Genomic DNA, 72,089 nt, shown 5'->3' with positions numbered 1-72,089 from the left:
AATTTTCTATTTTTTCCTATTGTTTTCTCTAGTCAAATTTTATTGATTAATACGGTTTTTATTTTCAAAATCTACAACATAATTCTTTATCTAAAATTAATACAATAAATTAATAAGCATTATGCAAACACTCAAGAAGACACAAAGAGGCAGATCTTTCTATAAATTTCTAAAATGGGTTTTCAACCCTATTTCAAAACCATAGCTAAAATCTGAGACAATCTATGAACACATGTAAATCCAAACCCTCTGAAACTTTCAACAATTCTTTTGATCCAATCTTGAATTTTGCTCTCCAACACTTGTATGTATCTCAAATGAACTACAAACCCTCTAATAAAAAACCCTAACCTTAACTAGTGTTTCTACTCACCCATATTTTAAAAGCCATTAATTTTTTTAAAAATATTAATATTTTGATTGTTTAATCCTTTCATGCACACTTAAATAGCTTTTTAATTAAAATATTTTTTATTTTGTTTTCCTCCACTTTATTAATTAGTGCAAGCACTAATTATAGTGTAGTTTATTGTTAAATTAATAATAACTAAATCTCATTATTTAAATGCAACTCTAATTTAATTATTATTAATTAAATATTTATAATAAAGTAATATTAAATCCTTAATCTTTCAATATTTTAATATTTTAATTCTCTTTTTATCCAACTTTTAAATTAAATCTTTTAAATGAAGCACATGTTTAATAAATTAAATATCATCTTATTTTAATTTCTCTTAACAATTTTTTCAAATTAGACTTACAATTTAGTCTTTTAAATTAAAGCACATATTTAATTAATTTTTAATTAATTAAATATTATCATATTTTAATATTTTCCCTTTAGTCAAATAATATTTAATAATTCTTAATATTATATGATTAACCCAAATAGTATAACTAAATCATTTACCAAATAAATCACATAGTAAAATTTACATAAAAGCAACATTACCAAAACTGACCAAAACTCAAAATTAAATAACACAGGTAAAGATAAACTAATGGGTTTAAATAGGGTGGAAAGTCATATACATGTCCTCCTTCTCAAGACAAGTAATTAGGTTATGGATGGGATTAGATCTGAACATTGTCTCCCTGTTCTTACCATTGAGTTATTGCGATAAGGCACACTCATCCTAGCAATTCAGGAAATTTGATGTTTGATACCTGTGAATCTATATAAAAGATGAGCATGTACATGTGCATATATATCTAAGATAAATAGATAATGGGGGGAAGTGGTACATCATGTAGATCTAGCTAGCATGTGATTTTAACTTCCTCCCTCAACCATATCAAGCATGTCAAACATAAATGTAAAACTCACACCACACACCATACACATGCAAGTATGAGGTAAGTATAATAGTAAACCTAAATATAAATAATTTTGTATTCTAACATGAACATATTATCATCATGAGGACATAATGAACATCTTTCTAAGACACACCATATGACAATATCATAAAAGTAATTTCATTAACTAGCTAAGAGCAATTAAAGCAGCATCATTACAAGTAGGAAATTGTTAAAACCTGACATAATCAATTACTCAACATATCAAAGAATTGCATTTCAAATACCAATTAAGGGTTAACACATCTATAGAAGATTCATATGTAACTTTTACAACTAAGTCTACAATGATAGAAAAGGAGGGGTATTACACAGGAAGTGATAAATATAAATCAAACTTGTGATTTGCAAGCTTTGCAATGACACACATTGTGCATACTTGAATGTATTTTATTACATCATTTTTCATTTTTGGATAGTAAAAATATCTTTAAAGCATAGTAGTAGTCTTACCTATTCCAAAATGACCAACAACCTTACTATAGTGAGCTTTCCATATTTATTTCTTACATTCTGCCTCAAGCACATAGATTTGACAAGGTGGAAAAGCATTACATCTTGCAAGTAATAATTATTTTCATGTTTACCTTCCATAAGTTGAGTATAAACATAAGAACATTCATTATCGTGTCCATACAAGTGGGCGCAATTTTCTATTTGGTGACCACATGATTCTAATACCATAAATATTCCTATAATTGGAGGCCTACTCAAACAATCTTCTACCATAATGGTGTTTCCTTTCTGATGACAAATGTTGAGATGAAATTGTTGAAGATAAGTTGACCACCTTTGGTGCCTATCACTCTATAATGTGCCTTGTATGGGAAAAACCTGAAGGGGTTTGTGATCTTTGTGGATGATACTCTCATTTTCTAATAAATATTTCTTTCATTACTTGCAAGCATAAACAATAGCATATAATTATTTATCATAGGTGGGATACATGCTCACTACATCAGAAAAAGTCTCACTGAGGTAAGAAATTGGATGTCCATGTTGCATTAGGATTGCTCCAAGGGCATATTTCAATGCATCAGTTTGTATTTTAAAATATTATTGTAAATCGGGAAGAGATAACATTGGTACAAAATATAACCTCTATTTTGTTAGAAGTTTAATTGTGAAGCTAAGATACTAGAGGGGGGTGAATCAAGATCTATAAAACTTTTATCCTTCAAAATAACTTTACTCTATTCACCATATTAAAATTCTCATATCTAATTTATCCATAACATAAATCAAATGTTGTAATAAATCTAACTATGCATCACATCTATGAAATGTGAACACATACCACAAAAGATTTGGTTAGCCAAAAATCCTCCAAGGTGAAGGTAAAACTGGGATGGGGATGACACCCACAAATCTTCACTACTATAGTAACAAAGTTAACCTATTTACAATTTTGATTGCTTCTAATGATATACCATGTGAGGGGTCTACCTTATTAAAATATTTTAAGATTGTTAGGTCTTACCTTGATTAAAGGATTTTACACTTACAATGAAGTAAGGACTATGTTAGGAGATTTACAAAGGTCTGTTAAAACTACTTTGTTAAGAGATTTTCCTTGATTCAATATGTTAAAACTAACTCAGTACCTGATCCTTTGGTATACACTTACAATTGCTAATCACAAATCTCCTCCTTCCAATATTTGATCTAATCTCCAATATGATATAGCTTTGCGCAATCCTTCACTACTTTATTATGTTGCTAAATTTTTTTCTTCACAACTTTTGTATGCAACATCCAAAACTTAACACCTTCACACAATACTTCACTTCCTTTGCACACTTCGCAATCTCTTCTATGATAGCTCTCTCCACACTTGTTAAAACTAAGGTTTGGATTTGTATATTTAAATAAATATGTAGAGTCTTCTACATTCTTCCCTTTTTGTCTCTTCATCTGATTGGTTGTTCTTTCCTCATAGGGATCAATGATCCACATTAGAACACGTAAAAACCTCTATAAAAAACTCTATGATTAAATGTTGTGTTCATGTTAGCTTGAAATGGTTTACCTCAAAGTTTTTATCATTCTAGACTTTTATGTTCTCCTTGTGCTACTTGACACTCACTATCTCTGATACTCGAACATTACATTCATTTCTATTGTTGCTTGACATTAACTATACTTAGCTTCTTTTTTATAACTTGGCATCAATATGCTTCTTCTGCTCATCATTCACTAGGCTCATTTCATATTGAAATTATTCGGATACCAAAAAATTTATTGGCTCCTATAGAGCTTGGCATATACATGATTATTTACTAGTCTTTGCATAACTCAACCTATATAGAGTAGCTCGGTCGCAGTGATGATCGACTCACTTTGCTTTATATATGACTAAGTGTCTGAAACTAATAGACAACAAGACTTAGAGATACCAATATATTTTAACTCCTCAAATGATTTTTTTGAGAACTTTTCCACCTAAATTTTTCTTCCATACATCCTCATGGTGACTAATTCAAAGACCAAAACAAATGTGAATACCCAAACACAAATCTATGATAAAAGTTAGCTAACCCCAAGAACCTATGAAACTTTGTGAGATTTCTTGGAGTGGGCTATTCTTTAACTAATTGCATCTTTTCAAGGTTAATATGAACACCATCACTATCAATAACATAATCTAAGTAGTTAATACTCTACAATACCAAAATAACATGTTTCCTTATTTGCATGGAGTCCATAGTCTTGCAATACATAAAATGCCTATTCCACATGTTCTTCCCAAATTTTACTAAAAATGAGAGCATCATCTAGATACACAACTACAAAAGAATGAATGAATGGCCTAAGTACATAATTCATCATCCTCATAAATGTGGTTGGGAACTTGTGAGGCCAAAAGACATCACCAACCATTAAAATAGTCCCTCCTTAGATTTAAAAGAAGTCTTCCATACATATGTTGGATTGATTAGTACTTGATGGTGCCCATATTTTAAATGAATTTTAGTAAATAATTTTTCCCCTCTAAGATGATCCAAGAGATCATCTATCCTGGGAATTGAATATCTATTTTTTACAGTGATCTTATTCAATGATCTATAATCAATATAGAGCCTACATGTAGAATCCTTTTTCTTTGCAAGGAAAATTGAACTACCACATGGAGATGCACTTGGGTGGATATGTCCTTTTTGAATCAGTTCTTATATCTTCCTTTTTGTCTCATCATTTTCTAAAAATTACCTTCTATAGATTGGCTCATTAGGAAATGAGGTTCCTAGTATCAAATCAATAGCTCGAGCCTAACTTGGTAGTGTGAGGGTACCCCTGTAGGTAACTCAAACACATTCTAGTGTTTTTTAAAAATCTAATCCATTGAGATTTATTTTTTTTGTTGTAATGGACACCATGGCATGTGAACTACACACTTTTTTTTTGTTCCTTAGGAAAAATCATTAACTACATAAATGTACTAGTTTGGGCTATTAATCTTCTACATTGTTTTACATTAATCAAAGATGCAGAGTGTGCAAGACTTACGTTTGATATCTGGTACTTTTATCCACCCAATTTAATTGTCACACTTTGTAGCCTAAACTCATACACCCTGTAGCATTGATACATATATGGCTTCCCTAACATAATATCACACACATCAATAGGAGCTACATAAAAAATCACCTCATCTTTGAATGATTTTATGCGATATGAAAGATGACATTAGTTGTTGACTTGAATATCTCTCCCTTGGCTCACCCACCCCATAGAATATGGTTGTGGGTGTGATGTTGTCTTCAAATTCACTCTTTTTATAGTCTCAACAGATATCAAATTGTTTTGAGTACCACTATCAACAATAAAATGTAAAGCTTTCCTCTAACCCACATTTGTGAATGGAATAATATCTCTTCATCATCCTGAGAAAATACCTTTGCAGTGACTACTATGGCATATGGATCAGCCTCAATCATTTTTTCATCTTCCTTTTGTTTTCCAAAATCTGTTACCTCAAGTTCAATAACTTCTTCATGGGTTGCGTTGTTTATGGACTTCACACCACATACCTGATTCTTGGCATATTTTATTCACCCCCTATGTCCTCTTTGTTGGTGAATTTGGAGATGGATCCATGGTTGTTTGTTTCCCTAGCAATTTATTACCTTCACTTTTTTATTAGTTGTTCTTTGTAGTTTCCCTCCTCCCTTTTTGTTTGAACTTCTCCTCAATTTTTTATGCTTATTTGAAAGCACAAGAAAATGTCTCTATATTCAAGATATCCATTTTAGTCTAAATATATATGAAGACCACTCTTATACTTCAAAACTTTATGTTTTTATGAGTCTTTAGTACCAAGCTTTGCATAGAGAATGAACAATGTTAGTGTACTCTTGAACTGATTGGTTCTTATTCTATCGAATTAATTACCACTACATATATTTCTATTCATAGGCATCTTTAGGGAAATATTATTAGATGTGCTCCAAAAATCCTTCCTATATGTGTTTACTATCCAACAACATAGAAAATCCATGTTCATCTTGGGTTACTTGGGCTTCTTTAGTTTCTTCATAAACTTCCCATGCCAACTTCACATGATTCTCAACTTTGAGGAGGGTGAAGGTGTTTTTTAATATCTGAGAAATTATTAACACAAAAGTACCTCTCCAATTTGGACAACTAGTCATCAACAATCTGTATCAATTTTCTCTTCAAAAGTTGGAATATCAAATTTTACTTGCATCTTAAATGGGGTTTTCCCACCAAATGTTGAATTCCTTGGATTGGTCTATGACTCTTGTTTTCCTAAGATCTGTAAAAAATGCTTCATAATTTCTTCACATTATTTTTTCAATGCATCTTCCACTAGTGTCTTGAAGGATTATTCCATCTTGTCATCTTATTGTTTTTCCATCACCGACCATGTGCCTCTCAAATGAAGATAGCATGAAGGGTCTCACATATCCAATCCCAACCTTTGGTAATGATCACCTACAATAGGACATAGAGGAGGAAACAAGGTCTTATAACATTGATATGAATTAAGAATTTAGACTACAATACCTAGTGTAGAGCTCGCGATATTGTAACTAGTTGAAAGTAGCAAAAATGTAATAATAGATTTCTACAAGACAAAAAGTAATCCATTGAATCTGAAAATAGACTTTACACAAAGTTTGATGGATACCAAGGCTCACCACTACCCCTTGGAAATGAAAAGTCTAAAAGTTATTTAATTACAAAATAAACTCTAAAAAACTACTAAAACTATGAAAATTTATATTAGAGATTATGTTTACTTGTAGAAGTCATAACTTTCTACTCGTAGCTTGAAATCATGAACCGTTAAATTTTATGGAAATCTCTTCAAACCTTCTACATTCAGTGCTTGAAGGTTTAAGCATAGTGCATCGAAGCCTACAAATACCCTAAAGGCCTCCAAAAATCCAAAATAGTAAACATAAAAAATACCAAAAATAAGGATTTCATCATTTTCCCAATTTTGCTTGTGCCAACATCCTTTGCATCTTCCTTAACTATGTTATGATCAAGGGTGGTTTGATCTGGAAGCTAACGCTTAAGAAAGGTATGTACCCATACTTGAGTTGGTTAATAAGTTAGTTTTGGTTCATTTTAATTTGTTACTATTAAATATAATATGTTAAATCTAATGAGTGATAAATAGTGGAGATTTACGTTAAGTTACTTAATTAATTTAATTATGGATATAATCTAATCATAATCAATACTATTAATAAATTTTCCAAAAATATATATAAAATTATTGTACTATTATGTGGTGGATAGGGAGTGTGCATAGGGGGAGGAGTAAATTGCTCACATTGTAGCAAGAGAATCTCAATATGGGAACCCCAAGTAGATCATATGTAAACTCAAGCAGTAGTAAATCTACCATCCACTACAAAACTAAGAACATATAGAGTGGGTAGGAAGTCTTCACAAGGGGAGGAGTAAATCACTTACGTTGGGGCAAAAGAATCCCTATATGGGAACCCCATGTTGATTGTGTCCAAACTCAAGTAGTTATAAATCTGTCATCCACTATAGAACTAAACACATACCAAGTGATAGGGAGTGTTCTCAGGGGGATGAGTAAATTGCCCACATTGGGGTAAGAGAATCTCAATATAGGAACCCCTATGTAGATCATGTCTAAACTCAAGAAAAAATAAATCTACCATCCACTATGGAATTAGGCATGTGAGAGAAAGTCTTCAATGAGGGAAAGACTACTAGGAAACCCTATTGTAGTACTAGCTAAATAAAAGTTTCTAAAAGATAGATTTAAGAACTTTTGATTTCTAGATAGAGAAAAGGAGTGCAACATTTATGTTCAAAGTTGGTAAAATATTTCCTTAACCTTTTCTTATCTCAAATTGTCAAAAAGGGGAGTATAAAAAAGTTTTAACATGTATACTATGTGTCTACATCGCATCTTCATGCATTAATGTGTTTGATGTGTTTGTTTTGTGTCTTCGTGCATTTATGTGTCTGCCTTGTGTTTCCAGTGTGTCTTTATGCATTAATGTTTCTACTTTGTGTTTTCATTCATATATTCTTGCATAGGGCATGATAAACTAACATGTGTATTTTTACAAGTGTCGATTACTATCACATCAACTGCTTGAGAACAAACAAATTCAAGAGGGGTGGATTGCAATCCCTATTCTAATGTAATATTTTAATAAGAAATAAATATTAAATAATAATAAATAATAAAAATGTTAAATTGATGAATAATTATAATTCAAATAAAAATAGTAATAAAAAATTAAAAATGATAATTTTATACATGTGTGTGTTTGATAATTATTAAAATATTTGGATTATTTAATAAAAGTAAATTATAATTAAAAATATAAGGATATATTGGTTCACACATGATTATAAACCAAATAGAAATTTATATTATCAAATTGACTTAATGATAATCATGATCTTTCATCCACACATATATATTATAAGAAAATAATACTATCAAGAAATTATGAAGGAAAGGAGATATATTTATTTAGTTTACAAAAAGAGTTTGGTATAAGGAATTGAAGTAATTTATGTAAGACCCTCACAAGGGTCATTACATTATAGCCTTATATTTTGATAGATATTTTATGATGTTTGAAATAGATCAGAATAGATTATATCTTGCATGGTGGATTAAGTTCCTTAAAAAAATCATGAATGTTTCCATGGTACTTGTATCATTGAGGATATGTGTGCACATACCTTATGAACATTTTGAGTACTTGGTGAATGTTATGCAACTTGATATTCAAGAGGCTATTACTCATAGCACTTGATGAATATCACACCACTTGATGTATAAGAGGCTATTACTTAGAGTACTTGCTATCACGTGACTTGATGCTCAAGATCCATTACTCAGACTACTTGTTGAATATCTTACAACTTGACATTTAAAGGCCATTACTCATTACTCAAAGTATTTGGTGAATGTCATGTGACTTGCCATTTGAGAAGCCATTACTCTTCATATCAAGAGATGATATCTCAAATGGTGGATATCTTTTGATAAAATATCCTTAAAACTTGTCATCCCTAATTTTTACATTGAGGTAATATTATCTCTCATGTTTATCCTCCCTAGCTAAGAGGGAGTTTTGATGTTGTAGCTTTAGTTAGATTGAATTGATCTAAAGTGTATCCCCTATAATTATTGGATAAACATTATTGCATTTGATTAAATGGCATATATATATAATTGTTAATAATGTTTAATGATAATTGTTGGGTTGAAGCTTAAATTTATTATTGTTATTATTGTTTGTTGAGATTAATTATAATTATGTGTTAAACATGAGTAGATTTAAACCCAAGACCTCCCATATGAGAGGCTGACAAGTTACCGTTGTGCTATAGGCTCTTACCAATATTGATTAATATAGAGAAATTTTTCTTCTATGCCTATATATACATTCAGATCTACACTTAGAAAACAGATACAACATAAATAGTGTCATTACATTTGCAACGATCCTTCATTATTTAACAAGAGAGAATAAGGGCTTTAATAAGATCAAAATATTGAAGAACCAAAAGAGTGGAGGTAGGACAAAACATGAGAATGAGGTTCTCACGTAGATTTGAAGAAGGAAAATCTAGCAAAATGAGCAAGATGCAACCAATCAAAAGAATGTTTTATTCATTTGTCTATTTATTTTTTATCTGTTTATTGATAGTTTATAAACTCTTCATATATATTTTGTTTGATAATTTCTTTGATCTTTAATATAAATTTTGAACTTCACCCCTTATCTAGCCCAAAAAAATGAAAACAAAACGATCTGATAAAAATAAAATAAGAGAGTTAAAACTAATATAAATGAAAAAACACATAATAAAAATAGATTGATTAATAATTAATATATTTCTATCATATGTATTAAATATTATTTACAAACACATTTATTGTTATTATTAAGATATAATGACATATTTAAAATAATAATTATAATAAATATGTGTTTTATCATTCATTAAATATAGTGTGAATTATTTATATATAATAGTGATGATGATGATGATGATGATATACATGATTTAAGTCAATTAAACGATACCTAGGGAGGCTTGTCCCATTTTACATATCCTCCAGAGGTTTTCATTGAAGGAAAATTCCCTTCCATTGATTCAAGTGCTCAAATGAATATGCTCTCAAGCCTACACAAGACAAATATACTGAAATTATATTGGAAACTTTCAAACTAGTGTAACCCATAAATGTATATGATGTTCAATTCCTCAACCATTTTCAGCCTAGTCCTTGTTGGTGAATAGAAACCACTTAATGGAATTTGGGTGTTTATTAAAAGTAATGGAATAATCTCCTATGTACAGATTTAATAGTTCTTGTTAGCATTTTCCTTGCACATGTAACAAATGGTGGAGGGATTTGGAATGGGATTTGAAGATTTTCCAAAGCACAAATAAGGGCATGAGAATTTTTTTGATTAATTTCTTTAAAGAGATGTGATTTTATTAGCTCCAAATGCAGAGTGTGGAATAGAGGATGGTAATGGAATTGCCTAGATACTGTCCACTTTGTAGGAAAGGGATTAATTAAAGGAAATGGATGGAGCTTTAGGCCTTGGGGGACTTCCAATCCCTTGATTTATCATGTCTCTCCTTCCTTGTCATTATTGGAGGGCTTTATTTCCTGTGATGCCAAGTTGACCGAAGAATGACATTTCTAGCATTATTGAGGAGGGTTTTTATTTTAATTTTGTTCATAACCTAGAGCCAAGGTCTTTCGATTGGGGAGTGCTAAGAATCATAGATTTGGGGGAACATGGAGATGGTCATCCTCCATATAGAGGGATGATCGTAGGGGAATGGGAGGGGAAACAAAAAAACCAAGATCCCTATCAACACTGAGAGAAAGGCATTGGTTTGTAGCCTTACAAAAGTTCACATTTTTCAAATTATTTTATATTTTCAACAAGGTTCATGTACCAGTTATAAATTTAATATTTTCCTAAAACTTTTCAAAAAATAGCCACAAACATTTACAAAAAAACTAGGTCAACATTACTTGTATAGATGGGTGAAAAGAAAAATGGTGATAGCTAAACGAATTGTGATAGCTGAATGAACACACTAACTTGAAATAGTTTCCCTGCACGTAGATCACATCCAACCTCCTCTAGCAAAGTAAGAAAATGATGACGCTTTTTTCTTAAAAAATTTATGAACCCAATTTGGTCAAAATTTTGAACTCAAGTATAAAAAACAAAAAATAATGTATTCAACAAGTGAATTAAGGGCTTGGTCAAAATAAAAGGTCAAAAATTGACCTATAATGTACCAGTGAAAGTAATTCATTGAATTTCAAAGTAGAGTTTATACAAAGTTTGATGGATCCCAAGGGTCACCACTACCCCTTGGAAATGTAAATGAAAAGTCCACAAGTTATTTAATTACAAAATAAACTTATAAAACTACTAAAACCATGAAAATCCATATTAGAAATTACGTACACTTGTAGAAGTCATAACTTTCTATTCATAGCTTGAAACTGTGAACCTTCAAATTTTTTGGAAAGCTCCTCAAAAGATCTACATTTGTTGCCTTAAGGATTAAGCATAGTGCTACAACTTCTTGGCATCTTCAAAGCCTAGAAATGCCTCAAAGGCCTCCAAAAATGCAAAATACTAAAACATAGAAAATACCAAAAATCAAGGATTTCAATATTTTCCCATTTTTGCATGTGCGAACATTCTTTGCATTTTCTTGAATTGTGTTTTGATCAAGGGTGGTTGGATCTAGAAGCTAAGGCTTAAGAAAAATATGTACCCATACTTGAGTTGGTTAATAAGTTAGCTTTGATTCTTTTTATTTTGTTACTGTTAAATATAATATGTTAAATCTAATGAGTGTTAAATAGTAGAGATTAATGTTAAGTTACTTAAGGTATGTAATTTTGGATCTAATGTAATCATAATCAATACTATTAGTGAATTTTACATTAATCTATATAAAATTCTTGTACTAGTGTGTGGTGGATAGGGAGTCTACACATGGGGAGGAGTAAATTTTTCATGTTGGGGCAAGAGAATCCTAATATGGGAACCCCACATAGATCATGTCCAAACTCAAGCAATGGTAAATCTACCATCCACTATAAAACTAAGAACATAACGAATGGTAGGAAGTGTACACAGGAGGAGTAAATTGCTTACATTGGGGCAAGAGAATCCTTATATGGGAACCCCATGTTGATTGTGTCCAAACTCGAGTAGTTGTAAATATATCATCCACTGCAAAACTAAGCACATACCAAGTGGATAGGGAGTGTGCTTAGGGGGATGAGAAAATCACTCACGTTGGACAAGAGAATCTCAATATAGCAACCCCACGTAGATCATGTCCAGACTCAAGCAACAATAAATCTACCATCCACTATAGAATTAGGCATGTGAGAGGAAGACTACAATGAGGGAAAAACTACTAGGAAACCCTATTGTAGTACTAGCTAAATAAAAGTTTCTAAAAGACACATATTCAAAAAAAATTGATTTCCAGATAGAGAAAAGGAGTGCAACATTTATGGTCAAAGTTGGAAAAATATTTCCTTAACCTTTTCTTATTTCAAATTGTAAAAAAAAGAAAAATAACAAAGTTTTAACATGTTTAATATGTGTCTACATCGTGTCTTCACGCATTAATGTGTTTGTTTTGTGTCTTCATGCATTTATGTGTCTACATTGTGTTTGAATTGTGTCTTCATGCATTAATGTGTCTATTTTATGTTTGCATTCATATACTCTTGCATAGACCTATAAGGAAACTCAAGTGTGAAAATAGTTTCCTACACTAATCCCTTAGGGAAAGTATTGTGCAAATTCCTATTAAATCCTTACAATTTCAGGTTTGATATTATGTGAACAATAATATTGTAGTCAACCATGTATATATAAGATAGATAGAGAAAGAAAACACATAGACACAATGATATGCCAATGGAGAAAAGCCTTTCGGTAAAACAACCTCACCCCTCCAAAACCTGCACAATGTATTATCTTCAACACAAAAGGTTACAACACACTTGCAATGCAAGTTCTTTTAGGACAACAATGACACTAGAGAAAACCAATCCAATAGAAACATACCATACAAACAATGCACTTTCTCACTCTTCAATATGCAACCCTAAAATGCTTATATCATGCATGCAAGTTGGAGACTCGAGTGTACAGTTCTCAATGATCAATTGCCACATGTCTTCACATCTTCACCTATCATCTCTTCCAAAGATGGCCCTTATGCGTCATAGGAATCTGTCATAACCATTTCAACCATGATCTCCTTATACACAATTCAAGATGCCAACACATACAAGTGGAGTGACACATCAACATGCCAACTAGACATGTACACTCACACTTAATTACATTATTTGCAAAAAATACATTTACAAAACAAATAATAAGAATAGGAATTATCCAAGGTTGAGACACCTTATTCCTAAAAAGGCCATGATAAACTAACATGTGTATTTTTGCAAGTGTTGATCCGATTAGTACCACATCAGTTGCTTGAGGACAGACAAATTCAAGAGGGGTGGATTATAGTCCCTATTCTAATGTAATAGTTTAATAATAATTAGATATTAAATAACAAAATTAAAAATGATAATAATGAATCTACACACACACATATATCATTAGTGTGATAATATTTAATTAATATGATAATATAATGAATGACTATACATATGAAGCAATATATATATATATATATATATGAAAATATGTCCCCCTCTGACCCACAAGAACGATTCTAATATGTCCCTAGGGGTCCTAGGACCCCTACGGACATATGTCATCATGTAATGGGTCGAAGGGGGTCATAGGTCAACCTATGGCCCCCTTTGACCCATAAGATCGATTCTAATATGTCCCTAGGGGTCCTAGGACCCCTAGAGACATATGTCATCATTTAATGGGTCGAAGGGGGTCATAGGTCAACCTATGACCCCCTTTGACCCATATAAAGCATTTTAATATGTCCCTAGGGGTCCTAGGACCCCTAGGGACATATGTCATCATGTAATGGGTCAAACGGGGTCATAGGTCACCCTAAGACCCCTTTTGACCTATAAGAACGATTCTAATATGTCTCTAGGGATCCTAGGACCCCTAGGGACATATATCATCATGTAATGGGTCGAAAGGGGTCATAGGTCAACCAATGACCCCCTTTGACCAATAAGAATGATTCTAATATGTCCCTAGGGGTCATAGGACCCCTAAGGACATATGTCATCATGTAATGGGTCAAAGGGAGTCATAGGTCAACCTACGACCCTTTTTGACCCACAAGAATGATTCTAATATGTCACCAGGGGTCCTAGGACCCCTAGGGACATATGTCATCATTTAATGGATTGAAAGAGGTCATAGGTCAACCTATGACCCCCTTGGACCCACAAGAATGATTCTAATATGTCCCTAGGGGTCCTAGGACCCCTAGGGACATATGTCATCATTTAATGGGTCGAAGGGGGTCATAAGTCAACCTATGACCCCCTTGGACCCACAAGAATGATTCTGATATGTCCCTAGGGGTCCTAATGGCTCAAAGGGGGTCATAGGTCAACCTATGACCCCTTTGGACCCACAAGAATGATTTTAATATGTCCTTAGGGGTCCTAGGAACCCTAGGGACATATGTCATCATTTAATGGGTCGAAGGGGGTCATAGGTCAACATATGAACCCCTTGGACCCACAAGAACAATTCTAATATGTCCCTAGGGGTCCTAGGACCCTAGGGACATATGTTATCATTTAATGGGTCGAAGGGGGTCATAGGTCAACCTATGACCCCCTTTGACCCACAAGAACGATTCTAATATGTCCCTAGGGGTCCTAGGACCCCTAGGGACATATGGCGTAATGTAATGGGTCGAAGGGGGTCATAGTTCAACCTATGACCCACTTTGACCGACATGAAACAATTCTAATATGTCCCTAGGGGTCCTAGGACCCCTAGGGACATATGTCATCATTTAATGGGTCGAAGGGGGTCATATGTCAACCTATGACCCCCTTTGACCCACAAGAACGATTCTAATATGTCCCTAGGGGACCTAGGACTCCTAGGGACATATGTCATCATTTAATGGGTCGAAGGGGGTCATAGGTCAACCTATGACCCCCTTTGACCCACAAGAATGATTCTAATATGTCGCTAGGGGTCTTAGGACCCCTAGGGACATATGTCATCATTTAATGGGTCAAAGGAGGTCATAGGTCAACCTATAACTCCCTTTGACCCACAAAAACAATTTTGACGATGGTCTGTGCTTTGATACCACTTGATGAAGGTACAACTCTGATACCACTGACAAAGGGCCACACCACCCTACCAACTCACAACCAAGAATGCAACAATATGAAGACAATTTTATTATACTTGAAAATCCAATATCAATTACAATAACATTTCTCCAAGATCTCTCAAGACCCAATCCAAGCCTAAGCTAGTCCAGATCCACACTCTGGTAGAAACCTCCAAGATCTCAACTTGTGCTCGCAAGCCACCAAGAAACCTCTTTGTTTCTAAACCCCAGTCACTAGCTCTTCTCCAACCTTATCCAAGATCCAAGTGTAAACTGCCTCACATTCGGCACTCTATCTACACACTCACAAGTCCATCACAATCCTGTTGTAAACTGCCTCACATTCGGCGCTCTGTCTACAGACTCAGGAAAACTCATTCTTCACTTTCTCCTCTCTTTTGCACCTTCCAACTTTCACACATTCAAGCTTTTTCCTTCCAAAGCTTCCACTTCTCAAGTTTCTCCTTGAGCTTTCACCTTCTTCTCGAGCTTCTACTCCTCAAACTTTTCCTTGAGCTTCCACTTCTCAAGCTTCTCCTTGAGCTTGATTTAGAAATGATCATATGCCTTTCTTAAATAGGCACTTACCACCCCATGCATGACTTATCCACAACCTTCTAGAATTCCTCCACAACCTTCTACAACTTCCACAACCTTCTACAACTTCCAAAACTTTCTACAATATTCATAACTTTCTAGAATTCTACCGACACACCTTGATAAATGAAATGACAACCATTTATTTTTTATTTTTTTCTATTATGCCACCTATGCACCTCGAAAATAGAAATCCTCTTTTCCTTTCTTTTCTCCTTTTTCCCTTTTTTATTTTATTTTTATTATTTCTCCTCTAATTTTTGTCACTTTCTCTCTCCTCCACAAATTTTTTTTTTTTCTTCCAAAATTTTTTTTTTTCAAAATTTTTTTTTTTTCAATAATTTTTCCATGTAAGATGCTCCTACATCAGACTCCCCCGGTAGATAGAAAAGTGTGTCCCACACTTTGATTCCACAAAAGAAAGATCTACCACTAGCTTCATCTTCACCAAAGGTTTCCACCTCAACGGGGACAAGAAAACCACCATGCAAATCTTCCACATCTGCATTACTCTATCAAACACTAGAATCTCAACTATCCAATCAGTATGCTCACTCCCAAGAACAAACAGAACATAATGTTGCATTATCAAACTCCCATTCACATCAACAACTAGTGAATTCACACCCGTAGCAACAAACTCCGCATCAGCAACAACCAAGTCCACATCAACAACAATATGTAGATTTCCATCAACACAAGCCAAACTCTCAACACCAGCAACCTCATTGCTCACAACAAGATACTCTACAATACATAACTCACCTCCAACAACCGGATCATCCATGACCAAGTGCTCTGCAACATTCAAGTCACCACCAACATCAACTAGATCATCCACAACCAAGTGCTCCACAATCTCCATGTCAGACTTAACCAATTCATCATGAAAACCAACATCTGTCCCAACATCAACAACATTAGGAATATCTTTAGCAACAACCTCTAGTTGCTCTGCAGGTTCTGCATCAGGCTCCACAAACTGATCAGCAAAACCAACCTATTCCACCTCAACCTTGCGATGCCATCTTCTCTCACGAACCTCCTTAACTTGATCAACCAATCTATCATCCAACCGAGAAAAGATCTTAGAAAAATTTCTCTCCACTATATCATGAATTTTTGCAATCATCCTAGGGTCCAATCCTCTTGGAGCCATCTCCCAAGATCTTCGTAAACCCTCTGCAACAAATCCTTCCCACGCTCCTTGTGACAACCAAATTGTTTGCAAGTCAAATCGCAACCTACCACCTCGCACGAACAATCAAGAACCACATCACAAGTCTAGGATGGATTTGCAATCCACAAGCTCTGATAAACTTTTCCCAACCATTCTCGGTACAATCTACCTCACACTTCGGCAATTTGCTTGTACACTCAGGAACTCTTGCTCTGATAAACTTTACCCAACCAAGGTCTTGGTAAAAACTGCCTCACACTTCGGCGATCTGCTTGTACACTCAAGAACAACCTGGCTTTGATACCACTGACGACGGTCTGTGCTCTGATACCACTTGATGAAGGTACAGCTCTGATACCACTGACAAAGGGCCACACCACCCTACCAACTCACAACCAAGAATGCAACAATATGAAGAAAATTTTATTATACTTGAAAATCCAATAGCAATTACAATAACATTTCTCCAAGATCTCTCAAGACCCAATCCAAGCCTAAGCTAGTCCAAATCCACACTCTGGTAGAAACCTCCAAGATCTCAACTTGTGCTCGCAAGACACCAAGCAACCTCTTTGTTTCTAAACCCCAGTCACTAGCTCTTCTCCAACCTTATCCAAGATCCAAGTGTAAACTGCCTCACATTCGGTGCTCTGTCTACACACTCACAAGTCCATCACAATCCTGCTGTAAACTGCCTCACATTCGGCGCTCTGTCTACAGACTCAGGAAAACTCATTCTTCACTTTCTCCTCTCTTTCACACCTTCCAACTTTCACACATTCAAGCTTTTCCTTCCAAAGCTTCCACTTCTCAAGTTTCTCCTTGAGCTTTCACCTTCTTCTCGAGCTTCTACTCCTCAAGCTTTTCCTTGAGCTTCCACTTCTCAAGCTTCTCCTTGAGCTTGATTTAGAAATGCTCATATGCCTTGCTTAAATAGGCACTTACCACCCCATGCATGACTTATCCACAACCTTCTAGAATTCCTCCACAACCTTCTACAACTTCCACAACCTTCTACAACTTCCAAAACTTTCTACAATATTCATAACTTTCTAGAATTCTACCCACACACCTTGATAAATGGAATGACAACCATTTATTTTTTATTTTTTTCTATTATGCCACCTATGCACCTCAAAAATAGAAATCCTCTTTTCCTTTCTCTTCTCCTTTTTCCCTTTTATATTTTATTTTTATTATTTCTCCTCTAATTTTTGTCACTTTCTCTCTCCTCCACAAATTTTTTTTTTTTTCCAATTTTTTTTTTAAATAATTTTTTTTTAAAAAAAAAAATAAGTTTTCCATGTAAGATGCTCTTGCATCAAATTCTAATATGCCCCTAGGGGTCCTAGGACCCCTAGGGATATATTTCATCATTTAATGGGTCAAAGGGGGTCATAGGTCAACCTATGACCCCCTTAAACCCACAAGAACAATTCTAATATGTCCCTAGGGGTCCTAGGACCCCTAGGGACATATGTCATCATGTAATGGGTCAAAAAGGGTTATAGGTCAACCTATGACCCCATTTGACCCATAAGAACAATTCTAATATGTCATATGTCATCATGTAATGGGTTGAAGGGGGTCATAGGTCAACCTATGACCCCCTTTGACCCATAAGAATGATTCTAATATGTCCCTAGGGTCATATTAGAATTGTTCTTGTGGGTCAATATGTTGTCATTTAATGGGTCGAAGAGGGTCATAGGTCAACCTATGACCCCCTTTGACCCACAAGAATGATTCTAATATGTCCCTAGGGGTCCTAGGACCCCTAGGGATATATGTCATCATTTAATGGGTCGAAGGACCTATGATCCCCTTTGACCCACAAGAAAGATTCTAATATGTTCCTAGGGGTCCTAAGACCCCTAGGGACATATGTTGTCATTTAATATGGCAAAGGGGGTCTATGACTCCCTTTGACCCACAAGAACGATTCTAATATATGTCATCACTTAATGGGTCGAAGGGGGTCATAGGTCAACCTATGACCCCCTTTGACCCATAATAACTATTCTAATATGTCCCTAGGGGTCCTAGGACCCCTAGGGACATATATCATCATTTAATGAGTTGAACCTTAGGGGTTCTAGGACCCCTAGGGACATATGTCATCATTTAGTGGGTCTAAGGGGGTCATAGGTCAACCTATGACTCCCTTTGACCCATAAGAATAATTCTAATATGTCATTTAATGGGTTGAAAGAGGTCATAGGTCAACTTATGACCCCCTTTGACCTACAAGAATGATTCTAATATGTCCTTAGGGGTCTTAGGACCCTTAGGGACATATGTCATCATTTAATGGGTTGAAGGGGGTCATAGGTCAACCTATGACCCTCTTTGACCCACAAGAACGATTCTAATATGTCCCTAGGGGTCCTAGGACCCCTAGGGACATATGTCATCATTTAATGGGTCGAAGATAGTCATAGGTCAACCTATGACCTGCTTTGATCCACAAGAACGATTCTAATATGTCCCTAGGTGTCCTAGGACCCCTAAGGACATATGTCGTCATGTAATGGGTCGAAGGTGACCTATGACCCCCTTTGACCCACAAGAATGATTCTAATATGTCCTTAGGGGTCGTAGGATCCTAAGGGACATATGTTGTCATGTAATGGGTTGAAGGGTGTCATAGGTCAACCTATGACCCCCTTTGACCCACAAGAATGATTCTAATATGTCCCTAGGGGTTTGAGGATCCCTAGGGACATACGTCATCATGTAATGGGTGAAAGGGGGTCATAGGTCAAACTATGACCCCCTTTGACCCATAAGAATGATTCTAATAAGTCCCTAGGGGTCCTAGGGCAACTAGTGACATATGTCATCATTTAATGGGTCGAAGGGGGTCATAGGTCACCCTATGACCCTTTTTGACCCATAAGAACGATTCGAATATGTCCCTAGGGGTCCTAGGACCACTATGGACATAAATATATATATATATATTATAATACTAATAAGATAATATATTATTATATATTAGTAACATAGCTCATAATAATAATAATATATTATAGATTATAATATATATATATTACGTTATTATATTTATTAAAAATATAGGAAAAATAATAATAATTTAATTTAATTAAATATATTAGATTTTTAGATTATAATAAGAATAACATAATATATTAATAGATTATATGTTGTATCTTTATGTTACGTTATTATATATATAATATATTATAATATATTTTTACATAGTAATATAAGTGAAATAATTGATAAATTATAAACTATTAGCTCGCAAACTTCGTTTTCCCTCCAAGATGTCCCTAGGGGCATATCGGATATTTGATATTACTAGCATCAATTTCTAACATATTCGTTGTCCCTGCAAACCCGACAACACCAATTTTTCAATTATTTTTTACGGGTTTACAAAAAGTTGTGTTCTGGGGCCCAACCAATCAAAAAAAGTTCGAAAATATAACCCTAGGTGTTCGATATTGTCATCTGAATGGGGAGCAGCAGTCATCGAAAGGCTAAATGCAAAAGGAAGATATCCAATGAAGACATTGCGACACATAGGGAAAGGGACAAAATGGAAAACCAAAGAAAATGACAAGGTATGCTAAATATCAGTCAAGTTGACGATGAATTAGTCGAAGGTGAAATCATAGAGTCAGATAATGAATATGTACAGTTGGGGAATGAAAATGTACCTATTGAAAATGATAATGCCGAAATTGAAAAATTAGAGAATAAAAATTTTGAAGACGAAATGCTACCAAGTCATAATCCAAATTGCATAATTGATCATGTCGAACATGACAATGCACAGGAACCTAACGCACAAAAACCTTACATATCTCCTAATTATAATCGACATGAAGGTTCTAAAACACCAAAATGGATAATTGAAATTGATGAAATGATTATTACTAGTTTGGAAGGGAAAAAATTAAAAAGAACCATTCGGTTATGGGCTTCAAGACTATATAAGATGTTTTTCGGCAACAAGATAGTGGTAGAGCAATGTCAGCTTTTTATGCACTTATTAAAGATGCAAAAGATGAGACCTATGCTTTCCAAATTGAAGATTCGTGTCAATAAAAAGTTGGAAAGAAATACCATTATTGTGAAGAATCTTTTCAGTGCTCTCAATAGCATTGGAAAAAATAATAGGGAGAAGGATAACAGAGCTGCTCGAAGGGTTATTACAACCTCTTTGGTAAGTCATCATTTGAGAAAGGGTAGATATATGAGATAAACTTGTATTGATTTGAATTTAAATCGTACTACTTTGAGAAGAGCACTTAGTCGACGAGAGAAAATTGATGATCCTCTTCAAAATGAAACATGGGCATTTGGTGGGAGACTTCCACATTTTGATAAGAAGCTATTTGATGATGTGAAGGAACAAATTACACAATTTTGGCACTCTAAGTCACGAGTATCATCCAATGCTAAAGATGTGTTAAAGTTGAGAATTGGCTACAGAAACCGCACGCTACATCCTAAACACTATTTGGAGGTAAGTCAAAATATGTTGTTCAAACAATTTAGAGAGTCATCCAAGTCTTCATATATCACAAAGGGCGTTTAAATCTTTGAAGCCATTTTATTATGTGCCACTCAAAATTTGAAATACATGTTGTTGCAAATATCATGTTGAGTTTTCTATGCACTATGAACTATTACGCTCCATCTATTCTACTTTGCATAGTAAAGAAATGTTGGAGGATTGTGGTGCTAGTGAGGCTCCAAAATTATCAAGAGACTTTCTAGATCAACTTTTATGTCGTAGAGTTGATGGTTGTTTCTTTTATAGAAATTCTTGCTTAAATGAGAAGTGTTCAAAATTTGGTGGCTTATCCAAGTTTGACACATGTTTCCATGAGGGGTGCGAACAAGATCTTGGAAAGAAAATAGTGAAAAAAAAGGTATATGAAATGGTGAAATACACATTGAAGAGTGGAGGTGAGAGCTCTAGATGTGAATTGGTTGGAAAAGATATCAATGTGGCTAGTTTTATTTCAGATTTCAAGGAAAATCTTATTTTTTTGTATGCAAGACATAGTCACAGGTCTCAGCAGTTGGATGAACAATTTAGAATGTGAAAGGAGACTTTTCCCATTGGCACTATTATATCAATTATGAGACACAATCTCAGTATTACAACTCTATTCAGATTGCTATTTTTGTTCACATAACATATAGACATGCATCACTTGTATATTGTCAACATTTGGGACTGAAGCAACATGTTGCATCTGATCCTCTCCATAATCATCTTTATGTTCAAGTGCATCATGGTTCATATTTTTTCTCCTTTTTGTTGGTTCATCATAGTTACCATGCATTATTGCAACCATGCCAACTCTTCCTCCATTGATTACCATGCTTAGAATCATTGGAAAATTTGCATATACTCTGAATTTTTAGTGGCAAGGTTCTCACAAAAAACTTTTACAATACTATAAAAATAATCTTCTAAGCTTTGGTCAGCTACCATCTCCAAATGAGCTATTCATTAATATGGTGATTTAAAATCATTCTAATATGTTGAGCTCTTAGGCCCACCCCTTGAAACAAGAGTAAAATAGATAAGAATTTCTTTGCATGTAGTCTCAAGCCTCCCCAAATGAACTATTCATTACTAAGGTGGTTCAACATCACCCATTAGTGTTGAACCCTTAGGCCCACCCTTCCAACTCAGAATAAAACTGGTTCTTAGTCCAATAACATTAATGAAATATAGGGAACACTAGTGCAAAGCACCTTATCATTTTTCTTTTCTTGATGTAATAAGGTATAGGGATAGATCTAATGATCTCCCTGTGACCATCCACATTTGTAATGGACACAAGACCCGCAACTATAAGCCTTGGCCATCAATTGGTCCAATAAAGTGGATTTTTGGTAAATTCCATTTTTTTAGGTAAGTTTAGATGTTTAGAACATTATTAGGATCCCTAGGAGTTAGTCGAGTCCATTTGCAATCAAATTTGCAATAAAACTTGTCTTTGCGTAAAAATTGCAAAAAGTTGCTTAGCAACTTTTGCAATTTTCTTGACAACTTTTCAAAATCTAACTTCTAACGGCTAGAACTATTCAAATTTTTAGTGCCATTAGCTCTGGGTGCGCAAGTGAACCCTAGTTACACCCTTGTTCTAGCCATGGAGACCATCCATCATCCGCGGCCACCCCATACCGAGGAGTCCCCAAGGTTCTCTAAGTGCATTTTGAGGTTGATCTTCCAAGGGTCATAACTCAAAGCTCGTGAGGGCTATTGATGAACTGTCAAATGCTACAAGACGGTGATGTTGAGGCCTAAAATAACCTATCTCATTTTCGAGAGATCACATTTTGTTTGCATTCGGCATAGCGATCTCACTCGATGCCAAAACTCACAGTGTGCCTCAGTTCATAAGTGCACCACAACGTAACTTTGACACCATTGATATGGGCATCGAATCATTAGCTTCATTAGCTCTAGGTGGGAAAGTGAACCCTAGTGACACGCTTGTTCTGGCCACAAAGACCATCCATCATTTGTGGCCACCCCGTACCAAGGAGTCTCCAAGGTGCTCTAAGTGCATTTTGAGGTTGATCTTTCAAGGGTCATAACTCGGAGCTCGTAAGGGCTATCGATGAATTGTCAAATGCTACAGGACAATGATGTAGATGCCTAAAATAACCTATCTCATTTTTGAGAGATCACATTCTGTTTGGATTTGGCACAACGATCTCACTCGATGCCAAAACTTGCAGTGTGCCTCAATTCATAGGTGCACCATAGCGTAACTTTGAAACTGTTGATCTTGGCATCGAATCGTTAGCGCCATTAGCCCTGGATGGGTAGGTGAACCCTAGTGACACCCTTGTTCCATCCATGGAGACCATCCATCATTTGCGGTCACCCCATACTAAGGAGTCTCCAAGGTGCTCTAAGTGCATTTCGAGGTCGATCTTTCAAGGGTCATAACTCGGAGCTCGTGAGGGCTATCGATGAACTGTCAAATGCTACAAGATAGTGATGCTAAGGCCTAAAATAATGTATCTCATTTTTGAGAGATCACATTCCATTTGGATTCGGCACAGCGATCTCGCTCGATGTCAAAACTCATAGTATGCCTCAATTCATAGGTGCACCATAGCGTAACTTTGAAACCGCTAATCTTGGCATCGAATTGTCAGTGCCATTAGCTCCAGATGGGCAGGTGAACCCTAGTCACACCCTTGTTTTGGCCATGGAGACCATCCATCATTTGCGACCACCCCGTACCGAGGAGTCTCCAAGGTGCTCTAAGTGCCTTTCGAGGGTCATAACTTGGACCTTGTGAGGGCTATCGATGAACTATCAAATGCTATAGGATGGTGATGCTGAGGCCTAAAATAACCTATCTCATTTTTGAGAGATCACATTCCATTTTCATTCGGCACAACAATCTCATTTGATGCCAAAACTCGCAATGTGCCTCAGTTCATAGGTGCAACACAGCGTAACTTTGAAACCATTGATCTTGGCATCGGATTGTCAACACCATTAGCTCCAAGTGTGAAGGTGAACCCTAGTCACAGCCTTTTTCTAGCCACAGAGACCATCCATCATCTGCAGCCACCCCGTACCAAGGATTCTCCAAGGTGCTCTAAGTGTCTTTCGAGGTCAATATTCTAAGGGTCATAATTTGGAGCTCGTGAGGGCTGTCGATGAACTATTAAATGCTATAGGATGGTGATGCTGAGACCTAAAATAACCTATCTCATTTTTGAGAGATCACATTCCATTTGCATTCGGCATAACAATCTCGCTCGATGCCAAAACTCACAGTATGCCTCAGTTCATAGGTGCACCACAATGTAACTTTGAAACCGCTGATCTTGGCATCAAATCATCAGTTCCATTAGCTCCGAATGGCCGGGTGAACCCTAGTCACACCCTTGTTCCGGCCACAGAGACCATCCATCGTCTGCGGCCACCCCATACAAAGGAGTCTCCAAGGTGCTCTAAGTGCCTTTCGAGGTCGATCTTTCAAGGGTCATAACTCGAAGCTCATGAGGGCTATCGATGAATTGTCAAATGCTACAGGATGGTGATGCTGAGGCCTAAAATAACCTATCTCATTTTCAAGAGATCACATTATGTTTGCATTTGGCACAGCGATCTCACTCAATGCCAAAACTCGTAGTGTACCTCAGTTCATAGGTGCACCACATCATAAATTTGAAACTGCTGATTTTGGCATCGAATTGTCAGTACCATTAGCTTCGGGTGGGTGGGTGAACCTTAGTGACACCCTTATTTTTGCCACAGAGACCATCCATCGTCCATGGCCACCCCATACCAAGGAGTCTCCAAGGTGCTCTATGTGCATTTTGAGGTTGATATTTTGAGGGTCATAACTCAGAGCTCATGAGGGCTATCAATGAACCGTTGAATGCTACAAGACAGTGATGCTGAGGCCTAAAATAACTCAGAGCTCATGAGGGCTATCAATGAACTATCCAATCAAGTCTCTTAAGTTGAGATATTTTGAAGTTATGTTGAAATTGAAAAGTTGTAGTATGAGGATAGTAACAAAGTGAAGTGCTAGTTATCAAAGATGATGAATCTATGAATGATTTGGTGGTTGGGAATAGAATCCATGATTGAGGAGTGGAGTCCTTAATTGTGTTGAGATTAGATTTGAAGTCAAGAGTTAGTTTCAAGGTTGAAGGTGGAGTTTCAAATCAGATTTGGGGTTATCTGAACCTTGTGTAGGAAGTTAACAAGTGTGTTTATGTCATGATAGCACTTCAAATTATACATTGCATCCAAATTTGATAATAAAGGTTGTTAAAATGTTATTAAAAAATTATTTCATTTGAATCGAATATTAAAAAACATAATCAAAATTAACGATATTCCATAAACATGAACAATACCCATGATCCACGATAAATTGAACAATACAAGATACTAAATTAATATGTATATCATTGTGCACATAAATGACAAAAATATATATCAAACTACATGTATCCATAGACAAAATTTTACACAAATATATATCAAAGATCATGTATCCATAAACAAAGTACTCAAATATATATCCAAATACATAGATCCATATACAAAATGTGGCTGATCATGCCATCAGAATGTGTATAATATCAATGTTTCTGTATACAATGTGGCATATGCCATCTCAAAATGTCTCATGATGCATCCTACGACAACTATACTGTCCTAGGGTGCTGGTGGATGATCAAAATGTAGCCTCTTTGCTGCGCTAGGTGGATCGGATGCCTCCTACATAAAAAAAAAAGGAAAACCCAAAGTTAGACTACTAAATTTATATGATTCTATGTATCTAACATTGAATTACTCAAATGCATAATGATCTTTTTTGTAATATAAATTTATACTATCAAAATTTCATAATAAATACCTCTCTCATCGACCTCCTGTGCCGGTCAAGAGTCCTCTTGTATGCCCTCGACAATGCTGGTACCTCTCTAATTGTGGGTTGTATATGTTCAAATACGTTTGTCAGATGAATCTACAATTTAAACTATAACATTATAATTCATAGCATGCTAAATTTATAACATATTTAATCATGAATTCAAACTACAACTTACTATTGTAGGCCCCTCCTCAAGAGTGAGTGGCCATATCATCAAATCTACATAACTCTCCTATTGGACCTCATGTGCACTAGGAGTCTCCTATGAGATACAAAATAGTAGTTGTTAATATCACGAAAATCAGTTTTGAATTTATTTATGAAGATAAGGACAATAAAAAATAAATGATACTTATACATACAATGGGGCTCTCAATGTGAATGAAAATCCCTAATGGTCTACGATGCAAAATCTGTATAGGCTAATCGCTAGTAGCCACGCCCTATATACAATAAAGAATGTAATTAAATGGATCTTACCACAAACATTTTACAAGAATGCATCGATATTTAATCAAATAGAAAGCACCTAATTACCTTTCCTTTATCAATGTGTGCTGGCTCACCCTTCGCACTTTGTCCCCCTAGGACAGGTGCTACCTGCAAGATAAAAGAAAGATTAGCAACCATATATGCTACAATATCAAATAGAAAAAAAAAATGCGAACACAACATAATGTACCATAGATGTCTCAAGGCCAAATGAAATGGCCGAGAGGGTGGCATCATCAATCTATCTGAGCTCCTCCTCAGACATCAACTAAACATGAATGAAGATCACATACATATAAAAGTCAATATGGCTTAAAAATTAAAATTACTCTATTATAAAAATTAACTTTAAATCGCATGTCATAACAAAAAAAAATATACACGTACCGACACTGAAGGAGTCCATGCCTCTGCATTCCCCTCCTCCCTCGCATCAGGGTCTGTAGCCTCTGTGTGTGTGTCTAGTGTATCCTCATCTAATACAAAATGATACTCAAGAAGATCACCTATGGGACCCAAAAAAATATTCTTGCACGTAATGCAAGTGTGAGGCACACAAACATGTGATGAGCTAGCTGATGATGAACTGGCACTAGCATCATCAACACAAGGAGGCAGGACTGACCTAGCCTGAGATATCATTAGGCTACTCAGCCTATGAATGGCTCTGATGGTCTGAGAGCTAGCCTCTATCATAATATCTGGATGCTGCACTCGAGGAGGGGGGGAGATATCAGTGGGGGGACAAAAGTGCCAACTTTCTTCTACTGGGAAGAGGGTCTATCCTAAGGATCTCCTAGTCCTACTATCCAATAGTTCACTTTAAGTTTCAACACAAATTCTGCATATAATTTTCTAAGGAAATAAAATGGTATGTCTAAATTTCCATGTGGAGGGATATCAAAGACCATCCACCAACGATCCCAAAAGTTTGCACTTATGACGTCATTTGTGCACCATTTAATTGATAGTTTAGATTTTTTGGGTCAACTGGTAAACCCATTTTCAAGTTCGCAAAAAGGCTGGCCAAATCATCTTTGCTTATGTTGAGGGTCGCAACCTCATCATAATCCACACCATCATCAAACATCTTGTGCATTTCATCACGCCAATGAAGAGCGACATTTTATTGGTTTGTAAGGGTTTCAATGTTATCCACTATGGTGTTTAACATGGATAACATAGGAGCCAATGGGGGTACATTATTATATGTTCTATGCAAACCTCTCAACTTGGTGAGATTTTCATTTATCAAATCCTTGATTCGAGGAGGTTTTTGAGGGGGTAGAGGATCATTTGGTGGACAGTTTTGTGGGGGTACTGGATCGTTGGGTGGGGGGTTACGACGAATATTATTCCCTACCTCAGTGTCATCATTCTAATCAACCATTCCTATTGAATTGCAAAACGTAATATATATATTTTTTAAAGCTTAATTTTAACATTTTTTTCAAAAAAACTCTAGATTCAACTAAAACAAACAAAATCATCCTAAAATCTATTGAATTTAAGTTAAAAATGAGTTGGAAAAAACAAAAACATGCCTTTATATCTGATATCTGATATTCGATCGTATATCAGATCGCCCTCTAAAAATTGGCCCCAAATAACATAATAATGGGCCCACGGGTCTATGTTTTTTATTTTACGTTGTGTGCAGGTATCGGATATCCGATATAACATCAGATATCCAATATGCAATATTATATATAAATGCTAACATATAATATCTTACATTTTTATTATTATATTATATTTTATATATAATATATTACATTATATTATATTATATTATATTTAATAATTTTTTATATTATATTTTATATATATTATATTACATTACTATATATTATAATATAAAATATTATATTATATTATTATAATATAATATTATTATTATATTATATTATTATAATGTACTATGTTATATTATTATAATTTATAATATATTACTTTTTTATTATTATATTATATTTTATATATATTATATTACATTACTATATATTATAATATTAAATATTATATTATATTATTATAATACAATATATTATTATAATATAATATTATTATTATTATATTATATTAAATAATATATTATACTATTATAATATAATATTATTATAATATAATAATAATATTATAATATAATAATATTATTATTATATTATATTATAATTATTATAATTATTAAATTGTTATAATATTATTCTGCTAATTATCGGATATCCGATCTCAAATTGGATATCCGATAAGGCTCGGCCTTACCTTCCAAGTTTGGTACTTGGATAGGTGAAAAAAAGTCAAAGTGAATTTTGAAGCACTTTTAGACGTCTTCAAACTCTACTTTTTTCACATTGCCACTTTTTGGCACACCATGATCCTGCACATACCCTCTAATGAGTGATAAATAGTGAAGATTTATGTTAAGTTACTTAAGTTATGTAATTTTTCATATAATCTAATCATAATCAATATTATTAGTGAATTTTGCATAAATCTATATAAAATTCTTATACTTTTATGTGGTGCATAGGGAGTGTGCACAGGGGGAGGAGTAAATTGCTCACATTGTAGCAAGAAAATCTCAATATGGGAACCCCATGTAGATCATGTGCAATCTCAAGCAGTACTAAATCTACCATCCACTACAAAACTAATAACATACGGAGTGGGTAGGAAGTGTGCACAAGGGGAGGATTAAATCACTTACATTGGGGCAAGAGAATCCCTATATGGGAACACCATGTCGAGTGTGTCCAAACTCAAGAAGTTGTAAATCTACCATCCACTGCAAAACTAAACACATACCAAGTGGATAGGAAGTGTGCTTAGGGGGTTGAGTAAATCGCCCATGTTGGGGAAAGAGAATCTCAATATAGGAACCCCCATATAGATCATGTCCAAACTCAAGCAATAGTAAATCTACCATCCACTACGGAATTAGGCATGTGAGAGAAAGTCTACAATGAGGGAAAAACTTCTAGGAAACCCTATTGTAGTACTAGCTAAATAAAAGTTACTAAAAGATACATTCAAGAACTTTTGATTTCTAGACAAAGAAAAGGATTGCAACATTTATGGTCAAAGTTGGTAAAATATTTCCTTAACCTTTTCTTATTTCAAATTGTAAAAAAGGGGAGTATAGCAAAGTTTTAACATGTATACTGTTTGTCTACATCTCATCTTCATGCATTAATGTGTTTTTTTTGTGTCTTCATGCATTTATGTGTCTACCTTGTATTTTCCATTGTGTTTTTATGCATTAATGTGTCTACTTTGTGTTTTCATTCATATAGTCTTACATAGGGCATGATAAACTAACATGTGTATTTTTGCAAGTGTTGATTAGTATCACATCAATTGCTTGAGGACAAACAAATTCAAGAGGGGTGGATTGTAATCCCTATTCTAATGTAATATTTTAATAAATAATAAATAATAAATAATAAAAATGTTAAATTAATGAGTAATTATAATTCAAATAAAAATAGTTAAAAAATAAGAAATGATAGTTTTATACATATGTGTGTGTGTGTGTTTGATAATTATTAATATAGTTGGAGTATTTAATAAAAGTAAATTATAATTAAAAATATAAGGATATATTGGTTCACACATGATTATAAACCAAATAAAAATTTATATTATCGAATTGACTTAATGACATTCATGATCTTTTGTCCACACACATATATCATAAGAAAATAACACTGTCAAGAAATTATGGAGGAAAGGAGATATATTGATTTAGTTTACCAAAAGAGTTTGGTATAAGGAATTGAAGGAATTTATTCAAGACCCTCACAAGGGTCATTATATCATGGCCTTATATTGTGATAGACATTTTATGATGTTTGAAATAGATCATAATAGATTATATCTTGCATGGTGGATTAAGTTCCTTAAACAAATCATGAATGTTCACATGGTACTTGTATCATTGAGGATACATGTGCACATAACTTATGAACATTTTGATTACTTGGTGAATGTTATGCAACTTGATGTTCAAGAGGTTGTTACTCATAGCACTTAGTGAATATCACACGACTTGATGTATAAGAGGCTATTACTTAGAGTAGTTGGTATCATATGACTTGATGCTCAAGATCCATTACTCAAACTACTTGGTGAATATCTTACAACTCGACATTTAAAGGCCATTACTCATTACTTAGAGTGCTTGGTGAATGTCATGTGACTTGTCATTCAGAATGCCATTACTCTTCATATCAAGAGATGATATCTCCAATGGTGGATATGTTTTGATTAAAAATATCCCTAATTTTTACATTGAGGTAATATTATCTCTTGTGTTTATCAATTCCCTATAATTATTGGTTAAACATTATTGCATTTGATTAATTGGCATATATATATATATATATATATATATATATATATAATGTCTAATGATAATTGTTGGGTTGAAGCCTAAATTTATTATTGTTGTTGTTGTTTGTTGAGATTAATTATAATTACATATTAAACTTGAGTAGATTTGAACCCAAGACCTCCTAAATGAGAGGCTCACAAGTTACCATTGTGCTATAGGCTCTTACCTAATGTCTAATGACAATTAACTTACAACAACCAATATTGATTAATATAGAGAGATTTCTCTTCTACTCACACACACACACACACACACACACACACACACACACACACACACACACACACATGTATATGTATATATGTATATGTATGTGTATGTATATATACATACATACATATACATATATACATATGTATGTGTATGTATATATACGTATATATACATACACATACATATGTATATATGTATATGTATGTATGTATATATACATACACATACATATACATATACATATATACATATATACATATACATATACATATAAATATACATACATACATACATACATACATACATATGAGTAAAAGAGGAGAATTAGGGCTCTAATAAGATCACAATATTGAAAAACCAAAAGAGTGGAGGTAGGACAAAACATGACAATGAGGTTCTCACCTAGATTTGAAGGAAAATCTAGCAAAATGAGCAAGATACAACTGATCAAACAAAATGTTTTATTCAAAAGGCTTCTCTCTTATAGGTCTTATAGTTAGTTTTATTTTGCAAATGCTGCTTGGTTTCACATTTTATGGATTTTGGTGCAGAGCTTTTGTTATTTGAAAGAATAATTTATGAAATATTTTGTCTGTTTATTTTGGATGTGTTTGTTGATAGCTTATAGATTCTCCATATCTATTTTGTTTGATGATTGCTTTGATCTTAACCATAAATTTTGAACCTCGCCCTTATCGCCATTTTTTTAAAAATCTTCCAATAAATATAAAATACAAGAATTAACAACTAATATAAATGAAAAAACACATAATATAAATGAAAAAACACATAATAAAACTAGATTGATTAATAATTCATACATTTGTATCATATGTATAATGTATTAAAAATTAATTAAGAACATATTTAATATTATTAATGAGATATAATAACATATTTAAAACAATAATTATAATAATATACGTTTTATCATTCATTAAATATAGTGTAAATTATTTATTTATTTATTTAGTATATAATAACGATAATGATGATATCCATGATTGAAGTCAACGAAAACAATACCTAGGAAGTCCCCTCACGGTTCACATAACTACCAGAGGTTTTCGTTGAAGGCGAGTTCCCTTGGAAGCGAAATATCAGTTGAATTGAATTCACAGACTCCGTTTGGTTCGAAATAGATCTGTGGAGATGTCGAGGGGTTTTCCGAAAAGCCCACAGGAAATTCGGCCCGCTTTCATGGCTGCAGTTATGGTGTTCATAGGGCTCCTGGTGTCGTCAATGGTTGTTTTCTTCTGTGCGTCTGAGAAGAAGAAAAAGAAGAGAAAGGAGAGCTTTAATGGATATGTCTATGGAGGAGGCGATGGGTATAATAATAGGATGAAGAGTAATAACAGTAAGGGTAGCACCAACAGGGATGCATGGTTTGCAGGAACAGCTGGTTTTACAGGCGGGGTTTTGGCTGCAACGGCTATAACTGCAGTTGCTTCTCAACCAGGCGGTTGCGGCGGCGGCGGCGGCGGAGGATGTGGTGGCGGCGGCGGCTGTGGTGGTGGCGGCTGTGGCGGCGGCGGTTGTGGCGGAGGATAACGTAGTTTTACATTCGGTTGCTCTCATATCAGAGGTTACATTAGATTGTACAGTGTATTCCATTTTAGTGCAATTTAAATGTAGGTGAGGAGGAGGACCACCGCTTTTGGACATTTTATATGTCCGGAGTAACCTTCAAAAATAATAAATTGGAAGATAGAGTTTTTTTAAAATCAGTTGTCTCCATCTATCATTTGTTCTCTTTTTTGTGGGACCAATCTCTAAAGTACTTTGTTTTGCCTTTCTTTTTTGGAAGTGGAAGGATATTAGGATTGGATGAAAATAGTTGAAAATGTGAATATTGAATTTTTGGTTTTTTCGGTTTGAAAATAGAAAAAATCTATTTTTAGTATTTTTTTAAATTGAAAATAGGAAAAATAGATTTTTATGGGATCTGATATCTTTATTTTACACATTTTATTTTAATAAGTTTTTATTTTGTTGTCGTTAAATAAAGTTTAGTTTATTAATTTTTTATAGTAAAATAAGTTAATTTGAATTGATAAGTAGGAGATATTTTTGAGGGCAAATCAAAATATTGTTATCATGAGTTAGCAGTGATTCATAAGTAGTGGTGATTCTTATGAGAGATGGGTTCCGTGAACCCTACTACTCATGAGTCATGGATGTTTAACACAAAAACTACATAAATATGACAAGTTAATTTGAATTTATACTCTATGATCACTTAAAGATCACTTTCCACGTACTATTGAATAAGATCATAAACCATTAATAACAGACTATCTTAATCTAAATTGGATAACCATTTACTATTCTATAAGAAAATATTCTCTACTATCTAACCAATAGAAATTGTGATTTTAGTAGAACATCATAGAGATTGAATCTTAACTCCAAAAGCTTTGTAATACATTATGCAAGGATATGGTATATGACATGACTAGAAACAAGTGCATAAATGCTCTTTGGCCTAAAGAATTTATTTGTATCTAATAATCTATTTGCATTTGAATGTTTTCCCAATTTTATTCCCATGAATAATGTGAAGTTAGCTTACTTAATTTTTAACAAATTAAGGCACCTACACCTAGCAAAGAGTTGATGTGTTTAAAGCTTCAGGGTGAGCCCCTTTGATTTGTTATCATCATTTGTTTTTAGTACTAAAAGATTTCTAGTAAGTTTCGGCCCAAACTAAATTCTGTAGGTCCACTAACACATGATTTCTAGAGTGAAATGCATAGAAACCATAGTAACGAGAATCATGGTGATTCACTCAATTCGATGATTCGATTCAAGCTAGGCAATTTTTTGTGAATCAGTGAATCAAAACAACGATTTCTTGGCATGAATTGTCATGAATTGGATGGAAAATTCGAGCAACCCAATTGGGCAACTTGAAAACATAAAAAATACAACTTTTCCAATGATTTTTTTTCACATTTCTCTTTCTTATAACTCTTAAAAGCCTTCTATTTGTTGAGTATGAAAAGAAGAGAGGAAAAGTGAGAGATAGACTTGAGCTAGAGCTAGAGCACATATACTTGTCTTTTCATTTTGTTTACAAATAGACAAATGTTCATGGATCCTCATCTTACATACATTTATTATTTGATGTCATTTGTTTTATGGATTCTCATCTTACATACATTTATGATTTGACAATATTTATAATTCTATATATCTATGTCATGAGTCATTATGATCCTATGATTTTTATTTACTTAAGCTAAATTTATATTTTACATGTGATGGATTTATCGTTTATGTTCCTTGTTTATGTTTGTTAGATTCTATTTGATGATGTTATAATGTGTTTAACTTGTATTCAATAAAGGGTGCATGAAATAAGTTTTAAATTGTTAAAATCTCTAAATTTCAAGGGTTTTCTAAATTTGTTGATTCATAGCCAATTCAATTTTGACTCATGGGCGATTCATGATTTGATTCAGCCTTGCCGATTTCGATTCTTGTTACTTTGATAGAAACAAATGTCTCCATAAACATTAACGAATGGTTTCTAAGGGAACACCTTGACTGTTGAGAATCAATAGACTATAAAAAAATATTAGAACTTAACCAAATAAATAAATGCACATAGAATAACAATTCATTGTTAATGGCTACATCTACAGGAAATGCAGGGAAATCTCTGTTCTATGTTTCACACACACTTATAGTAGCATATATATTATTTATCCATTTTAATAGAAAAGATGTAAGATTAGGTAGAAGAAAAGATCTTGTTGGTTGTTTTGATTCACATTTTTAAGATTTTGGTCATAAGCAATCTTGAGTTAAACATTTTTCCATATAAATTCATATATGGTCTTTATGCTTCAAAAGAAATACCTAATTATAGTGTTTGAACTTGTAGAGAAAAAGGCATTCCAAAATATTATTTAGCTATGCGCAAATGCTAGTCACATATGTCATCTATTGTTTGATGCCCTAGAGGCCATGGATGCAGATGGGGTTTTGCAATATGAATCATTTAACCTCTAGAAATATATTGTAATTAGGATAGGTATTAAGTAGTGTAATGAAGGCTAGGGATAATAGTGTTATTTATAATGTTTATATGTGATGTAATTATTGAAGACTTTCATTATTTATAAAATAATCTATATTACCGACTAACAAAAAGATAAAACAAACTAACATGTTATCAATACATAATGTCAATAAAACCAACTTGAAACTTTCATTTATAACGCATATTAACAAATAGTCTAGATAAAAATTAATTAGCAAAACATATATAAATTTATATTATATAACTAATAATGTAACATTTAAGTATAACTTAATGTATTTGTAGAAACTTAACTCTGCAACTCTGCAACTTTGCAACTTTGCCACCCCATTTTGTTTTTGAATTTTGAATGATGGAGGGCCCTAAACCTCTAGATCCGCCTTCTTGACCGGACCTGCAACTGGTGCTTGCGGTGAGTAGAGATGTTGACCAGTTGTTTGGCGGTGGGTCCATGGTGTTTGATGGGTTAGGGTGTGTCAAGCTAGCTTTGGAGGATGGAAGGTTGAGTGTGGACATCCTTGAGCAAGTGGGAGGAAGTTCTGCCAGTTGTCAACATGGAGATGCCCAAAAGTTGGATTTGGGTTCTCTGTCGGGATGGAAGAATGTGCTCGTGGGTTCCAAGATGTCCAACCCCATCATGGAGAATCCCATGGTAACACGTGGACAAGATGGACCTTTGATTGCACTCCCTGATGGCATGATGGATAATGTGACTTCTGGCCTCAAACTTTGTGTTGTTGGTAGATTTGTTGCTATTCGCCCTTCTATCAAGATGGTAAGGAAATGGGTGGACCATAAGTGGAAGGTCAAAGGAACTGTAAGTGTTTCTACCATGCCAAGTGGTCTTTTTTGTTTCAGATTCACCACAGAAGAAGATCTCGTGGCAGTTCTGTCTGGGACTTGGTATTTTGGGAAGCAGTGTCTAGCCCTGACTAGGTGGCATCCAAGCTTTGATGTTGGTCTGGAGCTGAACAAACTTGCCCCAGTTTGGGTAAGATTACCTGGCCTCCCTCTGGAATTTTGGGATGAAAGGATATTAAGATGGGTGGGGAACTTTGTTGGTCATTTTGTTACTACTGACAAAGTGACAATGCAAAAATCGAGACCTGTCTATGCTAGATTCTGTGTGAATGTAGCACTGAAAAGAACACTACCTACTGTGGTCACTTTAAAAACTAAATGGGGCTAGAGAGTTCAACCCATAGAATATGAGAATGCTGGCTTGTTTTGCCAAAGATGTGGGGAATTCGGTCACCTTATTGTAGATTGCAAAGCTAAAATGCAAAAAGATAAATAGAAGGAGTGCTCCCCAGGGATAGTTATGGAGAACATTGGGGAACCTTCTATACAGACTAAGAATATAGTAACGAATCCTCCTTTAACCTTTCCCATTATGACCCCCACGCAGGAGATGAGTCCTAGGGGTAAGGAGACTAAGGAAGATGAGAAGGCTCAAGAGGAATACCCTTTCAAAAGAGACTTGGAGGATCTTTTGGGCTCACCTTTGGCGAGGTCTTCAGCGGAAGAGTGTTTGGAAGATGGAGAAATAGAAGGAACCAACACTATACAAGATTTGACAACAATCTAGTCTTGGGGGAGCATGCTTGGAACCCCTTCTAAGGGGAAAGGGATAACCTCCGCTTTCATGGGCTCCTCAACAATGGGGGGGGGGGGGGGGGGGGACCATAAGCATAAGGAAGGTGATATAAGGGAATTAGTTTGCTCCCCTCTGAGGATAGTAAAGGCCTCGCAGGCTGAGATAGCGACGAGAGTAATGGCAAGCATTGGTAATATGGATAAGGAGATGAGCCCCTCTTCGCCTCAGGAGGATAATGGGGAATGGGAAGTGCAAAAGAAGAAGAAAAGGGGAGGGAGAAAACTAGATATTGGAGTTTTAGGAATAGCAGGAAGACCATCAAGCAGAGTTACCAGGACAAAGCAAACTGCTAGAGATGTAGCCAGTGGTAAACAGCTTACACTGGAGACAGTAACAAAAGGTAAGAAATGAAACTCCTTTCATGGAATATAAGGGGATTGAATAATCCCTAGAAGAAGTATGCTCTCAAGCAATTAATATCTCAAGAAAAAATAGACTGTGTGTTAATTCAAGAGACAAAAATGTCTAGCTCTAATTTTGATAAAATTGCTAGCTATATCTGGCCAGGGGCGGGGTATTTACATAGGGATTTGGATGGAGCTTCGAGGGGAATTTCTACCATGTGGAATCTAAACTCGTTGAAGGGCTATGAGATCTAGAAGGAATTTTTTTTTATAATTACTCATTTCCAATCGAATAGTCACAGCTGGAAACTGATTAATATCTATGCACCTAATAGCAAATTATTGAGGAAGGAAATGTATGACAATTTGATAAGGATATCTGAAACTATGTTGGAGGAGAAATGGATGTGTATGGGTGATTTCAATACCCCTCTTTACCATTCGGAGAAGAGGGGAGGCAACAGAGAATGTTAGGAGAGCTTGCAAGATCTAAGTGATTTTACGAGGAAGCTGGACTTCATGGATGTGGAGTTGAGGGGTAACCCATACACCTAGACTAATAATAGGAAAGGAGAAGATCTCATTCAGGTTAGGCTGGATAGATTATTACTGTCAGGGAATTGGAATAGCATGGGCAACTCCTACTTGGAAAATCTCAACAGAACGGTGTCTGACCACTCACCCATTTTATTCCATTGGGAGGTGTATATGAGAAATATGTTAGCAAGTAATACTAATCTATCAAAAGAACAAAGCATTAACTAGCATAAAAGACATAACATATATGAGAGACAAAGTGAAACCCTCAAATGAGAATATGAGCCATGGAATGGCTCTCCCAATGAGGATAGTCACTTGATTTGGGGATGAGTCTATTTGATAGGATTTGGGATGTATGCTCAAGCTTCAAACTAGCTTCAATGGAGATTTTTGGGATTTTTGGTGTGGATGCATGCAAAAGTATGGATTTAGCTTCAAAATGGCATTATAACTTTACTTGATGGATTGTGATTGAAAAGGCTTGGGAGGGGATTCAATTTATAGGCTAAGGGCTTGAGAGATGGAGGGCTAAGATGGAAGGAAAGATGAAAGCTTAAGGAGGGCTAGCATGCACTCAAAAGGGAGCACATGGATTGTGCTTGTTTAGTACCAATCAGGGAGTGACACATGTCACAAGGTGAGTGGATGGAGGAAAGGGGAAGGATGAGTCAACAAAGGAGGCTCAAAGGATAATATCTTCATAAAGACCCTTCATTATGGCTTGTAAGAGCTTGTAAGAGTCTTTATGGCTTTTGTAAGAGCATTCAAAGCTTAGTGGTTGGGATATTTTGAGGGGAGTTGAGATTGTTGACTTTCCTTGGCTTAAGAAAGTCTTAAGCTTGTTTAGGGAATGTGACAACATTAGGGGGTGGATTAGGCTTGGGTTTAGGATTAGATTAGGCTTGTTAGAGATTTGCAAGTGGATGGCATTCATGAGGGTGGGTTAGTTAGTGACTAAGCTTAGTTAGTATGGGTGGATGGGGTGGATTAGGCTAAAAAGAGGGTTTAGGAATAAGTTAAGGGTTATTAGATTTGAGGGTTTCATTTATCAAATAGGTTTATTTAATAAATGGGGATTTTGGAATTTAGATAGAAGAATAGGATTTAATTGATAAATAATATGTTATTTGATTTATCAATTAGGACTATAGATGATTAATTAAATTAATCAGCTAGGGGATGGCAAAGGATTAATTAAATAGGAATTTAATTAATGATGCCTTTAGAGATAACTAAATAGGATTATCAAAGCAATGTAATCAAATTTAGGTGTCTATAGGAGGATGGCTATAAAGGGGGAAAGAAACCTTTTAGATATGAAATAATGTGGGAATCACATCCAGAATTCAAAGATAAGATTCAGGAGTGGTGGAATATAAAAATAGAGGGTACTGCAATGTATAGACTTACCCAGAAACTAGATAATATTCAAAGAAATGTCAGAGCTTGGGCTAAAAGTTCATTTGGGGATCTATTTAAAGGTAAACGAGAAGTAGAGGAAAAGCTTAAAAAAATCCAAGGGGCTATTGCAGAAGGGAATAACTCGGAGGAGAATATTCAAGAAGAGGAAAAACTTAGAAGGAGGTGGAAAGAGATCCTGCAAAAGGAGGAAATTTTCTAGAAACAAAGATCTAGAATCCAATGGCTGGAGGAAGGGGATAAAAATACCACCTTCTTTCATAGATCTGCTTCTAACCACAAAAGAAGAAACACTATCTCAAAACTAAGTGATGAAGGAGGAAGGGTATTGAAAGAGCAAGAGGAAATGGGGAAATTTGTGGTTGATCACTTCAGTAAGGCGCTTAAGGAAGATAACTTTGTTGGGAACCAGGTGATCAGGAGAAGTCTGATTAATTCAATCCCAAGGAGTATAAGAGAAGAGGAAAATGATTGGATCCTTGGTAAGATCTTGGAAGAGGAAGTGAAAAAGGCAGTGTTCTCAATGAAAGCTTTTAAGGCCCTGGGCCCCGATGGCTTCCCACCTGCTTTCTTTCAGCATTTCTGGGAGGTGATCAAATCATAAGTTATTTGGGCGACTAAGGATTTTTTCAGAACTAGCAAAATTCTACGGAGCATAAATAAGACCTTTATTGCACTAGTTCCTAAAAATTTCAATCCTCTGAATTTGAATGATTTTAGACCTATAAGTCTATGTAATACAATTTACAAGGTCTTTGCCAAGGTTTTAGTGAACAGATTAAAGCCTTTCTTGGAAAAAATTATTGGTAGTCCTCAGAAGGGGTTTGTGCCAGGAAGACGGATCCTTGATGTGGCTATTTCAACCCATGAGGTTATCCATTCAATGGAGAAGGGTAGGCAACCTGGAATGGCATTCAAGTTAGACATTTCCAAAGCTTATGATAAGGTCAAGTGGGACTTCCTTTAGGATGTACTAGAAAGAATTGGATTTAACAGTAGGATTACAAACCTGATCATGTTGATGGTGAGCTCAGTTTAGTACTCTGTCCTACTAAATGGGTCCCCATGGGGTAACATAATGGCAGGAAAAGGCTTAAGACAAGGCGACCCCCTCTCACCTTACCTTTTTATCATGGTTGCTGAAGTCTTGGGAAGGTCATTCTGTAAATTAGTTGATTCGGGCTGCATTAAAGGTGTGAAACCAACCACTAATGCAGAAGCTGAGGTTATTCAGCAATTTGTGGATGACACCTTCCTATTTGGAGAATCTTCAATCATGGAGGCTGAAGCCTAGAAAATGATTTTACATAATTATGAAGAAAGCTCAAGGCAATAGGTGAACTACCATAAAAGCAAGATTTATTTCTTTAACACTGATCCTTCACTTCAAAGAAGGATTAGGAAAATCTTGGATTGCCAATCTGCTTGCTTCCCAGAAACTTATTTAGGCCTCCCTCTCACTACCAAGGAGGTTTCTAATGAATTTTGGAATTCGATAGTGGAGAGAATTCAAAAGAAGCTTGCAGGGTGGAAAGGGAAGATATTAAGCAATGCGAAAAACTTCAACTAATTGTTGCTTCCCTTCAGGGAATCCCTATTTATTTCTTATCCATGTTTAAGATTAATCTTAATATGGCCGAGAAAATTGAGAGAATTCAAAGGAATTTCCTATGGTCAGGGACTGAAGAGAAAAATAAATTGAATCTGGTCAACTAGAAGGAGGTGTGTAAACCAAAAGCTAAGGGGGGGCTTGGGATTAGAAGAATGAAAGACCTTAATAAAGCTCTCCTTACAAAAATTGGATGGAGACTAGTAGAAGGAAACACGGGGTGGGGAAATATTATGAAAGCTAAATATTTGTCTAATACCTCCTTTTGGTGGAACTTGTATAATAATGACCTCCCGAGTGGTTCAAAGATCTGGCAGAACATTATTAGAAATAGAGGACTGCTAAGAGAAGGATTGAGGTGGATTATGGGAAATGGCTTCAATATAAGGTTTTGGGAAGACAGGTGGACGGAGGGGAAACCGCTGGCTTTAAGTAAATATAGTTGTTTAAAGGAATTCCTTAAGGAGGACAGAGGGGTTAGAGTGGGAGACTACATCAAGATCAGGGGAGGAGATGGAAGAAGCTATTGAAGGAGGATTATCCGTGGGAGATAGGTATTCTTATAGAGGAACTGGAAGAACTAATAAAGGAACAGAGAATCCCAATGCTGCCACAGGAAGATGTATTAGCTTGGGATTTAACTCCGACTGGGAACTTCACTGTCAAATATGCTTATACCCTAATGTTTAGTAAGTAACTATGCCCAACTGTGTGGAGTAAGGTTTGGATCAGTAACCTTATACCTAAGATTAATTTCTTTTGGTGGACAATTCAACATGGAAAAATCCTAACAATCAATAATTTGAAAAAAAGGGGATTCTACATAACAAACCATTGTTGCCTTTGTGAACAAAAGGAAGAAAGTATTTACCACCTTTTCATTGAATGTCAGTTTGTGATTGACATCTGGACTAAGGTTTGGGAAAGATTGGGGGTGGTTTGGGTCATGAAAGATAACTTGGGACAGTTTGTGGATAATTGGGATTGCCCATTCGATCATCTAAGACTAATCCTCTTATGGAAGTTTATCCCACCATATGTATGCTAGCACATATGGAAAGAAAGGAATAACAGGATATTCAGGGGAGAAAATAGGGCGGTTGAAGTGGTTTTTGGAGTGATGAACAAACTATTGAAGAAAAATATAAGAGTAGCTAAATACAAGATGCCAAAGGAGGAACCCAGAAGACTTGAAGGCATCGTGGCTGAGAATTGGGTTTGTCAAGAGGACTTCTTCCTTTTTGATAGCTCTACTAGGAGGAGGAGACAACAGACAATATGGAGACCACCCACCATCACACAGTATAAACTGAATTTTGACGGAGCTACGAAAGGAGGACAAGGAGCGGCTGGTGGTGTGTTGAGAGACAGGAATGGTGATGTTCTATTGGCTTATGCAGGCTAGGTGGGGATTGGTAGCAATAATGTGGTAGAAGCTATGACATTATTATGGGGTCTACAACTCTCTATTGAAAGAAAAAATTTAGAGTTAACTATAGAAGGGGACTCCAAACTAGTGATCGATTAGATAAAGGGGGAGGCAAAATTGGGATGGAAGATTAGAAATATCATCCTAGATATTAAAAATATATTAGAGGAAATGAGAATGGTCCACTTGCAGCATATCTACCAGGAGGGTAATCAAGTGGCAGACATTGCGGCTGCCATGGGGTTTAACGTTAGGGAAATCACGTGCTGGGAAAATTTAGTTGATATCAACGAAAATCTAAGGATGTTGATATTCAAGGAAAAAGGCGGCAGAATTCAAAATGATGATCACTAAATTTAACAGTAAGGCCAATTTTGGCGATATGGAGAACTTTGTCGCTAAATTTAACTTTAGCATTTTGGAAATAAGAGATAGAAGTGGCCGTACAAATGACAAGTGGAGTAATTACGAATTAAGGAAACTGTCTTTTCGCAATTATGGTAACTCGGGGCAAGCTTCGAATCGCTTCCCAAATGGAAGTACGATAGACATTATGGATTGGGATGTCAGAAATCGACGGGAAGAGAAAATTAGGTTTTTTAATACCCACGAATCTCATAATAAGATGTTATGGGATTCTGGTGCTCATCATACGCGGGTCTATAATTTTGATCCCTATTCCTCCAAAGGATTAAAGCAAGAGAGCAGCCACAAAGAATTGGAAAGCGATAAAGTTCTGATGTGTATTTATGAGGAAGAGAGGCAGGATAGTGGTGAAATTAATATGGGAGGTGATTTGAATCGGTTGGAACCAACGAGACTTGAGAACTTCAAGGACAAGATGGCGACCTAGTATCTCCTGAAGGAAGGGGGTTTTTTTCCATATATGATGTCCATGGCTGGGCACAATGAAAATTGTGCATTACAATTTGTGAATAATTGGGATGATAGGAAGGTCACAATCAACGACATTACTTTTCAAGTCATGGAGGAGGTTATTGCCATGGCAACAGGACTCACAATGAAGGAAAAAAAGTGGAAGAAAGTCCCCAAAGTCTCGGATGAGAATAGCATGAAAAACTTCTTTGCAGAGAATGAGGAGCTGATTCGCTACAGAGGAGGGTTTAAAATGGATAAGCTACCTGAGCCCTGGGATGATGTGTGTCTGGTCCTGATGAAGTATCTCACCCTGGAAGGTAGGTTTGGAGTGTGCTATTACTATCATTTTCCCTTGTTGAATCATTTTAGAAATAGGGATTTCATTTCCATTCCATTTTTTCTTCTACATTCGCTTGAGGATATGATTAAGGATATTAAGGAAAAAAAAAGTAAAGGCCTAAACTTCACCATTATTCATCAGGGGTTAACTTTCCATCTGTATCAGTTCCACTTAGCTCTATGTCCCCCCAGAGAGGTTGTTGTGGAAAACCCCCACCATAGTAGGATTTCCCCCTCGAGCTCCAATACGGGGATGAAAATCCATACTCCTAGGCCATCTCCTAGTAAGGATACTAAGAAAAAGAAAAAACTTGACATTGCCATAGAACAAAAGGGAAACAAGAAATTAAAAGTTGATAAGGTGGTAGAGGTTGTTGGAGAGGATTTTGGTGAAGATATTGGGGGAAAAGCAAGAAGAAGGTCTGGTAGGCTAGCTCAGTCCCAAGCTAGGGGTAAACAAAAATCAATTAGATACCCTGTTGAGGAAGTTTAAGAAGATAGCTTTGACAATAATAGTGACAGAAGGGAGGAGGAAAGCATTTCCAACTCTAAAAAGGATGATGGTAATGAGGAGGGGGAAAAAGTTTCAATTCTGGGACCATTTTGATGGATGACACTCAAACTCAAGTTTCAGACGACAAAGAAAGGAATACTGAGACAACCCATGTTTCAGCTAGCTTCTCACTTAAACCCATTACTTTTTGTGATGAGACGAGCAAAAAGGATAATTCCCCTATTACCATTTCTTCCCCTCTTAAGGAAAATTCGAAGATTTCTTCTAACCCATGGGTGTTGTAGGATAAACCAAAGGGACAGAAAATGAAGGAGGTTGCTGCTAAGAAGGTCGAGGAGCATAAAGAGGAGACGATGACGGTGGAGGAGCATTATAGAAACCTGGAGGAAAGAGTCAAAGCTTTGGAGGAGGGGTTTTTCACCTTCTCCAAGTTTGGACTTAAAGTTACTCATGCTGCTGCGACTACCCTCCAATTGCTGGCATAGGAGAAGGAGGAAGCTGGCTTGGACATGGAGTAAAATAAATTACTCTTTAAGTTCCTTGCTGACGACTGGGCCCAAATTCTTCTTCATGCAAGAGGAAAAGGAAAAAAAGAAATCTAAGTCTTTTTTTTATTTTTGTTCAGTTATGGGGTCCATGGATCCAAATACTTTATATACTGTTATGGCAGTTATAGTTTTGCTGATTATCAGCTATAATTAAGTTTTGGTTAGGCCTGGGTGCTTTGTTGGACTTTGGTTAGTTGCTTGGGTTCCTTTCTGGTTCTAACTCTCTGGTTTTAGGTTCTTGTCTCTGACTGCTGGTTCTCTTGTTCTTTTTGTCTAGTTTTTTTACTGGTTGGTAATGTGTTGGTTACCAGCATTTTGACTGTTAAGGGCTGACCCCCTTGCTTTTGGTCGCTTTTAATTTCAAAAACATTTAAGTATAAGTAAATTTTACCTTTAATTTCTCATTTTTGTATCCCTTCACCCACCTTGTGCACAATCAAATTACAATGCAATTGTGTTTTACTTGGCACAAATATGTAATTCATTTACCATTAAAATGGGCAAGGTGTGCAAACTAGATGCTTAATTCCTAAGGATTTCAATGGAAATCTCAATCAAATGTTTCTTTTACACTCTTATTTCCACTAGTTTTATAGAACTTATTTTTAGGTTTTCTTAATAAAGAGGAAGAAAGAGGATTCTTAGGAACAACAACAAACCTTTTCAAATATATTAAAATAAAAATATTTTCTCATGAGATCTAAATCATGAAATCCTACTAAAAATCCAAGACAACAATCACTTTTTTTCACAAATATTTAAAATTTGCAACATGAAAATGTTTTAAGACATTGTTAACTTTTATGTTTTCTATCTACCTCAAAATGCAAACATTGATGTAAGTTTTTTTTTTTTGTCTTTCTTTTTTTAAATGATTTCTTACAATGGAATAAAATAATCTCATATGCATATTCTTATTATTAATGTTTGTATAACAATAAATAAATAAATAATGATTTTATAATATAAAAGAGAAGAAAGCTATCTATGAAAGGAAAGCTTCAATTTGGAAGTTTTAACTTTCAAATAAAGAGTACTTCTTTGGTTTCAATTTTAACTTTTTAATTTTTGGAAATAAAATGGTTCCAAACATTCATATATTTAAGCATATTCTATGTGATATGAGAGTATATCATTATAAACTCGTTTAATCATAGTTCTCACACTAGAGCAAATAACTCATAAAAGATCTCTCTAAAATCTTATACACATATTTGGTTTTTAAAGATACAAAAGTCTTTGTTTAAAAAATGAGAACCCTCACAATGAGAAAGTTTATATCAGATTTTCCTTTTGTAGAATATTAATATTGTAGCATTTGTTCCTTAGTATAGTGGTACTCAAAATCTCTTAAAGCAATTAATGTATTAGAAGATTTGTGGTAGTTGTAGAACTATTTTAAACATTAGAAAGACTCCTAAATTGTTTAAATATTCTTTTCTTTACTACTTTTTTAAAAACAAATAGAAAATCCAAAATCCTCTCAAACAAAAAATATACTATAATAATTTGTTTTAAGTTACCTCAATTTATACACTTAAAAATCTAACTATTAGATTATTAGAGAATATACAATTATTTTATCTTTATAAAAAAAATTAAATGATTTAATTAAATTAATTGAATACAATCAATAAAATAATAATAACTTATTTTCCTTGTTATATAATAGACCTATTACCTCAATTTATACACTTAAAAATCTAATTATTAGATTATTAGAAAACATACAATTACTTTATCTTTATATATTTTTTTAAAAAAATTGATTATATTAAATGATTTAATTTAATTGATTGAATGCAATCAATAATATAAAATAATAGTAACGTATTTTCCTTATTATATAATATACCTATCTTCAAATCTTTTGAAAAACACCTGAATGAAAAAAAACCAATAAAATAAAAACATTAATATTCCCTGTAGTAAATGTCTATTTCTGGAAATATTTATATTAATTTACTTTGCTTATTAAATCCTTATGTACTATGGCCCACTATGGTATGTGTTAAAACAGCATACATTTTTAAGTAACATCTGTTATATGATTTGAACGATTTGTGTCATGCTCGTGTGATCTTTAAATACCACCAAATAAAACATTTGGCATTTTCTAAAGAAAGACAAATATAATAAAGTTTCCCCAATTTAAGAATGTCCACCGAACATGGATCTGATTTCGTGGCCCCACCATATAATATTATTTTTGGTTCACCTCACACAAAATAATTGAGAAAATACTATTTTTGCTTGTGCTATGTTTCTTAGATGGTCTCCAATGGCTGTGTATGGTAATTAATTAATCATTTATAAATTATAATACAATGAAATTGTCAATTTTAATTTTATATTAAATAATTAATAAATATCAATAATTAGACATTTTGTCTGTTGCATAGACGCTTCCCTCTGAACAATCTAAGAGAATCACCGCCCTCTTAGGACACTTCTATTTTACAACATCCTCTCAAAACTAAGGGAAACTATACAAATGAGTAAATACAATTCTTCACCATAATTTGGCTGTGTTTTAACTCACTAGGAGGGAGGGAATTGTAAAATATCATTGTTCATGAATTATGGTCATTTTGTTTTACCTTTAAAAGAGGTTGAAAAAAACTTATCTTTTAATTAAGTTGATAGGCTTGTATGTTGAGCTTTGCTTTTTACAAGTAGTATATTGTAGCCCCAATTTGAAAAAATTATTCCAATTCCTTTCATTTATTTTATAATTTTTAATTTATTCTTATTTATTTATTTATATTCTCATTTCTTTATATTTATTTCTATTCTTTCTATTTCTTTTAATTTTTCCTTCTTCAAGATTCAATTTGTTTTTTTCTTTTCCGTGCATATCTTTTGAGCTTGCAAGAGTTGTTTGGGGCTTTCAATTTCTTCATTTGAGTATTCTAGAAAATTCTATACAAGGGTGCTATTAGCTATGGTTTAAAAGCTTCAAAGTCCCTTTCAAATTTTCCTTATTATATAATATAAATATTACCTCAATTTATACACTTAAAAATATATTTATTAGATTATTAGAAAACATACAATTATTATTATTATTATTATTATTATTATTATTATATATATATATATATATATTCAATTTAATTGATTAATTTAAAAATTGCTTGTAGAATTAACAAAATCGTGTACATTCTTTACTCAATGTGGTGAGTTTTTCATTATTCAATGGCATCCCAAAGATGTTGAAGTAACCCACGGAAAAAAAAAATCACTCCCAAGGGCATTCTTTACTCTTTCCAGATATTATAGCTTTGAGTACTTAGAGTACTCATTAAGCAAAGGATATCTGTTATGTTTGAAACTTGGTCTCAAGCAATGCCTCATTTTTATAAATTCTTTGCATTTGACAATTTGTTCATGATTTGTCTCTTAGAATTATACCATCTTACACATGCTTGGATGGGTATTTTTATATGTTGCAAACACATGCACAATCATTGCATATGGTAAAATTACATATTTTTGATATATTCAATCATTTATATTTGTCATATTGATACACCATTTCATTATAGCACCCTGCCAAACAATTCATTAGTTTTCCTCTAAAGAACCTATCAAAAGACTTCCTCCATTAAGTAGTTTCTAGTTTTATAAGGTTAGTTTTGTTTTAGTGTTATTGTTAGTTTTATTTTTAAATTAGAGTTTAGTTTTTAATTTAATTTTTTGAAGTAAAAAGGGGTAACAATTTATTCAGTCAAAGTAATGGAAGTACAAAAGGTCGTAGGCCCAACAAGATAAGAGAACAACTCAAAAGAAACACCACCAAAACTACTCAAGTCCATCCTCACCAAATAACTGCTCCAAGATCCCAAGATAGTCAGTAGGAAGCCTATCCCTTCTTGCAATATTCCATCCATAACAATTCTCTGACATCTATTTATCCAAGGCATCTGTCGCATCATTCCATTCCCCAGCAATGTGACAAAAGGAGATGACATCCACATACCTACAAAGATACAAAATCTCTCTGACCATAGAGGCTAATTGCTAGTTAACATCATCGACCCTCTACTTAACATATTCACAACAATGTAAGAATCTAACTTATGTATAATCCTCTTCCTCCCTAAAGAACAACCCCTCTCAACAACAGTCTTAATAGAAAAGGCTTCCATCATATTGTTAGAATGTTGAACGTTGTAGATAGAGAAGAGAAAGATAACCTCTCCATCCTTACCTCTACCTATTCCACCAATGTCATCATGCCTAGGATTCCCTTGAGCGGAACCATCAATATTAATCTTTAGGATACCAACCAAGGGACGCATCTACATTGCATCCCTACAAACCCTTCTCTTGACCTAATGAGACCTCTTGCCATTGTTGTTGCCCACTCGCTTGTCCAAAAATCCCAAGTTCCTCAAAATACCATAATCTCCAAGACCAATATTTTCAGACATATCACACTTGACATAGATAGTCTCCTGAAGCCTTCTCATAATCTTCTATCACATGTGGTTATGTCCTAATTTGGGGTCAAAGAAGATCCTCTGATTTTGTTCCAGCCAAAGATTCCATATAATGAAAATAGGCCCAATAGCCCAAGACACCTTAAAGAAAGTAGTTCTAGCGAGAGGCCCACCCAAGCTTTCGTACAATTCAACTAGGGAGGTAGCATGGATGCATCCATGGTGTCATGCCTCCCAGAACCTATGACATACTTCTCTAGAAAAATGGTATAGAAAAACAAGTGGGAGACCCACTCTTCATTATGCATACACAAGAAGCATAGAGAGGGCCCCTAAAATCCTCTTTTTTCAAGGTTTTCACATGTAAGGCATTTCTTCTGAGAAACCTACCATGAAAAAAATTGCATTAACAAAAAGAAACATTATTCCAAACCTTCTTCCACCAAGGCACTTCATCTATTCCATGTCATTGTCTATCTAACCAAGCATATCCTTGAGAAACAATAAATTTTCCTTTTGGACTAGGGCCCTAAGAAAGGATGACCCTATACCTAGTAGAACTGCATAACCTTCCCTCAAGGATGCTAGATAGATTTTTCCCACTCTCCATGGAACCACCCAAAGGCCACTCATGTGGGTCCTTTGACCAAGTCACATCCACTAGTCCACAATGTTTGACAAACTTAAAGTGATCCACCTTAGTCCACCCAACATTTGCAAAAATATGGCTAAGAAGTTGGATTTGGGAATAAATGGAAAGGATGGGGGGATATCCATCCCATGAATCTTTCTAGAACAAAGTACATGGCCCTTAATTACATATCTAGAAAAAGTAATACTTAATAAGATTAGCTCCATTTTTAAGAGTTTCCCAAATGCAAGAGCCTTTGCCAACCAAAGCCAATCTTGGGATCTCCTAATAGTCAACTCCTAGAAAATACTTTTGATCAAGAATCTTGGCCCAATCTCAATCTTAGTTATTGCACCACCTCCAATATAACTTGGCTGCCAAGGCCTAGCTAACAAGATCCATACACTTGAGACCAAGACCACCAACAAACTTTGGCTTGCAAGCTAATTTCAAACTAACTAAACTCCAATTAGAATCTTGAGAAAGATTCTTGACCAAAGAAATTGATGAGATAGGGCATCAAATTCTTTCATAAAAGATTCTAAAGGAACCTGCAAATAGGAAGAGCTTGTATCATAGTCTTAGAAATAATCACTCTCTTTGCAGAAGAAAGTCACCAATAAGTCCAATGACTAGCTAACCTTACTCTAAAATTTATCCAAAAGTTCTTGCCAATAATCATTGTACTGGGCTTCTAGCCAAGGGGATTCCCAAATACATCAAAGGAAGAGAGTCAATTTGAAATCTTAAAAATCCTTGTGATCATGTTTTGAACAAGCAGAGGAGTATTGAAAAAATAAATGGAAGATTTATTTTCATTGATTTTTTGCTTTGAAGCTTTCAAATAGGTGTGTAAGGCCCTTCTAAAATTCACAACTTCACCTATTCTAGCCATACCCATTAATCCAGTTACATCTACAAAATGAAGATGAGATTAAGGTGGGAGATTATGGTTCCATTTCCAACCTTGGATAAACCCCTGGCCAACATTCATTTTACTGAATCTGTCAAGACCCTCCACCATAATAATAATAAAAAAGACACAAAGGATCCCCTTGTCGAAAGTCCCCAGGAAGCAAAAAATAGCTATGTAGGTTCCCCATTAATAAGAACAGAGGAGAGAGTAGTCACACAACTAAGAACCCAAGTCACCCACTTTGCATCAAAACCAATAGCCAGTAGAATTCTATTAAGGAAATTCCATCTTACCCTATCATATTCTTTAGCCATGTCCAACTTGATAAACAAAGCATTTTCCTTGCATGTGGCCATAGTGTGAATAACTTCTATTGGAATAACAATACCATCAAGGATCTACCTACCACTAACAAAGCCTCCCTAGTCCTCAAAGATCAAAGTACCCAAAAGAGGCTTGAACCAAAAATTAATTTAGTGATGATTTTGTAAATAACACTGCATAAATGTAATGCCCCGCCAAGGGATCCAAAGAATTAACCTAGAATTGCACTAAGTTTGGTAGCATTTTATTCTTTTTAAACATGAAAGTAATATCATTCACAACTGATACAAGAATAACGGAAGCAATAGCAATGTCCATCTAAAAGTAAACATAACATACATAACAGATTACATTCTTTAAGGATCCCTTAACGTTGAATTACATGTAAAACAACTATCATTATTGAATCCATCTAATACAACAACCACATGAAATAATAATGATAAGTCCAATGTTTATACATTACATTTCTAAATGCTCAATCATCCACTGTACATGTCACAAGGTATAAAAAGATTAAAAGAATATACATATGAGAAATAAGGTACATCATCCTAGTCTAATCCATGATACATCAAAGTAAAGATAATCACATGATACACATGATACATCATCATAGAAGATCAAACATAATAAACTAAGTGCACGGTTCCTCTCAACCGTTAATAGCATCATTACACCATCGTGGATCCTAGCCATCCCTCTGTGCATAACATTCCAAATCATTGAAGAGATCATCGGTATTAACATAGTAGGAATGTCACTCCTAACATATACTACATCATATGCAAAAAGTAATCTAACATGCAAATATAAGCATAAGATAACATCATCTAACATATGCTAGTCATCAGTGAAAGGATACATATCCACCATCACGAAGGACACATCAGCCATGATGTCTCAAATGGATCTCAAATGATAAGAGTGGAAAAACACTACCACCTGATCGCGTGGTACCTAAGTGGTCCACTCCCACCGTGCTGAGGAGATAATCTCAAGTCCCAAACAGGCTATCCAAAATCACATAGCATAAATCTCTATAAGTCTCGGAATCCTAGAAGTATACTAACTCAAAGGTTCCAATCACAAAACCGACATCTAATTCCCAGAGGCACACAAAGACATGTAGGAACCTACTATGCAAGCGGGAAAGTGTCATCGCATATATCATGTAGAAGTTATCCTGGCAGTTAGCTAAACTCCATGGGTCCCTACTGATCCTCATGCGGCCACTAGTGTCCTCTCATACTGACAAGGCATACTATGGAATGCAAGGTCGCAACCATGCGTTCTCTCTACTCCCATCCTAGTCTGTACAAGCACTCGAGGCATGGGCGAGAACAAAAAAATTATCTTTTTAGGTTCATTTAGTTAGTATTAGGTGTGAATGTTTTCACTTATTAAACAACTTACAATGAGTTACCCTGGCAGCCTCTTAGGGCCCCAACCCCCATTGCAAGCCACTTCCCGACACTACAACCAGATAACCTACCCTAAGCTCATGGAATCATAAATCTCAAAATCATAAAAGATAATCCATATTAAGAACATCAAATATCCACAATAAAAGCATCAAATCCCCATGAGCAAGCATCCATATAAAATCATGACTACAATAGCTCTCTATTGGCAACTGAAGCATCACTAATAATCAAAAGTATCCATTGGTTCTCAATAACCAAAATATATCTCAAATCATATCGATCGAAGACTTCAAAATGATTGAGTCAAAACATGTCACAACATGACATCATAAATCAACATTTCAGTCCCATCATGGCGACTGAAAAATATCCCAAGGATAACTGATCGATGACTCAAAAATGGTGAAGTCAAGTGTCTCATAAATAAGAATATCAACTATAACAATAAATAATTATAAACATTACATAGAGCATTCCATGACATAACCATGGTTGGGTTTATAAAGATCAAAAATAAGACATCATCATGACATCACAATCATAACCCCCAAGCCTCTGGTAGACATCCTATAACTAGCCAACACTAGTTACCCAAAACCCAAAACAGAAGCATGAAGAAATACACAATGCAAGCACATGTTTTGGTTTTGCTAAAATTACATACTTGAATTTAAATGTGGAGGTTTTAGTTTTCATTTCAAGTTTTAAATAATGAATGGAGAATCATTTGTACGTTTTTCCCATCCCATGTATTTGTTAATAGTTTTTCTCCCAAAACCATTAGATTCAATTTTCTAATTATATTGTTTATATAAATATTGTTCAAAATTGACTCCTATCGAGTTCCAAAATCAATTATCAATTCAATAAATTGCATAATTAAAACTTTGATTTAACCTTAATTAAACTAAGTTTAATTAAGCTAACTTATTAATATTTTTCCTTTCTATCATTAATATTTTAAATCATTTATCTTTTAAAAGAATGACCTTTTAAATATAATAATAATTGTTCATAACTATACATACATACATACATACATACATACATACATACATACATATATATATAAAATATCAACATTTATAAAAATTGAAAATGAAACACAAAATGCGTATTATCAAAGTCGATACCGCATATGATAGAAACGCCATCGCAAATAGAGGTACCGTGTGGGCCTGCGACAGTGGTCACAAAGCCTACGGCAGTAGTGCCACCGGCCACTGCCACAACACAGAGGTGGGGGTATGGGCTCGGCCCTCCCCACCCACATATTATATGCAAATCATTTTTTTTTAATATAAAATTTTATAACATTTTTTTCAAAAAAAGTAAAATCGCAATGCGATTAGACATTCCATCCTCCAATAAAATATATATGTATATGTATATATATATATATATGTATATATATATATATATGTATATATATATATATATATATGTATATATATATATATATATATATATATATGTATATATGTATATATATATATATATATATATATGTATATATGTATATATATATATATATATATATATATATATGTATATATATATATATATATATATATATATATATATATATATATATATATATATGTATTTATATACATATATATACATATATTTACATATATTTACATATATATATATATGTATATATATATATATGTATGTATATATATATATGTATGTATGTATATATGTATGTATATATATATATATATGTATATATATATATATGTATATATATGTATATATATATATGTATATATATGTATATATATATATATATATATATATGTATATATATGTATATATATATATATATATATATATATATATATATATATATATATATATATATATATATATATATATATATATATATATATATATTTGCAGATCTGAATTAGCATGTTCATATCAATACAATTTTCTAAAGGTTTTCAATTTAAATGAAACCATGAAATATTTTCTTCTCCAAATTTACTCAATAAGTTTGCTAATGGATTTGACTATAATTTAAACCCTAGCCCCGTGTTCTCTTCAGATCTATGCATATAAAATTTTCTCAAATAATTTTAACTACACATATTGAGAATACATACAACTAAAATAAGAGAAACCTTCAGAAAACATATAGAAGACACGAAGAAGACAGCAAGTGCAAAATGCAGAAATAGCATAAGTAAAATCACAAGAGTCTACCCGAATTCTGAGGCTAATTCACTTTTCCTCAGAAAACCCGTAGAGAAAGCTCCTCCCTTCTCCAAAGTTCTTGAGTCCTCCAATGCTCCAAAACGCTCTCTAAACGTTGTGTCTAAGCTTCTAGGAATGCCTGAATATAAAGAGTTCTCAGGAAGCACCTAGAATGTCTCTAGAAACAACTAGAAGGTGTAGACAACTAAGCATGAATCTATTCCAACCTTCTAGATGAGTCATAAGGTTGTAGACACCATGTGCTTAATTGGTGCACTAACCCCTGCATTGTTGACATATGAGAAATAAAAAGGTGTGTTTACTCCTAGGCAAGCTTATAACTCTTATTTAATTTTTATAATTTTAATTTTAATTTTTATAACTTTTATTATTATTTTTATAACTTTTATTATTATTATTTATTTATTACTTTATTATTATTTTATAATTATTATTAATTTTAATTTCTAATTTTCTTTTATTTAATTCTTTTTCTCAATTAATTCTCATTTAATTAATTGTAATCAAAATATCAAAGATCATGATATTATATTAATTTTTTTCAAATAATTAATTTATTAATTAAATCTATTTATTAATATTTAATTAATAGAAAATTCACCATAGACCTCCAAGATAAAATATGAAAACCCATCATAGAACAATTCACACAAAATTAGTCTAAAGGGTTAAAAATCATGAATTATGTCATCCGACACATTCGAAAGGTAAAATATCTAGATACTTGTCCTAAATCACTAGGAAAAATGGTTTAAGGGTTTGAGATTTGGACTTGAGAATTTATCTCCCTTCTCTTATCATTGAGATAGTATAATAGGGTACGCTCATCTTGGCAATTCAGGGAAGTCGATACTCGGTACTTGCAACCTGCAAAAAAAATCATGCATGTACATACAATATATATAATGCTAAGCTAAATAGGCAATGGTAGGAAGTGGTGCATCGTGTAGATCTCGACTAGCAGGTGACTACGACTCCCTTCCTTAACCACATCAGAAACGCCATACAATAAGAGCAAACATGCACACCATACACATGCAAGTATGGGGTAAGTATCCATAATAAAGCACATGAGATAATAAACCATCTAACTAATCATCATCAATAACTGAAAGCAATGTAATGATCATCATGCATACATGAAATGTAAAGTCTAAATGATCTCATCATTTATCCACTGAATCCATAACATAATGTCTGATAGTCTCAAAACAATACCACTAATCCATAAAACTAGTCTAATATAGTCTGATAATGATAACAACAATGTGTCTAGAAAGATGTGAACAAGGGCAGGCACTACAATAAGGCTATTGGCCTGAATTGATCCAACCTATTGGCCTCATTATTCTTGGGTATAAGAGACAAAAAGGTAGAATTTAGTGACTTAAGCATTTACTTATTTCTATAATATTCCTAGACCACTTCCAGAAGATCAGATTTTAAAATCTCTCAAAACTCCTAGAAAAACTCAATAGGAAACCCATCCAAGCTAGTGGCCTTACCTTTCTTCTTACCAAACACCACTTTCTCCAATTTAGGTAGTAATATGGGTTGTAAGAGAGCCATACTCATCTCATTAGGGACCAACTAGGAAATACAATCCAAAATGGCCCTTTCCTCCATCATAGGAATAGGATCATCCATGGAAAAAAGATAGGAGAAGCAATCAATAGCCTCCTTAGAGATATCTTCCTAAGAAGAAATTTGGGTGTTGATAGTCGAGACAAGGGATGAGATGGATTTTTTAAGCATGAATGCTAATGATACTACTTTGGGGGAGTATCTTGAGCATTGGAGAACATTGACATGTTGCATTCATGACTCTATTTGTCATTGATGACAACATAGTATGGTTTATGTAGAGACTGGAAGAATAGAAGTCAAAGATCTTATGTTGTGCAGTAGTTAAGGGTTAAGTGATGCGTAGTTAAGGACATGTTCCTAAGAGTTTCCTAATGACATTGTTAAGAGGAAGAAGTTTGAGTTGAAGATGTGTGGCAGTTATGTTTGATGTATCGTGAGCAGTGCAGAAACAGAGCATCTGTTTGGCAGCTTTTGATGTTTGCGTTGTATCTTTTAGCCAAGTTGTAATGAGGTGATGCATAGTCAACTAGTGATAGAGGAAAATTAGGTGGTGACATCAGCAAGCATGCAAGACCTGGAGTCACATGTGTGAAGTTGTGTAATAGACTGTTAGCTAACAATGCTATTGCAATTATAATTAATTATATATCTTATTTTAATTAATTGGGAAAGCCTTAAGGATGACTCAAGGAATTATTATGAAGATATGGTATAAAGGAAAGATGTTTTCCTTGATTGAAATTAATATCAAGTATTGATTGTGCATTGTATTTGCGAAGTGGGAAAAGGAGCAGAGTGTTGATTGAATGTGTGTAAGTAATCAAGGGATCATTTGATGCACAGTTCATGATCTGGTTACAAGATCAAAAGGAGTAGAAGTGTGGTTGACAGGACAAAGATGGAGGAAGGAAGTACAATTTAGTTCTATTATTCTACAAGGAATAATATAGAGATCATTTGGAAAGTGAATTCATTGTTCTTAACCTTGAAGTTGTTTGGCTAGTGGGTTCAGCTGTCTTCCACAACTCTGAACAAGGTTGGAATCTCCTAACAAGAACTCATATGTACTAAATGTTATAAAAAACTCCTAATAGGGTCTATCCTCTAACAAGGAATATTTTTATTAGTACATCATCTTGTGGGTACCATCCCCACTAGGGTTTTCCCTAGTTAACATATCTAGTGTTATTTTGTATGAGTATCTTGTTGTGGTTCTAGTTTACATTACTCATATGGTTAAAATTGTTTAAAGTTCACCCCCCCCCATCTTATTTATATTAGTGGAATATATATTCTAACAATTGGTATCAGAGCCTCGGGTCCTTGAAGGAAAAGCTTTACAACTTTGGGAGATCTATGGTGAATCTTTTTAGAAAGGATAGTCCTAGATTTGATTGAGTGATTAAGCCAACTATAATAGTTGGAAGGAGAAAATGAAGACTCATATGTTATGCATGGTTCTAGGGTATTCAATTTTGACAAAAGCAAAGAAGAAGATTGTGGAAGAGGAGAAGCTCGAGGAATGTAGTGAAGATGAAAGAGACTTATTGATGTGCAACATGAGAGCAAAAGAAGCACTATTATCAACTCTTCATGATAATGAGTACAATCAAGTAAAGAATTTTCAAACATCTCATGAAATTTTGTTAGAAGATACTTATGAAGGTGATAAACATACAAAGAGAATGAGATTAAAGAATTGGATATGTGCATTTCAAGATGCTAAGATGATGGAAGATGAATCGATAAGAAGTTATATTGGTAGAATATCAAAAATTATTGAAAGTATTTGATCACTTGGAGGAACTAAGAAAGATGATGAAGTTATATGGAAGATCTTGAAAATTTTAACACCACTATTCAAGCAAGTTGTTCAGATGATTCAGCTTGTGATGCCCTACATTGCAAATTTCACAAAAGAAACTTTGCTCAAAAGATTAGAGTCCGTAAAAGTTGATCTAAGATAGTTTGGAGATCTAGCCAGAGTTGAGACAACCTTTAGTGTACGGAATGTTCGGCGTAACCTATCAAGGAGTGCAAGAACAAGAGGAGATTTTGTTGGTAGTAGCAGATCTAATGAGGACACAAATATTGAAGGAGTGACCCTTCTTGTGAGGAAAGAAAAATATGGAAACAAAATCTTTAAATGTTGGACTTGTAATGAGTTTGGTCATTATGCATCTAAATGTCCTAAAAGAGAGAAAATGTATAAGGAAAATTTCAAGCCTAGAAGAGATAGAGATTGTTTGTATGCTAATGAAGAAGAAGAGTTTGATGAGAAAGGTCAAAGTGAAAGTGATGATGAATTAAAATGTGTCTATCAAGGAAGATGATCTTAACAGAGAGATTAGAGAAGAAATAGCTCTACTTACCCAAGTTGAGAAGAAGTCTGATTGGATAATTAATAGTGGATGTTCATATCACATGACTAGTGATACGAGTAAGCTTGTAAAGTTCAAAATCATGACGGAGGTATTGTTAAAGTTGGTAACAATGCAGTCTATCATATTACAGGGATTGGATCCATTACTCTTGATGATAAAACTAGCATTGATGATGTTTATTTTTTTTATGGTTTGAAGCATAATTTGTTGAGTGTTTGTCAGTTGGTGGACAAGGGATATCTATTACAATTCATAGAGAAGACTTGTGTCATCAAAGACAAAGATGGTAAGATGATTGGAATGTCTAGAACTAGATCCAGAGGTAATGTATTTTAGTTGAATCCTATTGAAATGATATGTTTGGTAGCAAAATTTGATAACAATAGGTTGTGGCATAGAATATTTTGTCACATAAATTTTGATAATATTGTAAAGGTTAGTAGTAAATTTGCAATGAGAGATCTACCTAAGATTGTTAAGCCTACTAATGTTGTATTCAAGGAATGTATTTTGGCTAAGCAAAGGAAAGTGTCTTTTCCTATCAAGAAGTTCTCTACTACAGAGAAATTGGAGATTTTTCACACAGATATGAGTGGTCCTGCAAGAACCAAAGGGTTCTATAGTGAAAGGTATTTTATGATTTTTGTTGATGATTTCACTAGAATGATGTAGGTAGCATTTCTTAAAGAGTAGTCAAAAGCTTTTGAGAAGTTTAAGATATTTAAGAATAGAGTTGAGAATGAATCTGTTGTAAAGATAAAGTGTTTGAGATAAGATAGAGGAGGAGAATTCACCTCTAGAGAGTTTAACATGTTCTGCAAAGAGAATGAAATCAAAAGGTAGTTATCTTCACCTAGAACACCTAAATAGAATGTGATTGCTGAGAGAAGGAATAAGTTAGTAGCCGAAGCAGCAAGAGAAATGTTATTTGAGAATTATGTTTCTAAGACATTTTAAAGAGAAACATTTAACACGGTTGTATATACTCTAAATAGAGTATAGATCATAAAAGGTATGAGCAAGACACCTTATGAACTATGGTTTGGTCATTCACCATCAGTCAAGTATTTCAAAATATTTGGAAGTGTTACATAAAGAGAGATGATGATATTGGTAAGTTTGATCCTAGAAGTTATGAAGGTATGTTTCTTGGCTATTCATTGAAAAGTAAAGCATATAGATGTTTCACTTATAGAACCAAGATTATAGTTGAGTGCACAAATGTAAGGATTGATGAAAAGTTTGGAACTACGGTAAGTGCACCAAGTTCTGGTGCCAAAATGGGGGTATAAGTGGACACTTTTTTTCTAAAATCAGCAATTTTTGAACTTCAACAAGAATTTGAAGATAGTTACACTCAAATTTTTAAGATATGACAAAAAAAAAAGTAGTAGTCCTTTGAATCTAATTTCTAAACTATTACTTTTTTTTCAAAATGGTTTAGATTTAGGTCCTTAAAAAAGGGGGCCACAAAAAGTGGTACTGTTTATTCCAAAAAAACATAACACAATGCAAACTGTTGCCCCCCTAAAATTTTAACTTTTTTTTTTTGAAATTCTTTAATTGCTCTAGTCAAAAGTTACTTAACACTATGTAGTTTATCCAGATTTTTTGAGTAATTTTATAATGTGTATTTTTTTTTAATAAATTTTTTAACTAGACACATCCAAAAAACATGAAATATCTATGTGCTCCCCCTATGAATGATTGAAAACTAATTTAAAATAAAAACTTATTTTTTTAAAAGTGTGTAGAATGGAGTCTAGTTTCTAAAAAACTAAGTTGTTGCAAAATTTGATGAATGAGCTAAAATCTACAACCCAATTAGTACATGTTGGTTTTTGACAAAAAATGGACATACATTCAAAATAAATTATAGATGAAAGGCTTGAAATAGTTCAAATTAAAAATAAATTATATGGTTATATAGCTAATATAGAGATGTACAATGTCATATAACCTAATCTTATCGATGCTCAACCACGAAGAATCTTGAAGGAGAGCACACAAGAAAAATCGATCATTTTTTGTATGTTTGCAACAAAACATATCTCAGACCAGTTTATAGACTCCAAACCTTTGGGTTGGATCTCCAAGGACAAATCAAGCCTTAGGCTTGGTTTAATGCAAAGCTTTGAATAGTGTGTATGTCTTATAGCACATGCGCACTATAGCGCACACGCACTATTTAAAGCTTTTTGAATTTGGGTCTCAATAGCATGTGTACACTATAGTACACACACTATTGAGACCTAAATAGTGCATAGATAGGGAAGAAGAGATGCAAAGTAAGAGCAAGAGAGAGAGGGGAAGGCGATGGCTATTTGTGTGTGTGTGAGAGAGAGAGAGGAAGTGAGAGAGAGTAGGGGTGGCAGAGAGAGTATGGGATGGGAGAGAGAGGAAGTGAGAGAGAGAGAGTAGGGGTGGAAAAGAGAGAGTACGGGATGGGAGAGAGAGATTGAGAGTAGGAGATGGGAGAGAGAGGAAGTGTGAGAGAGTGATTAGGGGTGGCAAAGAGAGTACGGGATGGCAGAGAGAGAGTAGGCAGTGGGAGAGGGAGTGAGAGAGGGAGAGAGAGAGAGAGAGGAGGAGCATGAGAGTGTGTGTGAGAGAGAGTAGGGCATGGGAGAGAGTGTGAGTGTGAGAGAGAGTAGGGGTGGCAGAGAGAGAAAGTAGGGGATGGGAGAGGGGAGAGAGAGTAGAGAGGGAGAGACAGTAGGAAATGGAAGAGGAAGTGGGAGAGGGAGAGAGAGGGGGGATGAGAGTGTGTGTGTGAGAGATCTAGAGAGTAGGGGATGAGAGAGGAGAGAGAGGGGGATGGGATTGTGTGGTGTGTGTGAAAGAGAGAGTAGGAGATAGGAGAGGGGAGAGAGAGTAGGGCATGGGAGAGAGAGTAGGCAATGGGAGAGGGAGTGGGAGAGGGAGAGAGAGGGGGGGAATGGGAATGCGTGTAAGAGAGAGAGAGAGTAGGGGATGGAAGAGAGGAAGTGTGAGAGAGAGTAGGGGTGGCAAAGAGAGAGTATAGGATGGGAGAGAGAGATTGAGAGTAGGGGATGGGATGGGGGGGGGAGAGAGACAGACAGAGAGAGAGAGAGAGAGAGATAGAGAGAGAGAGTAGGTGGTGGGAGAGGGAGAGTGAGAAAGAGGAGGATGGGAGTGCATGTGTGTGAAAGAGAGAGAGTAGATTGAGAGAAAGTAGGGGATGGGAGACAGAGAGTAAGCAGTGGGAGAGGGAGTGGGAGAGGGAGAGAGAGGGTGGGGATGGAAATGTGTGTAAGAGAGAGAGAGAGTAGGGGGTGGCAGAAAGAGAGTAGAAAGGGAGAGAGAGAGAGAGAGAGAGAGAGAGAGAGAGAGAGAGAGAGAGAGAGAGAGAGATTGAGTGAGAGTGAGAGTGAGAGAGAGTAGGTAGTGGGAAAGGGAGAGAGAGAGAGGGAGAGCAAGTGAGAGACAAAGTAGGGGATGGGAGAGGAGAGAGAGGCAGGATGGGTGTGTGTGTGAAAGAGAGAGAGTAGGGAATGGGAGAGAGGAGAGAGAGATAGAGAGAGTAGGGGATGGGAGAGAAAGAGAGTAGGTGGTGGGAGAGGGAGTGGGAGAGGGAGAGAGAGAGGGGGGATGGGATTGTGTGTAAGAGAGAGTAGGGGATGGGAGAGAGTGTGAGAGTGTGATAGAGTAGGGGTGGAAAAGAGAGAGAGTGAGAGTAGGGGATGGGAGAGAGAGAGAGAGAGAGAGAGAGAGAGTAGAGAGGGAGATAGTGAGAGAGAGAGAGAGAGAGAGATGGTAGGCGGTGAGAGAGGGAGTGGGAGGGAGAGAGAGAGGGGGGATGGGAGTGTGTTTGAGAGATATAGAGAGTAGGGGATGGGAGAGGAGAGAGAGGGGGGATGGGAGTGTGTATCTATGAAAGAGAGAGTTTAGGGGATGGGAGAGGGGAGAGAGAGAGAGAGAAAGAGTAAGGGATGGAGGAGAGAGAGTAGGCAGTGAGAGAGGGAGTGAGAGAGGGAGAGAGAGGGGGGGAATGGGAATGTGTGTAAGAGACAGAGTAGGGGATGGGAGAGAGTGTGAGTGTGAGAGAGAGTAGGGGGTGGTAGAGAGAGCTCGTACAGGATGGGGGAGAGAGAGAGAGAGAGAGAGAGAGAGAGAGAGAGAGATTAAGGTATGGGAGAGAGAGAACAGAGAGGGAGAGAGAGTACTTGAGAGAGAGAGAGAGAGAGAGAGAGAGATAGTAGGTGGTGGGAGAGGGAGTGGGAGAGGGGGAGAGAGAGGGGAGATGGGAGTGTGTGTGAAAAATCTAAAGAGTAGGGGATGGGAGAGGGGAGAGAGAGAGGGGGAATGGGAGCATGTGTGAGAGAGGGGAGAGAGAGAATAGGGGATGGGGGAGAGAGAGTAGATGGTGGGAGAGGGAGTGGGAGAGGGAGAGAGAGAGGGGGAATGAGAATGTGTGTAAGAGAGACAGAGTAGGGGATGGGAGAGAGTGTGAGAGTATGAGAGAGAGTATGGGGTGGTAGAGAAAGCTCGTACAGGATGGGAGAGAGAGAGTGAGAGTAGGGGATGGGAGAGTGAGAGAGAGAGAGAGTAGGGGATGGGAGAGAGAGAGTAGAGAGGGAGAGAGAGAGAGTATTTGAGAGAGAGATAGTAGGTAGTGGGAGAGGGAGAGAGAGGGGGGGATGGGAGTGTGTGTGAAAAATCTAGAGAGTAGGGGATGGGAGAGGAGAGAGATGGGGGAGATGGGAGTGTGTGTATCTATGAAAGAGAGAGTAGGGGATGGGAGAGGGAGGGAGAGAGTAGGCGGTGGGAGAGGGAGTGGGAGAGGGATAGAGAGAGGGGAAATGGGAATGTGTGTAAGAGAGAGAGTAGGGGATGGGAGAGAGTGTGAGTGTGAGAGAGTAGGGGGTGGAAAAGAGAGCTCATATGGGATGGGAGAGAGAGAGAGTGAGAGTAGGGGATGGGAGAGAGTGTGAGAGAGAGTAGGGGATGGGAGAGAGAGAGAGAGAGAGAGAGAGAGAGTGAGAGAGTAACGGATGGGAGAGAGAGAGAGTAGAGAGGGAGAGAGAGAGATAGTAGGCAGTGGGAGAGGGAGAGGGAGAGAGAGAGAGAGGGGGGGTGAGAGTGGGAGAGGGGGAGAGAGGGGGGGGGATGGGAGTGTGTGTGTGAGAGATCTAGAGAGTAGGGGATAGGAGAGGAGAGAGAGAGAGAGAGGGGATGGGAGTGTGTATCTATAAAAGAGAGAGTAGCCCAAGAGAGAGAGAGTAGTGGATGGGAGAGACTAGGTGGTGGCAAAGAGAGGGGAGGGGATGGGAGTGTGTGTAAGAGAGAGAGTAGGGGATAGGAGAGAGAGTGTGTAAGAGAGAGAGTAGGGGGCAAAGAGAGAATGGGATGGGAGAGACAGAGTGAGAGTAAGGGATGGGAGAGAGTAGGGGGATGGGAGAGAGAGTGAGAGTAGGGGATGGGAGAAAGAGTAAGAGAGATAGTAGGTAGTGGGTGAGCGAGTGGGAGAGGGAGAGAGAGGGGGGATGGGAGTGTGTGTAGGAGAGAGAGTAAGGGATTGGAGAGAGTGTGAGAGAGTGAGAGAGAGTAGGGGGTGGTAGAGAGAGAGAGAGAGAATGGGATCGGAGAGAGAGAGTGAGAGTAGGGGATCAGAGAGAGTGTGTGAGAGAGTAGGGGGATGGGAGAGAGAGTGAGAGTAGGTAATGGGAGAGGGAGTAGAGATGGAGGGAGAGAGAGATAGTAGGCAGTGGGAGAGGGAGTGGGAGAGGGAGAGAGATGGGGGGATGGGATTGTGTGTGAGATCTAGAGAGTAGGGTATGGGAGAGGAGAGAGGGTGAGAGAGTAGGCGATGGGAGAGGGGGAGAGAGAGAGTAGGTGGTGGGAGAGGGAGAGCAAGAGAGAGAGTAGGGGATGGGAGAGGAGAGAGAGAGTAGGGGACAGGAGAGGGGAGAGAGAGAGAGTAGGGGAGGGGAGAGAGAGTGGCTTGAGAGAGAGGGGGGATGGGAGTGTGTGAGACAGAGAGAGTAGGGGATGAGAGAGGAGAGAGGGTGAGAGGAGAGAGAGAGTAGGGGATGGAAGAGGAGGGAGAGTGTGAGAGAGTAGGGGATGAAAGAGGAGAGAGAGAGTGAGAGAGAGTAGGGGATAGGAGGGGATAGAGAGTGAGAGAGTAGGGGATGGGAGAGAGAGAGTGAGAGAGTAGGCAATGGAAGAGGGAATAGGAGAGGGAGAGTGAGAGAGTAGGTGATGGGAGAGGGAGTAGGAGAGGAAGAGGGAGAGAGAGAGAGAGAGAGAGTAGGGGATGGGAGAGGAGAGAGAGAGAGTAGGGGGAGAGAGAGAGAGAGAGAGAGTAGCGAATGGGGGATGGTTGGATAGGGAGAGATGTGTTTTAACATAGTGCGTACGCACTATAGTGTGTAGGCACTATAGTGCGTACATGCTATAGTGCATACGCACTATGTCAAATCACCCAAAAATGGTCACAAAGCAAGTTTGGGTCCCATTTCATCCATTCTCTATTTTTTGTCTATTGTGCATTCTATTGTTTTGATAGAAAACATAGGTTTCAAGCTATTGGAAGTTAGCAAACACTATTTGAAGACTTTTTGAAGGTAGAAAACACCAAATTCAATCATTGGATATGTTATTTGAAGGCTTTTTGAATATTCTTTCTATAGAAAAGATTAGTGCAATCCTTTTTAAATATTGTTTGTTGATATACAAAGACAAATTTGATTATAATTTGACATATTGTTTAATATATAGTGAATTCATTAAAATTTGTATGTTTGAATGACTTGTTATTTGGAAATGGCTAGAAATTTGGCAAGTTGTTTGATATATATATATATATATATATATTCATTGAAATAATTATAATTTTTATATGTATTTGAATGATTTGTAATTTACAAATTGTAAGTAATTCAAATGTTTGACTAATTTGACATGTAAAAATCATCATCATGCCAAGGAAGAAACTAAAAACTCAAACAAATGAAGATAGGGAGAGAGATTTGGCAATTAAAAGAGATAAAATGAAACTAATACATGAAAAAAAAAAATTGCAAAGCAATAATGAAGAATTGACTTTCAAAGAGGATCAAGAACCACCGATACAAAGAAATAAAGAGGAAGAATTGGAAAGACAAAGAGAACGAATGAGATTGTTAAGCTTAAGAAGGCAATTGAATTGTGAAGCTACACCATCTTCCAATGTTGGAGTCATATCATCCTCTCATGTTGAAGAGACAGTAATTTGTAGATCCGAAGATGTACACACTCCATCATGTCATGTTGAAGGCACAACATCAACATATCAAGTAGGTGATATTCCATCTTTTGCATCTTATTGCCAAGGCACATAATCTTCAGTTCAAGGTATGCAAAACACTCAACCTAATGTTGATGTTCAAAATGTTGAGGGAATGGAAGAGATTATAACACCTTCTAGAATTTGTTTTAGAAGACCAAAATATTTGATTGATATTGATACAAACATTTTGAAATCAATGCCTGACAAGATTAGCAAGCGTACTTGTCAAAGAAAAGCTAATTGTATGTGGAAATTATTCTTTGAAGAATTAAATATTACAGGTCAATGCTAATTATTTTTTGAAATGATGAGAAATTTGAAATTTAGGCCTATCATGAAGATTCTTGGGCTAAGAATGATGGACAATTCAAATGAAAAAAATATTGTAAAGAATCTAATTAGTGATTATGACAAAGTGGGTTCTAAATCACACACCAAAGATAGTAACATCACAAGACGATTACTTACATCAATAATAGTAAGTACCTAAATGAAGAAAGATTGACTCATGAGAAAGACAAGAAAAATATTGAAAATTGGTAGAGGTACTCTAAGGAGAGCCATGCTAAGGCGTGAGATATTGGAAGATCCAACAAAAAATGAGTTATGGACATTTAGTGATAGACTACCATGAAAGGATAAAGAAATTAGTGAAGCTCTGAAATTATTGATCAAATTTTTTTGGAAAAATAACACACGTGTTTCCCCTAATCAAAGAGATGTAAGAAGGAGGATTGATAGCCAAAATTGCGACCCACATGTGAAACATTTTTTGGACTCAACTCAAGCATATTTTTTTCCAAAATTTATTGGTATGTATCCTCAAATTCGAATAAGTCAAAGATTTTTTGAGATGAGTAAACCTTTTTATGTCAAGATAAATCACACATGCACAACTTGTTTTTGTAGGATACATATTGAATTTTCTAACCATTTTGATATTTTTAGGCATATATGTGTGTTTTTGTATTCTAAGTTTGTTTTGCAGGATTGTGACATGAATGAGCCATCGAGATCTTGAAGGGAATTCATATCCAACATTTTATGTGAAATAGGGGATGAACAACAATTTTACAAGACAACATGCTTGGATAGTACATGGTTATTTTGTGATTCTTTGCAACTTTTATCAACTTGTGAACATATGGATAGTACACATGCAATTGGAAATGAAATAGTAGATTACAAAAAAATTAAGACAATGACATATGCTCTAAAAGATGAGAAACAGGGTAAAAGATGTGATTTAGTCATTGAAAAGATTTTAGTGTATGAGCTCATGAAGATTTTTTTTGAAAAGATTATTTATCAGTATGCAAGGCATACACATAGAGCTTGATGGCTAGATTTGCAATTCAAATTGTGCAAGGATATGTTTTCAGTGGATACGATTGTTTCGATTGTAGACTTCGCAGATAACTACACACTACAACCACAAAATGAGGTGCAAGAAAAGTATTATATTTCTCAACAAGTTTCAATATCTATTCACATAACATTCATGCATTCACCTACAAGTATAGAGAATGACAAGAAGATTTTGAGGGAGTACCATTTTTACATCAGTGAAGATCAATCACATTCTACAAATTTTGTACATGGTTGGTTTCAACTATTTTATGGATATTTCACTAATAAGGGCATAACATATCATTAGCACATTATTTGGTTAGATAATTTTGCATCTCAATTCAAGAATGCACGGATGTTCTATTGCTAGAGCAGGATGCACAGGTTGTGTAGAATTCAATATATGTAGAATTTCACACAGGTTGTTGATGGAAAGGGACAGCATGATGGTGTAAGCACATGCATCAAAAGAGTCTTAGCTCATGAAGATCTAAAGTAAAAAGATGGAGCAATATTGACAAATGAAAAATCCATCATCTAGTGGTGTAACACTATAATGGGTCCAGGTAAGGAAGGTGAGTCTACGGTTCGTAGATTTTTTGGTTGATAGATAATACTAACATTGCACCATATGAAGATTGTTGCACACTAACAGGATCTAGTGAGTTGCACTCTTTTAGAAGTTTTGATGCAGGTTCATTGAGTATCCACACACAAAAAATGACATTCTATTATCCATCATGTGCAAAGGAAAATTGGAATGAGTGTGAGTCAACTAAATGGGTGGACAAATGGGATATATGGGTTTTGGACCCAATTGACACCTGTCATCCCCCACAAGCACTAGAAATGGTAGAGATGGATTCGTCTATTGACTTTGACAACTTGTCTGATCTAGTGCACCCTAGTAATATGCAACTTTATAACTTTTACCTAAGTATTTTCTAAATTAACAACTGCATTTTGTACATTTGTCATTGTAGGCCATGTTTTTGTTGTTATTGCACTTGAAGACAATGAAGAAGGGACAAATTATTATTTGTGTCATTGTGTCCAAGCCAAACAAAAATTGGATCACTTAGTTATAGATGGTGAAGGTTTAGAGTACCATGTTGGTGTGGTGGTTGTAATCAACACATGGCTTAGACAATATTCTATGAAGAACCCTAACTTGTGGTTATTTGAGGATTGACAAACAGAGAGGAAGATTCTTCATTATTCAAACCTTATTGTTGCATCAAATGTCCACTTGATAAAATATGGTGAAAAATCACATAATAAGATTCTTTGGAAAGTTTGTGAGTCAGACCACAAGGCAATACTTGAGATATTAAAATGTAGAGCAAATCCAATTGGCTCATTAGATTGAATAGGGAGTGAGGGAGAGAGAGAAAGAGTGATCAATTGGATCCAAATACAATGTTTAAATCATAGATTTTATGTTTTGATTTGTTTAGAATCTAGATACATTATTTGAATTTATATTAGATTCTTTAATAGGACCCATTTTCAGATTAGTCATTTGAATAAGAAAAAGTTTAGAATTTTTTATTTAGATCAAAATGTAATGAAAGAACATGAAAATTGTTAGAATGTGAATGCTTTGTGATGTAAAGTCATGATTGTGTACATGCAACCAAAAACTTCAAACTGGCAAAAGAAAGGATACAATGGGAGAAGTTTCCAAGACTCATCAAACTATTCAGTAAGCCGCTTGATCATTTCTAGAAGCTCAAACAAATAATTCTTTACATTCTGAACATTGTTACCAATAATGATATTATGACTAACATGCTTTTATCTTTTATTTGTTATTATGTTTGTTTGCTCTTAGTCTAAAGATTGCAAGGTTGTGATTGTGTGGGAGAATCCACACCCTTAAGGATAATCATAGGTGGTTCATTAATGTTTGATTTGTATCCTTCCTTTTTCCCTTTAGACGTAATCATGTTTATGTTCTCACAAGTTGGGGTGGAGGGAGGGGTATTGGTGGAATTAATTAATAATTACACTTTACTTATTTTTACTTAGGATACAACATTTTCATATTAGTTTTCGTAGGAGTCAACACATTATTTAGCACATATTGTAGCATAAATCCACATGCACTTATTTTCATCTCACACCTATTTGTTTGTGAGATCCACCTTTGTGTTCTTACCACATTATCCTTCTCTCATTGTTTCACATGTTACATATACTTTTTTGTACAATGGATGATGTTCCACCTTTAGGCGACATGTGATTACATCTTGTCTAGTTGATATGTTATCATGCTAGCAACACTCCTAGTTATCAAGCATTACCTCTATATTCAAGAAGATCTATGTGTATTGCATCCATACATATTTTTATTATTGATAATAATTAAATCTAGTCATTTAATGATCAAATCATTTCATCTCTCTCATTTGTGTTATCAATTGAGTTACTAGATCTTGTCATTTTCATTTTTTTCCTTGAGAAAATTCTTACACTTAGCATAGCTAGTATCTTTCAAAAATTATTCCTTATCCTTATAAACATTGGACTTGAGTTTAGTTTCAATAGTTGGTAGCTCATTACCAAGAGTAGTCATCTCATATAAAAAAAAGTCTTCCAGCTTAAGCTTCTCTTGAAACTTGTTTTATAGTTCTTAATTTCTTAATAGATATGACTTTTTCATTGTAACATGTAGGAAAAAATCTCATAATTTTACTCATGTTCATCATCATCACTTAAGGTACCATCTCTACTTATAATTGAACAAACTATATCATTCACTCTCTACATAAATGGTGAAATAGTTCACTTTCACTCACCCTTATAGCTTCATACTTCCCTTAAAGACCCTACAACTCAAATTGCTTAACATACCTATCACCTTTACAAATAGTTTCTAGATTTTTCCATGCCTCATGGGTTATCATTGATCCATAAATGTGAGAATACTCTATATTAGACAAGGTACTAATCAAATATTAACTTTCTATCATGTTTTTTCTTGAGTTGCTTCATTTGATTTGTAGTAGCATTTGATAGATCATTTGGTATATCATAAGGTTTCTCACTAATATCCCAATATTCATCTCTCATGCATATCTATAAGTGGTCATACCGTTCTTCCAAACCAGGTTGTTGGTTCCATCAAACTTAGGACCATCATTTTGTAAACTTTTCATGTCAAATACCACGTTAAGTGATCAAACATCTTTAAATGGACTTGGCTATAATACCAATTTTTAGGCCCAAGAAGAGACAAGCACATCTTAGGGAGGGGGTGATTCAGTTATATGCCAAATATAATAATTCCAACCACTTAAATAAATCAAATATCTAAAAGATAAATAATAACACAAGATTTGTAACACATAATACATAATACATAACACATAACATCATATATTGGTGCAGTGGCACCAAGTGGACACATGAAACTACAAGGTACACCAAGACCTATGAAGAAAACTGTGAAGGTACCAAGGGCAATCAATGCCTAATGAAGATATGAAAAGTCATTTGATGATGAACCATGGCTATTGAAGCCATCAAAATGTAAGGGAAGCATGAAATTGTCAAATTTGTAATACATTGCCAAGAATGGGCAAACTTAGGCCAAAATGGCACAAGCGACATTTAGGGAGTTAAAATTCATTTAATGTTAATGTCATAGTCAAATTTAATGTATTTGATTCATCAAATTCATAGTATGGAGAATTCATAGGTCATTCAAGGTTAAGATACAAGATATGCATAAATAGATATAAATTGACAAATTGACAAATTGTTGTCAAGAATGCCAAAAATGGCTTAGAGAAAGGACTAATGGATATGTTTAGATTTTTGTAGTGTAAATAAGTTAAAGAGTCTTTAGATTAGTATAGAAATGTTGATTTTTCGAGTTGGGAACTTTGTTGTCAAATTGACAACATTTTCATATGTTACATTAGTACATTGTTGTAGACAGTTACAAACAGTTAAGAAGTTGATGTCAGGTTTGTGGGAAAAGATGGGGTCTATTTAGAAGTTCTTCCATTTGATTATAAGGGAGAGATGATCCATAATGATAAAATATGTAATGGAACCAAAGATGGAAGTTTTATGAATAGAATTCAAGTTTTTTGCATTTTATGAAGCTTACTATCTCATGGGTACAGTCCCAATAACAGAAAATTTGTTTGAATATATAAACATGAACTTGGTTGAAACTTGGTGTAATTACATTTCCTTTTATTTCCCTTACATTTTTATGCATTAACTTCAATGTTTTGTTTGGTGATAAAGCGAAGGAAATCACTAGTATAAGTGACTGTGCCTGTATTGTGATAATAGACAGTCATTAGTGCAAGGACTTTATTAAGTGCCTTGACTCACCCACCAATGGGTTTCCAATAATTGGTGTGGTCAGTAAAATGAATAATAGATCCTTTTAATATAGTGAATATATGCAAGGATTTGAGATGAAGTCTTTGAAGAACCCAAAAGGATGGGAAATTATTGATTAAGGGAAACCAATCACATACCAGTCATGGTTGGAAATGATCCGAGGGATGGATAGGGTAACCAAGGTTTGGAAAGGTCTTTTTAGATGGATTGTAAGGTGTTTGAACCTTTTTTAGAGTTGGGAGTGAATTGGAGTGGTATTTTCTACAAAACCCTTGGTTTCTTGTTCAAATAGTGAGGGTTTGTTGATTTG

The sequence above is a fragment of the Cupressus sempervirens genome, chromosome 11, assembly GCF_028749045.1.
Source record: "Cupressus sempervirens isolate cs-2001-9-10 chromosome 11, ASM2874904v1, whole genome shotgun sequence".
Lineage (NCBI taxonomy): Eukaryota > Viridiplantae > Streptophyta > Pinopsida > Cupressales > Cupressaceae > Cupressus > Cupressus sempervirens.
Note: the sequence above shows the minus strand (reverse complement) of the source record.